The following is a 65,045-nucleotide window of genomic DNA, read 5'->3' on the forward strand; positions in this document are numbered from 1 at the left end:
GTGCCCACATCCAGCTCTGACCAACCTGCAGCATCCTTCAACAGCCCTGAACAGAGCAACCTCTGGCCATTGTGGGCACCTGCCTTACCCTGGGAATAGAGCACTGGGGGCACGAGGTACATCTAGGAGAGGCTGTCAGAGAAAGGCACACATACCTTTGCAGGTGAAGGACCTGATCCAATGCAGCAGCCAAGGCAACCCCTCCAAAACTTGCCTCTGCCACAAACTCATCAGTTGGCCTTCACAGTGCCCCTCCCTCCCTGCTTCTGCTGAAGTCTGGGGGTAATACTGATGACCTAATGTTACCCTGCACATGCCCAATCTCGTCTGGTCTCGGAAGCTAAGCAGGGTCAGGCCTGGTTAGTACTTGGATGGGAGACCGCCTGGGAATACCAGGGGCTGTAGGCTTATACCGTAGTCTTTCGAGACTGAAAGTTGCCAACCACCACTAATACAGCCTCAAGAGGAATCTTTGGTTCCTTTCCTCCCTGCAAAGGAGCAGCTCCAGAGCTTCTCAACCTTCCTGCTCCTTCTCTCTAGGGTGGAGGTGGGGGCTCTGAGGGTGTGACTCACCTTAGGTGAGGCCAGTGGCTAGCTGTGAGTCGCTTTAGAGCAAGCAACAAAGATGATTTCTGTACCTGCAACAGATGTGCAGGAGGAGGGATTTCAGCTGCCCCACCACAGTGACCAGAGAGGGAGGAAGTTGTAACTGCTAAAATTCCCCCTTCCCCACCACAGAACTGGGGCTCCAGCCAGCTCATTTCTTTGCTCTCCCCCATGAGGCTCAAGAAGCAGCCTTGCTTGGCTACAGCAGATTAGAGAAAGGGAGCAAACAGCTGAGGGGAGGGGGAGGTGGAACACCCCCGCCTGCCTGCCACCCACCCCCCTCTGCAGCCTCCTCATTTGCACAGGGAAGGAGGTGAGATCTTATTCATATGTAAACCTCTATTAATAGCTGCTGTGACCTGCTGTAGGGCCCAACAGCTGCCAACCTGTCACCCCTTCCTGTTGCTTCCACCAGAAGGTTGCCAGGAAAAGGTAGCAGCCTCCAAGGCAAGGAAAGGGGAAAGGTCTAGGCCTGCAGAACAGAGAGCTTGCCAACCTCTCCCCAACAGTCCAGCTCTTGTGCCTGAGACACAGCAGCTCTTGGGGCGCCACCGCTGGGGTGACAGCGGCACCCTTCCAGCCATGCCACCCAGGATAACTTGCACCCGTGGACCCCCCAGTTACACCACTGTGTGCCTGTCAACAATACAGTAGACGGAGGTCACAATCCTATCCACACTTTCGTGGGAGTAAGCCCCACTGACTATAATGGGACTCACTTCTGAGTAGACATGCATAGGATTGGGCTCTCAGACACGGAAATGAGATGCAAGGAAAGCATCATCCACTCAGCTCCAAGTGAGTATCACTGCCTGCTTTGTTTTTGTGTGTCATGTTGAGTGTTAAGGCACAGGAGCAGGAGTCAGTGAGAAAGCTGGCAGCCCCTGGGGAAGGGTGCAGGGGGGGTAGGGTGGAAGGTGCGCTCACCTCTTCGCCCCTGTCCCCCATCACCTTCCAAGGGCAGAGCTGGGCTGGTGCCGGGTGGGGCTTGGCGCTATTCATAGCCCAGCGCGGAGGATATTTTTATATCCAGCTGCTGCTTGCGGGGAGGTGAGGGGGGGGCGATGGCAACAGCAGCACCGCGACAGGATCCGGTGTGAATTATGCATCGTGGTGGCTGTGATGTGCTGTTGAGTTCAAACCGGCAGCAACACCTTCCCCAGAGATTGCAGAACTGGGGGGGGGGGAATGCACTGTGTGTAGCTGCTGTGTGGAGGGGTGTGTGTGTGTGACCAAACCCAGGATTCTACGGTATGCCATTCTGCCTCCCCCACTTGTACATCATGCTGACTAAATGTGGAGGAACCGCTCACTGCTGCCCTAAAGACATCTGGGGAAACAGAATACAGAAATTCTCCCCCCCCCCATTTCTTCCAGTTAGTGCTTGATTTCTCAGGTCACTTCCTCTAATGCAGAAACCCTGCTGCCTGAATGCCAAGAGAATGAGGAAAAACTCGTGGTTGAGGATGCAGTCTGCACACACTCAGAGGCATTCTCAGCATGGTTGAGGAAACCAAGCCCAAGAAGCAGGCCTGGGTCAAGCTTAAAACATTTTAATCCCAGGAACAGTGTCCAACTCTTGAGATTCCCGAGGCAGAAAACAAGAATTCAGGCAAAAATTGCTTGCATCAACACATCCTCTGTCTTCTCTTTCTGCCCATTTAAGGTTAAGTGGTGCACTCCTCAAGGCCAGGGTGTTTTCCTTAATGCATGACTCTATGCAACTATTTTTTTAAAATTACATCTCTGCTATTTTATAACAGGACAGTGCTTGACTAGACCACTAGGAATCACACACACACACACGTGCCCCCAACTCAAATCTGTTGCAGCCACAAACACACCAGATGGCCTCCATCTCTGTCAATCTCTCCCCCCCCCCCCCCCCCCGGTGAAATAAAGCGAAACAACTTCTGGCCTGCCTTACCAGGCAAGTTGTAAAGATTAAGCTAGCCAAGGTGGAATGTTTTGGACACTTAGAATATGTTGTGCAAAATAAGTGGCCCCATTTACATTCCGTGCCTGCTTTTGGGACAGGACAAGCACTTCCTCACTGGATGCAGAGTGGAGTAAGACAAAGGGAGCCTGCCCCCCAACTTTTCACTGCTCTCTTGCAACCAAATCCAGTCTACGGAGCGCTCTTCGCTCCCCTACTCACGCCAGGTGCCTAACCTATACCGTTCTTCCTGGGATGCTTATTCCCAACCTGAATGGTGTGAAAAGTGAAAAATGAGAAACTGCTGCAACTCAAATGATCCAGGAGGGAGGCTGCCTGCTGTCTCCCTGACCAGATTCACTGCTCCAGGCACATCTCCATTCCAAAGCATCTCAGTTACAAGATGGTTCAGTTAGGTATCTGCACCTGGTGCAAATTTTGCATTAGTACCAGGGGAGCATGTCTAATTTACTCAGAGGATGTTAGATTCAGAACAGTGACTCAGATAAAGGGTTCCTCGAAGGGCAAATGATCTTTACATTTCCACCTGGAGAGTTTGCATTCAGTATGCATCAGAGTGAAGCACACAACTCATGTCTGGTTCAGATGTGCAGTGAGAGGCTGCCATGGTAGGTGGAACTGTATTTTTCCCCTTATGACAGTCATTTCTGTTCTGCATTCCACAAGTTTCTTTGCAACTCGGCAGCTGGGAGCTGATGGACGGGACAGGTGATGAACTTGAGGGCAGTAGGCCGCAGGTGGCACGAAGGTGTCTTATCTGATTAATGCTGAACTAGGTCACTGATGCACACAGAAGACTGACTGCAACTGGGTGCTCTGTCTCCTTGCAAAAACACAAGGAAGGGAGAAGGGGCTGCACCACCTGGAAGAAGGGAGTGGCTGGAAGCAAGCCAGGGCTACTGGAAGTGCTGAATGCTGCAGTCACACAAGCGAAATCCCACTGGTGCTTCCTTGCTCAGGAAACCACCAGCCCTGAGGTGGCAGCTGGTAAGTACACTCAGCACCACCTCCACTGACAGCTGGCAGGGAACTGGGCAGCCTGCTCCCTTCCTCACACCCCCACTGGCGAGCCACATTTTTCAAACTGGGAGATGCAGAAAGAGCCTAAATATTAGCCAAGACTCTGGCTTCTTTCCTTCGCCCCTCACACAGCTGTCAATCCTGATCTGTGTCCTGCCATGCAGGCAAGGAAGGGACGCTCCCCAACACAGGCATACTGAGTGAGGAGAGAAAGGATGTTGACAAGCGGAGAGGGATGGCAGGGAATGCCATGAAGATGATCAAGGGCCCTTGAGCTGCTCCCGGGAGGAAGCGTGTTCGGGGCATTTTAATCTTCTTTCCTCTAGGCTGGAGGCGATGTGCTGGCTGACAGTCTTAATATCTGAAAGGATGTCAAAGGAAGGAGCTGACAGTAGTACAAGGAGCTTGGGAAGATGTAGGTTGAACGCCAGGGCAGTGGTGCTGGCTGTGTAGGAACAGGACAGTGTGGATCCTGCAACTGCAGAAAAACTTCCAAGTCTTTAGGGGGAAAACCACAAGTTTCTAGCCCTTGAGGCAGTGGCGACTGGCTTCAAAGCACAGGTGCACATGCGCAATGATGAATTGCACAGACTGGATCGGACCCAGTGGTGCAGTGCCAAGAACTGCAATGGAAAGGACAACAGGGAGGCCAAGAGAATAGCAAGAATCAGACTTTATTCATGACCCTTTGAGGTCGCTTGCTGCCAGTGAATGAGAGGAGCGGCCAGCTCCCAGAGCTGGCCATGAAAGAGAGGCATACAGGTGTACTGAAATAAAGGGGGGAGGGATTGTCACTCCCTGGCCTCAGCGGTCTGACAGCCACTGGCTTCAAGGGCCTGTGCAGCTGTGGCACCCCCCTCCCCAATCTCAAGAAAATCATGCCCCACTCTTTGCTTCAGGTTGCAGCACAAATTTTCTGGGCAATTTTCTTTTCTTTGCCTTTTGAGAGCATGTCTCGTGCAGAATGCCCAGCTAGAGGCCTAGCAGCGGACAATACTGCCCACTTCCCACAGTGACCGAGGGCTTCCTTCCAGTTGGTGCGCTTAACCCAAAGACAGGAAGGAGAGGCAGACTGGCTGGGACCGGCCAAATCTTAATGAAACGCGAGGGGATACGATGCTCTGATGTAATCCGTGAACTACAACCTGTACACACACAGAGAGAGAAAGAGAGAAGAGAAAAAGAACCATGGTGAACTCAGGTTGGGGAGCGGGCCCAAGACCACGCAGGAGGCTACAGAAGGCTGATCCCTCTTAGAAACAGGGCAGGATCCCTGGAGTGCTCTCCCACTAAAAGAGAACGGCATCCTAGATTCAACTTACCTGAAGGATGTACTCTAAACCTTTTCAGATTCAAACCACTTCTTCTAGTATCTGAGCTCAGAAATCTGAGGCAAGAGTCATTTCTTTAAATACATACACTGGTTCCACTTAACACAGGCACACCAGACATCCCCACACAGAGCAACAGTTTTGTGTTTCAGAGCTGGAATCGACACCTGTGGCAATGTGGTGGGACGGATGATTGCATGGCAAAGTGGGGAAGCCCCACTTTCAGTAACGCTTCCATGTTAAAGGGACACCCACAGGCAGAAATGCAGCACATCCAGGAGGCAGCCTGCACAGAAGCCACCTCTTCAGCATGGGGGGCGGGGGGTTCATGGCACAGCCCATGTGGCCACTGTGTGGGGGTCAAGCCACAGTTGACACCTGTCTGTATTTGACACCCTTGAATTAACACACTTCACCAGACATACCTCAAGTGCAATGCACGGTAAGAGGACCAAACAAGGTCATTCATGTCTGCAAAGCGTTTCTGAGCCCATTTGTGGCAGACACCCCTACCCTGACAGGACCAGATCAACCAGTTAGTTCTACTGCATGGGGAATCGGGATGGGTCCTCCACAGAGCTGTCTCCCTAGCCAGGCTGTCCCTGTGGGGGGTGACGTTGTAAAGTCACTTACGTGATCTCCCGGAAGGCACGCTTCTCCACGTATTTCAAGCGGTATTTTCTCTTGAACCTGGCAAGGAAGGGAAAACAGAGCTTAGTGCTGGCTGGCCCACGATCTCCCATGCAGGAGGGCAGCATGCCACACACTCCAGCACCACCACCATTACCTGACCATGCCAGAGACCACCTCTGCCAGCACCTCTCCAGTCATTACCATCCCCGGGATTTAAAAAGGGAGGAGAGGAGGAGAAAGCTGTGGGCCAGAGCACTCCCACTCCTTTCAAATCCAGAGAGCAGCAGGAAGAGGAGGAAAATGCCTCCCCCATGGACAGGCCAGTCCAACAGAGCTTTGGGGCTGACAGAGTCACTGTACATCCCTCCCCCCAAAAAATCACAACACAAACCAGCCATAAACTGAGAGCAGATACTAGGGGCAGCCCTTGTGGCTGGGGAGTCAGCTCTACTCCCTGGAGCCCAGAACCCCCTTGCTAGGAACGAAGCCCTCTTGCCAAACTCAGCCAAGAGTTGTCAGGAAGAAACCACTGCACTCAATGACTCACCACTTTAATCTGTGAACTGACTCCATGAAACAAAAATGGATGTGTGTGAGCAGTTGTGAAACGATATTGAGAAAGGCTCAGTTCCAAGTGCCATTAGCACGTACACACACACACACACCCCGCACCACAGACCTGCAGGTGTGAACCAGCCCAGAGGGTCGATAACAGTTTCCAGGGTGTTCCAGCCAGAATGCCTTCCCGAGTACCTGGGCTAGAGACAGCTGACGGCTTAGCCCTCCCTGTGCCTCCGTGCCCAGGGTGGGGGGTCTTTTGCATGCCTGCAACTAGATCCTCTGGGCTTGTCTTTGGACTCATTAGGAAGCACAGAGGGTTTGCCTCCACAGGGTAAGAGTGACCCCCCCCCCCCAGTTTTAAATTCAGTGCACCTTAACTACCAGAAATGTGGGCCACGCTGTCCTAGTGCCGCCTGTGGAAGTCTCCCTGCCCCCTCTTCCCACTTACTTGGCACGCTCCCGGGGCTCTATGATATTGCGCTTCTGCAGGCTCTTGAACCGGTCCTTCAGGATGCTGCCTTCAGGCTGCAGAGGGGAGGAGGAAGTCAGGGAGAGACATTTGCACTGGGACCTACAGGTGTGATGCCCATGTTCTCTCTCACACACTCACAGACACCTTGCCGCAACCACCCCCCCATTCCTCAAAGGACAGCAGATTGCAAGATGTGAAGGTCCTTGATGTATAGGAAGTGGGGTTTTTTTTTTTTTTGCAAGTGGCTGATTTTACAAGTTTTGTGCAACTGCAGTTGTGCCTATTAATCTACAAGGGAGAACAACGTAACCTGCCTCAAGATCTAGGGACACCACAGACTAAATGACAAGCAGGGATTCAGGCTGAAGGCTCAAGGCAGAGAGAAGCCAAAGGGACTTCTGCTACAGGACTTAGCATCCTTTGAGCAACTGTGAGGAAACCAGGAGAGAGCGGGTGTGCGGGTGCCCCACCCCAATTCCCACAGCAGATCCAGCGAGCTTCCCCCATCAGAAAGTGGATTCTCACAGTGTTTCTTGCAGCTACAACCCCCTCCCTGCCACACCTCCAGTTGTTTCTGTGAGTGCAACTCTTCACACAAAATCAGCTCCTCACATCCACTCGTAAAATGTTTTCCTGCTTTTGGTGGTGGGAGAAATTTGCCAGAGCGACAGGGGGGAAGTGTTAAAAGGTGGGGTGGAATGGAGCAGCAGAAAGCCCTTGTATCCAAAGCTGCTGATCCACGAAGCTCCGGGGTGGTCCTCGGACCAGCCACAATCTCTGCCTGGCTTACCAATCATGTGGTTACCCACGAGAATCCCATTTAACAGGAAGCTCTCACCAACCATCCCCCTGAGCCCTGCAGCAGGGGTGGAAATTAACGGTTGATGGGGATGGGTCTGGGATGTGAAGCGGGCACAAGCCAGAGAATTTCACCCTTGCTGCACAGTTTCCCACAGAAATCAGTAGAAAATACAGGACAAAGAAAAAGGAAGTGATTCCTTCAAAGACCTGTGGAAACCCCGCCACAGGACAATTGGCTATTTAGTGCAACTCTGACACACTATTGTTCTCTGAGCCACCCTTGAGAAGCAGTGGTGATTGGGACTGCCAATTTTAAGTGTAGAAGAGTTGGAGCATCTGTAAGGGTGCAAAGTAGTGCTTTCTGGCTACTGGTCATAGTATCCAAAAGCAGGGCCTCCATGTGGAAAGACACGAGAAAGAACTGCAACAGATGCTGGAGAGTGACGGATGATGACACGTCCTTCCCAGCAGGAGGAATTCAGAGGTATACTGCCCTTGAACAGAGAGGTTCTATCACAACTAAGAGCCCTCCATGACAGACATGCAGACAACCAGGAACTTGAAGAGATGCTACCACGACCATTCCTTACTGCTCACGTGGGAAAGGGGATCCTTCACTAGGTGCCTCAGCTCCCCGATCTTTGCCTACTCGGCAGGGCCAGGGAGTCCCCTGGTGACCTTCACATTCCCAGCAGAGACTGCTGCAAATTCTCCGAGCGCAAGGATGGATCTCATCATTGGACACCAAAGGAAGAACTTGGGAGGCACAGACCACCCCCACACAAAATGCAAGGGAGTTGTGTCTGTATCACACCTTTTCCTGGACAAGCACAGAACAACTGCCTGCCCCCCTTGAGGGCGCCACCTCTGCTTTTTCACAGCCCGCTCCCTCCGTGGAAAAGCACCTCGGTCCCTCCAAGGGCAGCAAGCCTAGGCTACCAAATCTTCCCAGGTAAGCAGTGTTCGGCCGAACCAAAGCCTGCATCTCAAGAAGCCTGGCTCTGAAGTGCAGCATGAACACCATGCAGGCAGCCTGAGAAGGGAACACAGTGGATTTGGGGCAGGCAGAAGGACAGAGGAAGGGGCAGCCACATGAGGTGGAAGTGGGGTGTGGGAGACGACCCCTGCTTAGCACAGAAGCAGCCCAAGGGCCGGGGCAGAGGGGCTCCTGCTCACCTTCAGCGTCCGCAAGGAGTCGGCCAGCTCTGTACTCAGCTGCACATCCAGATCGGGGTCTTCGTACCTGCCAGAAAGGGGATGTTTGGAAACGCCAGACCAAGCAGGCCCAGTGTCTGCATCCCAGGGGGGAGCTGCAGTGTGCAGTGCTGGCTGAACTGCTCTCCTCCCCCCCCCCCACACCCTGGCCCTTACTTGAGCCTGCCCAGGCGCTTGGGCTTGTTGGCTTCCACCTCCCGCTTGGCTGTGCGGGCTTGTTTCCGGCGCAGCAGCTCCGCCTCCCTCTGCTTCACCTGCAGCCGGATGGAGCGCAGCTGGAAAAGCTCCTGCCGCCGGAGCCGGGCTGCCTTCTCGCTCAGCTCCTGGGATTTCTGAGTGCACAGAAAAGAGACAGTCGGACGGAGGCACTGCAGAGAAGCGCGTTCCTCTTTCTGTGGCCATCTTTGGCTCGGCGCAGCGCCATCTGCAGTCCAGCACAAGCCCCTTGAGGAGCAGGCCAGGATGAGGTCATTGGGTCTGCATCAGCAGAAGAGTGGTCTCTGAGCGGTGTCCTCCTCGCTGCTGCGCAGCTCACGCAGGGAGCAGATGGCAGGCGCTAGGCTGGCCCAGATGGCTGCGTGTTCGCGAGCTGCAGCAGCAGCAGCAGCGACGGGGGGAGATAATCAAGCTCGCCTTGGCAGGCGGCCCAGGAGGCAGCCCCATTCGCCACTGCTTCTCAAGGGCAGCTCAGACAGCAATGCAGTGTCAGAGCGGCGTGCAGGAGCTTAGGTGCCAGTGCAAGGGAGGGCACCAGGATGCAGTTCTCTTGTTATCTGGTGTGCTCCCTGGGGCATTTGGTGGGCCGCTGTGAGATATGGGAAGCTGGACTACATGGGCCTATGGCCTGATCCAGCAGGGCTGTTCTTATGACACATACACAGGCACAGCAACACTTTCAGGGGCTGGTTTGCCCATTCTCTGTCTCTGCTAAAGGAGCCTGAAGTCTGTGCCATGATCCCTGCCCTTATTTGGCATAATACACTGTGGCTTTGCTAGTAAGAGGAGGGGCCAAAAAGTCTCAGAAAGCTCAAAGGCTTCGTCTTTAGACACCAGACAGTTTACTCAGTCACGTTTCTGGCTTTTAAGACCAAAGTCCACACATATGCTTGTTACTCTTGGCAGTCGTAAGGGCAAGAAAGGTGAATTGCTGGTTCGTAGACAGCACAGATTCTCAGGAAAGCAAACTGTACCTATATCACATTCCGTAGATTTTCTATGCTTCCAGGGAATCACAGCACACCTACGCACACACAGGCTCCGGAGGGGGGAGGGGGAGTGTGGAAACCTGTTTTCTGGCTGCCCCTGCCTTTGTTTCTGGACAGAGATGACGAGTGACAAGATCAACCCCCCTCGCCTCCCTCATGGGCCAAGGCACTCATTGCAAAAGCAGCAGGCCAATTTGTCTCTGGTTCACTTCTCACCTCCACTGTGAACTCGCTGGGTGGCCATAAGTAAGTCGGCGTTCTCAGCCTGCCCCCCCCAACTGGGGAATACCACCACCAGCCTACCTCACAGGGCTACTGTAAGGACTGAGAGAGCACGAAGAACACTGAATAGCTGAAAGAACTAAACAAATGCAGCTGTTCTTATAACTGCAACATTCCACGTGTGAAATAAGAACCGCGTTTCTGTTGCTTCTCTCCCTGAAAACTACAGATCTGTCTTAGAGTTATGCATTGCTGAGAGATCCCTGCTGGGCTCTCCAAACACAGGACGACACCCACCAGCCGCTTGGCCACCTTCTCCTTCTTGCGCTGCCGCTCTGACTTCTTTTCTCCCGCTGCCACTTGGGAGAAACAAGATGCAGGGGTGGAGTCCGCTGGCGCTTCCTCCTCCTGCGGCTCTTTCCCTTTTGTCGCACTTTCCTGCCCTTCCTCGTCGCCAGAGTCCTCCTCCAGAAGTCCCTCGCACTGTTCCCGGAACACTGTTTCCTGCAAACACGGAGAGAAGTGGCAACACGAGCACACTGTGAAACACACACCCACACAGAGAGAAGGACGTGCAGCCTACCTAAGCCAGGCCCTTTTGGCAGATGGCTACTTATTTAGGTTGCAACGCACAAGGGTTCGAGGAGGTGCCTTCGTGACCAAGACAAGACATGGACATGCCTATTCAGAGGATGGAGTGGACTTGCAGGGGGCAACCAGGGCTCGACACCACCAGTGTGGTTTTACCACGAAGCACTATCCAGGCCCTGCTGGCTCCAATCAGGCTGCACATGGAGTACTTAAGACACATAGCCGCCGCCTTCTGTGGAGGCATCAGCTGGTTCACCTAGCACAGCACTGCGCCCAAGTTGCTACAGTCAACACTCCAGGGTGGCATACGAGTCTTGGAGGTGACCAGAGTTGAACCCGAGGCCTTCTGCATTCAACACAGGTGCTCTCTTGCTGAGCTGCAGCCTGTCCCCAGGGCGCAGAGGCGGTAGGGGGGCAGAAAGCTTAACGTTTGAGGTCAGGCGAACAAATTCATACAGGAGAGAAAAAAGGCAGAGGAGACGGATTTTGGTTTCCAGTTTAAGCACTGCCAACTGCACCTCTGAGGGCATCTCAGAGCCCCTCCCTCCCTCCCAAACAGCAGCCCCTCCAGCCCGGGTTCCCTGCCAGCTCCTTCCCTAGTCAGGAGACTTTCCTGTGTGCGGGAAGGCGGTGCTGAGAGCCAGGCCCTGGCACCTCAGGGCAGGATTACTTACAGCTTCTCAGAGGTCGGCCTATCCCCTTAACCTGACACAGTGCTCAAGGGCTAAGGCCTATTACCAGGCTAAATATACCCTCTTCCCAGGCCAAGCACCAGGGAGAGGGGAGCTGGCAAAAAAGGATCACCACTACGCAGAAGGAGGGAGACCAGCAGCACCACCGGTTTCTCAGCATGAGGACATCTGGACAAACGGTCAAGGTACCAAAAGTCATCAAGTGGGGGCTGTTCCTTATGGGGAGGGTTAAACACACTGCTCTGTCACTGCCAAGCTGCAGTATCATAGCCTATCACCACCTCTGGGGCCACACATTTCCAGAGAAAGGCAGGAGGCAACAAGCTGGGATCTTCCAGCTAGACAGAGACTAACAGGCTCCCTGAAGCCGACTGAGGGTTCCCCCACAAGGGGATCAGGAACGGCACAGAGACTTTCCTGAAGTATGCGTGTCTACAGATGCGTGACCCGACTCAACGAGTGCTCAGGCTGTGAGCATAAACACGCAGGAGGCTTTAATATACAGTCAGCGATTGTTATAGATGAACAGCATACTTTAAGAACATCAGGAGTTCCCCTGCGTGTGTGGATCTGCTATCCATGGTTTCACCCACCTGCTGATTGGGTCTGCCCCCCCCCCCCAGCCATTACCTCCATTTTCTACTGGAAGCAATTGAAGCACGCGTGTTTCTTGCTTAACCAACGAACACCCTTGCTTCACCGAAGAATGTGGTGTGCAGGCACACAGCCTGCACACTAGAGGGAGACTAACCATACATGAACAGGAAGCAGGGACTGCCCTGCTTCTTTTTAACATTTGGTTAGTCTCCTCCTCGTAAAAGTTGATTGCCTTCAGTTCGGCAAAGATATTCCTTGGTTAGCAAGAAACGCCCATGCTTCAATTGCTTCCAGTGGAAAATGAAGGTAATGGGCAGGGGGGATAAGACTGCTATTTATATAGGGTTCCCCCTGTATCTACTGTTTCTGTATCCACACGTTGGGGGGGAGAACAGAACCCCCCCCGATATGGGGGGACGTCCTGTACAGAATCACATAAATAAAACCCCAGGTTGTTTTTGCAGTCACCCTGAGCCTCCCCAGGAGGAGGAAAGGACCTTGCAGGACATAGGGGAACACCTACTCCCATGTGACACCTTTCCTGGAAAAACAGCCACCAGCCTCTGTTGGGACGAGCACCGGAATCCAGGCTGGTGCCTGGCAGGTTGTCCACTATCTTCAAAGGATGCCCTCCCCCACTGGGGCCAGCACTCACCTGGGTGGGGGCTTCAGCCTCTGTGGGGAAATTCAGCTGACGCTGCAGCTTCTCCTCTGCCTTCTGCCTCTTCAGTTCCACTTCGTGGGCTTGGAGGAGCAATGCCTACAGTTTCAGGGCAGTGGGAGAAAGACGGTGTAAGGAGGAATGGAACCCAGCAATCCGCTCGCTGCAGTGCTTCATCTACCATTCACCACACATTACCCCCGTTTATGATCCAACGAGGGTCTCCCAGGCAATAACCGCCCTGGATTTTAGCAATACATACTGTACGTTTTCCCCCACACCCCACCCTGGAAACCCCCCAGTCAACATAGAGTCCTCCCCTTCCCAATTCCTTCTTCAAAACCCTGCAGATACCTGGTGAGCCTGGAAAGTGGGATTATAGGACCCTCCCGAGGAGATGACCTCTACTGCAGGCAGCTGCGATGGCGCCTTCCTCAGCCTCTCTGGGCGCTAAGAGAAAACAGAGGATTGAGCAGGCATATGGAATCACCTTCCCCACCCCTCGCTCCTATTCAGGAACTGGCCTGCTGTTTACCTTCACTGGCTTCTTTTTGGTCTGTTCTAGGAACCAGGTATCCTTCCCAGCCAGGGCTTTATCCAGAGGGTCTGGAAGGTCAAGAAAAAACACCATCAAGGAACTGGGGATGCCCCCAGCCTCTCTCTCTTCTGGACGTGGTGCAACAAAACCTTCCGTGAACCCTTCCGTGAACAGAAGCCTTGTGGACGCTGAAACCCACAAATAAATCCACAGGCCAGAGCACAACAGATCTCCAAAAGCAACCAGATCTCTGCTCCAGTTTCACCCAGAGGGTGTTCTGACACCAGGAGAAGCTAGGCCTCAGAAGACCTTCTAAAGGCCTTACATTACTTCTCATTTGGGGGGGGGGGGGGAAACGAGAGTGACGTTCTAAAGCCTTGTGCGGCCTCCCTGGCCTCTGGACGCAACTGGGGCACAGCTCCGGTCGCATTCGGAGAGTACAAGTTGGGCCTCAGTGCAGGTTGGAGGACCCATGTTGAATCAAACGTGTAGATGCAAAATCCACGGACATTGAGTCCGACCTGTATTTATCTCTCTAACTCCATCTGGTGCTCGCTGGCCAGCTTTAAGGAGGAAAAGGCACATCCAGATGGCAACCTTCAGTCTCGAAAGACTCTGGTATCGCGCTCTGAAAGGTGGTTCTGGAACAGCGTCTAGTGTGGCTGAAAAGGCCAATTCGGGAGTGACAATCCCTTCCACACTGGGAGCAAGTGCAGTCTGTCCCTGGTCTGTCTCCCTGGCTGTGGGCCTTCCTTCTTTGCCTCTTTGCCTCAGACTGTTGGCCAAGTGTCTCTTCAAACTGGGAAAGGCCATGCTGCACAGCATGCCTCCAAGCGGGCTGCTCAGAGGCCAGGGTTTCCCATCTGTTGAGGTCCACTCCTAAGGCCTTCAGATCCCTCTTGCAGATGTCCTTGTATCGCAGCTGTGGTCTACCTGTAGGGCGCTTTCCTTGCATGAGTTCTCCATAGAGGAGATCCTCTGGGATCCGGCCATCATCCATTCTCACGACATGACCGAGCCAACGCAGGCGTCTCTGTTTCAGCAGTGCATACATGCTAGGGATTCCAGCACGTTCCAGGACTGTGTTGTTTGGAAAAGGCACATCAGTGAACATATTGTTCCTGCCCAGAGCCTTCGGGTTAGGGATGCTATAAGTTGAAACGAACAAACCAAAATTTGCCAAGAAGGAATCCTAGTCGCGAGATTAGAGCTGAGAATGTGCATTCTTGCTTCAGAACCCACTCTCCTGCTCCACGATAATCAGAAACCACCCCTGCTTTCTCCCTTTTCTCAACCACCACCGTGGGGTCAGAATCCTCAGTTCACCCATAAGCAGCCCCTAAAGGGACAACAGCAATCCCTCTCCTGTGCACTCTGACCACCTTGATCAGGGGGCAGCAGAGAAGAGACGCAAGTGGCAACTAATCCTGCTTAAGCCGTTGTAAATTCTTCCCATGGGACCTACTCTGAATTTGGGGATTAAAGTGAGACAGGAAACACACAGGGAGAAGTGGACGGGGAGGACCTGCTGCACTGGCAACTCTGCTCTGTTTGTAGGAGCAGCTGCCCAAGAGGGTGGGGGGGCTGTCACGTTCCAGCTGCCCAGGGGCCTGAGCGGTGGCCTCAAGAGAGGTCATCTTGTGTTCTATGGCACTAAGATTAGCCCTGAACCCTTGACCCCAGCAGATGGGGGAGAGGAGGAAGGAGTGAAGGATAAACTTCCTCACTCAGGGGGGGTCAGGGGAAGGGGGGGGCTACCAGTATTGCACCTGCTGAGAAAGTGGTGGCTGGGCTGAATACAAAAATCATCCACTGCCCAACCTCCTTCTTCATACAACAGCCCAGCAATACCTACAGAAGGCAACATGGAGAGTACATGGCAGAGATTTCCTGAAGGTGAGAAGCCCACAGAGGCAACCTGGCCAAATGAGCACACCTGGTTAGAAAGTGAGCCCCAACTTTTAGAGCACAGAGCTGCCTAACTCAACTCTCCAGGCTTGAGTAACAGAACCCAGGATGCTGAATCCCAGAATCAGGATAGGGCATCTTCTAGCCTGCCTCTTCTCACCACCAAATGTTCTTGCATCCATAAAATGAAGTCTCCTATCCCAAATGCTTATATTTTTGCTAAAGAAATTTCTTTTAGTGAGGTAGGAAGACTTCCTGGCTAATCATTTTTCTGTCCTTTCAGCAAGTTGCTGGATCAATGCTGGCCTCTCCTGGAGAAAACTAGTACAACACCAGAACAGTCTTACTCTAATGCAGAGACAGGTGGCTGTTTGGTCTGCCCCCCCCCCCCAAAGTTGGAAAAAGCACAACACTTGAGAGGCAGGGAGACAAAATACACCTTGAGACCATAATCGATTACCACAGATTTGTGCACCAGAGACAGAGGAGCTGACTCAGCCCCATGCTGGAAAAGAAGGGGCAGAGGGATATTGGACAAAGCAACAGCATTTAGGCTGCATCATGCCACATAGGAAATGATACTTCAAGCATCCGCCTCTGTGCTCCCGTTTAGCCCTTGCAGGGAAAATTTTCTTTACATGCAAATCAGCATCTCAATCGAAGGACTCCTCCACTCATGGCATTCATGTGTCAACTAGCATGGGGGCTAGTCAACTAGCATGTGTGGAGAGGGGGGATTTGCTGCATGCTAACAGTCTATCCTCCAGATCTACTTTACCCAGGCTTTGTGCACTGGAGAGGACACTAACCACCATTCAGAACGCGATACCATAGTCTTCAGAGACTGAAGGATGCCAACAATATCATGCAGACTACAGACTCTTTCAATGAGAGGACTGCATGGGGGTCCTTCACAGGCAAGTACTTTTGAAAAGTCCAGCCACCAAATAAACTGGCCTGCTGACTACAAACATACATTTAATACTGAGCCCAAAGCAACACTCGTTCACCATGCTTTTGGCAAGTTTAAAAATCTCCTTCCCAGAGGAGAGGCAGTTAAACTCTTAGGATGCCTTTAAAAGGGGATTGGACGAGTTTCTGGAGGAAAAATCCATTACAGGTTACAAGCCATGATGTGTATGTGCAACCTCCTGATTTTAGAATCAGGCTATGTCAGAATGCCAATGCAAGGGAGGGCGCCAGGATGCAGGTCTCTTGTTATCTGATGTGCTCCCTGGAGCATTTGGTGGGCCGCTGTGAGATACTGGAAGCTGGTCTAGATGGGCCTATGGCCTGATCCAGTGGGGCTGTTCTTATGTTCTTAAACTTCCAAGTCCCACCTCTCCAGCTACAACAAAGTTAAGGGATGAACACTGGAGCTTCTGAAACCCAGACTCGTTCCCCCCTTTTCTTACTTGAGTCTGACCAGATATCGTAGAACTCTCTGGAGGGACCTGCTACTTCCGTGGAGCTTCCTTCTGCTGCTGGCAGTTTCAACTTCTCCTGAAGGAGGCGCTCTTTTCGGGGCACCACCCCTTCCTCGGCCAGCTGCTCCCACAGACGCTGCTTCCGCTTCAGTTTCCTGCCGTTGGGGATTTGATGGGCGAGGATGCTGAGGAGGAAGGCAAGAGCTGGGTCAGGGAGGCCTGAGGAGGGATGGGAGACCCCCAGGCTTGCTCCGCACAACCCACGGAGTGGGAGACAACTCACTCTTTGGGTGGAGGCACCTTGGAATCTGGCTGTAGAATCAAGTCAATCTTCAAGGGTTTCTCTTTGCCAAGATTCTGTTTTTGGTCTGGGGAAAAACACAAGCCAAGGATTAGTCACAGACCATCATGCATAGAAGCTGAAATAAAGACTAACAGAGGCCTAACCTGATACCCAGTTGCCTGTTCCAGATTGCCCAACCCAATCCCCTCCCAAAGGGGTGCATCTTTTTCCTCATCCCATCAGGCTCCTTATCAACAACCTGCTTTACTGAAGAGCCACATTAGGTGACAGCAGGGAAACCAATGCTCAAAAGGGATTGACTAGAAAGTAAGGCCACGCACCCCATGTGACACACTCCCTACAAACGGGTACTCAGAGTGGAAAGACAGAGAACAACAAGGGGAATTTTCTGCAACACACAGTGAGCTCTGCAATGCAAGGATGACAGACTATATGGGTCCCCAACATATACTGGTGGCCCAAATCTTAGCCAACAGGTGTCAATTACTCTAACTTTAGATCTAGGTTCCCACTTCTTTGGTACTCTACTCCAGGGATCTCCAAACTTTTTGGCCAGAGGGCCGCATCAAACATCTTGCATGGTGTAGAGGGCCAGAAAAAAATGTAAATATAATAGAGGTGGAACTTAGATGAGTAAATAAATGAACGAATAGGCTCATTCATTCAACCTCTCTGGCCCTTAGAACACCCTCCAGATGCAACCAAAGCACAGCCAATCATGTCTGGCCAAGTGGGCCAGAGGCTTTCAGGGGACAAGAGGCTGACCGTGGGCAGGACTACTCCAACCTGGGGCAGTCCTGCGCCGTTGCCAGTGCTCACCTTGAACCTCATTACCGGTGTCGACAAAGAACAGGCTTTCATCTGGCTTTTCTGACACTGGCCCTCTGCAGAAGAGAAAACACATTAAATAAGCAGACATCAGTTCCCTGCCAAAGCAGGGCTGCTCTCCTGTTCCTGCGCTCCGCTCTGTAATATGGGTCTAGTTGTGCATCCAAGGCATAGCTGGAAGGGGCATAGCTGGAAGGGGACGGAGCACTCAGCGGGGCAGGCAAGCCGCCCCTCCCTTCAGAGCCACTCCTGGCGGGGGGAGCAAAAAGGAGCTGTATGGGGGAATGGCTCCAAAGGGAGGGGCCCCCTGCCCGCCTGGCTGAGCCTGCCAGGCCGAGTGCTCTGCCCCCTCCAGCTATGCTACTGCCCACATCCTGTGGCAAAGAGTTCCACAGACCAATGACATGCTGGGCAGATGCCATTGCCTGCATCCTGTGGCCAGGAGTTCCACAGACTACCCACTCTCTGCACTCCCTGCATTATTTTGTAGGACTCACTCACACCGCCCCCTGTAAAGGTAGGCTGGACCCCACCACACATGCCCTGTGGCAGGGAGTTCCACAGACCACTCACTGGCCCCCGTATAGCTCTGGGCAGCTCAGCCACCCCACACACAGCTGCCCGCCGCCCCCTCAGCCCCCGCTGACCCCGAGTGGCGCTGCTCGGCGGCGGCCTCCTCCAGCCAGAGGCCCAGCTCGCGGCCCAGCCGCGCCTCCGGCCCCCGCCAGCGCTTCCAGCCCTTCTTGCGGCTCCGCGCGCCCAGGCCGCCCGCCCGCCGCGAGCGCGCCCGCCCGGGGTCCCGCGCGGAGGGCCCCAGGCCCAGGAAGCCGCTCGCCGGCGCCGCCATCGCCGTCCCGCCACGCGCCCGCCGAGAGTGGGCCGGGCGGCCGGGCCGGAAGGGCGGGGGCGCCGTCAGGGGGCGGGGAGGTGCTGGCCCCGCCCGTCCGGAAGGGGAGCGCGCGTGCGCGGCGACGGGCGTCTCTCTGCTGCTGGCAGGCCCGCTGCGGGCTCTGCGGGCAAAGCGAGCGGGCCGGAGAAGGGGGGAGGGGGAGGCGTCCCGGACGAGGAGCGTCTCGCCTGCGGGAAACGCCTCCTGCGCAGGAGGAACAGCAGCAGGCCCTGCGCGCACCCCGCAAGGCGCGGCCCCGGAAGGAAACACTCGCTGGCGGGCGGGCAGGATTCACGCGCACCGACAGTGCCGGTACACCGCCTATCTAGCACTTATGCACTGCCTAACTAGCACCTGTCTAGCGCCTATCTAGCACCTATATACCACCTATCTAGCACCTATATACCACCTATCTAGCACCTGTCTAGCACCTATATACCACCTATCTAGCACCTGTTTAGCACCTATAGACCGCCTATCTAGTGCCTATCTAGCACTTATATACTGCCTAACTAGCACCTGTCTAGCGCCTATCTAGCACCTATATACCACCTATCTAGCACCTGTCTAGCACCTATATACCACCTATCTAGCACCTATATACCGCCTATCTAGCACCTGTTTAGCACCTATAGACCGCCTATCTAGTGCCTATCTAGCACTTATATACTGCCTAACTAGCACCTGTCTAGCGCCTATCTAGCACCTATATACCACCTATCTAGTACCTATATACCGCCTATATACCACCTATCTACCAACTATCTAGCACCTATATACCACCTATCTAGCACCTTTCTAGCGCCTATATACCACCTATCTAGCACCTATATACCGCCTATCTAGCACCTGTCTAGCACCTATAGACCGCCTATCTAGCACCTATAGACTGCCTATCTAGTGCCTATCTAGCACTTATATACTGCCTAACTAGCACCTGTCTAGCGCCTATCTAGTACCTATATACCGCCTATATACCACCTATCTAGCACCTATCTACCAACTAGCACCTATATACCGCCTATCTAGCACCTGTCTAGCACCTATAGACCGCCTATCTAGCACCTATATACCGCCTATCTAGCACCTGTCTAGCACCTATAGACCGCCTATCTAGCACCTATAGACCAACTATCTAGTGCCTATCTAGCACTTATATACTGCCTAACTAGCACCTGTCTAGCGCCTATCTAGCACCTATATACTGCCTATCTAGTGCCTATATACCACCTATCTAGCGCCTATCTAGCACCCATATAAAGCCTATAGCACCTATATACTGCCTATCTAGCACCTATATACCACCTGTCTAGCAACTATATACCACCTGTCTAGCACCTATCTAGCACCTATAGACCGCCTATCTAATGCCTATCTAGCACTTATATACTGCCCAACTAGCACCTGTCTAGCGCCTATCTAGCACCTATATACTGCCTATCTAGTGCCTATATACCACCTATCTAGTGCCTATCTAGCACCTATCTAGCACCTATATACCACCTACCTAGCGCCTATCCAGCACCTATAGACCGCCTATCTAATGCCTATCTAGCACATATACTGCCTAACTAGCACCTGTCTAGCGCCTATATAGCACCTGTCTAGCGCCTATATAGCGTCTATATACCACCTATGTAGTGCCTATCTAGCACCTATATAAAGCCTATCTAGCACCTATATATTGCCTATATACCGCCTATCTAGCACCTGTCTAGCACCTATATAGCGCCTATCTAGCACCTATAACCGCCTATCTAATGCCTATCTAGCACTTATATACCGCCTAATTAGCGCCTATCTAGCGCCTATATACCACCCATCTAGCGTCTTCTACTGCCTATCTAGCACCTGTCTAGCATCTATATAGCACCTATCTAGCTCCTATATACCACCTATATACCACCTATCTACCGCCTATCTAGTGCCTATATACCACCTATCTAGCGCCTATATACCGCCTATCTAGCACCTATCTAGCATTTATACACCACCTATATACCGCCTATCTAGTGCCTAGCAATTATATACCGCCTATCTAGCGCCTTTATACCATCTATCTATCTACCGCCTGTATAGCGCCTATATACCACCCATCTAGCACCTGTCTAGCACCTATATGCCGCCTATCTAGTGCCTATATAACGCCTATCTGGCGTCTGTCTACCGCCTATATAGCATCTATATACCGACTATCTAGCACCTGTCTTGCACCTATATACCGCCTATCTAGTGCCTATATACCACCTATCTAGCGCCTATCTTGCACCTATATACTGCCTATCTACTGCCTATCTAGCACCTATATACTGCATGTCTAGCATCTATATACCACCTATCAAGCATCTATCTACCACCTATCTTGCGCCCATATACTGCCTATCTACCACCTGTCTAGTGTCTCTCTAGCAACTATATAACATTTGTCAATGACACATTGCTGATGCATTGATACATATTACAATAAAATTTATTTACTTTACCTCAAAGCAAGAGGAAAGATACGCTAGTCAAATACAGTAACGCCAGAAGTTTTGAATTGACTGAATCTACCTGGTTGAGCTAAATCCTCCCAGCTTTCCGAGTTGAATCTCCTTAGAACCAGGAGTGGATCCAGTGTCTGTGAGTGGCCATGAGCACTACCTTCAGAGCGCAGGTCAACCAGGCAGGTAGCTGGTAACCAACCTGGGCTTATTGCTTCTGTGGACATTTGCTGGGCAGGCAGACCCGGGTCTGGGCTCCCACCTGGACTTGGAGACCTGGTCTACCTGCTTGGGTGGACCTGGGGTCCTGATTAAGCTGAAAGCCTACATAAGAAGAGCCCTGCTGAATCAGGCCAAAGGCCCATCTAGTCCAGCTTCCTGTATCTCACAGTGGCCAACCAAATGCTTCAGGGAGCACAAAAGACAGCAAGACACAACCTGCATGCTGTTGTCCTCTCCTGCATCTGGCATTGAGGTAGCCTACTTCTAAAATCAGGAGCTTGCACAGACCGATCATGACTTGTAACCTGTGATGGACTTTCCTCCAAAAATTTGTCCAATCCCCTCTTAAAGGCATCTAAGCAAGTTGCCATCACCACTTCCTGTGGCAAGGAGTTCCACAGACTAATCACACGTTGGGTAAAGAAATATTTTCTTTTGTCCATCCGAAATCTCCCAACACTCAGTTTTAGTGGATGTCCCCTGGTTCTGGTGTTATGTGAGAGGGAAAAGAACGTCTCTCTAGCCATTCCTTGCATAATGTACATGTCTCAATCATGTCCCCCCTCAGGCCTCTGTGGCTATTTGCTGGGTGGGTAGACCTGGGCTCCCGCCTGGACTTGGAGCCCAGGTCTACCTATTTGGGTAGACCTGGGTTCCTGATTGAGCTGAAAGCCTCTGTGGCTGTTTGCTGGGTGGGTAGACCTGGGCTCCCATTCCAGCCAATATCCTTGACACCCGCCCACTGGGGGTTCCCAACACCTGGTTTTACTCTCCATCCTGGCGGGCTCCCTTCCCTGCTGGCAGGACAGTTGGGGGGGGGGTTTGCACCCATGGCCTCCCCTGGAACCACCCCTGCTTAGAACCTTTCCCACAACCAAGTTCATGGTTCTCTTTAGCTCAAATGCTTTCCATGTTTTCTCCCGCCAGAAATAGGGTCTCCCCAGCCCCCAAGCAGCAGCTATTAATTTTAAAAGTACATCTGAAAGGCAAGAACCTGCCCCCATGATTTCTCCAAACAGAAACATTTCTCCCTGCCCCCCCCCACAGCAGTACCACAGCACGTTCCACGGTAGAAGAAATAGCCCCCTCCCTTCCCCCAGCCAGTACAAGGAGAAATCTCTCCCAACCTTCTTGTAGCTGCTCTTGACCAGCCCCGCTCTCCATGTGATCTGGATGGGGCAGGGTGACCAGAGGTCATAACTTCCAAAGAGCCGCCCAGGACCCTGTTCTACTCTCTCTTCCCCAATCCCTGCCAGAAGCAAAAAAAAAGGTTGCAAAAAGGGCTTCAAATCAACCCCAACTGACACCAGATTAGATAAAGAGGACAGGATTGGAAAAAATGCTAGGGGGGGTAAACTGCTGGCTTGGGGGGGCAAAGCCCCCCCGGCCCCCCCCCCCCCAAGCTACAGCCCTGGTGTGTCAGCTTGGAGTCCAGGCAGTGGCACTCACCCCTCTGTGTGTGTGTTTGCTTGTGTGTTTGCTTGTGTGTTTGTGTTTCTTTGGGGGGGGGGGGTGTATCTCTGCATGTGTTTCTTTGGTGTGTTTGTCTACTTGTTTGTGTTTGTGTTTTTTTTTTTTGGGGGGGGGCCGCTGTGAGATACAGGAAGCTGTCCTAGATGGGCCTTTGGGCTGATCCAGCAGTGCTGTTCTTGGGTTCCCATGCAGTTAGACCTGAAAGGCATCAAGACCACGTGCCATCACCACATCCTGTGGCAAGGAGTTCCCTAAAGGTATGGACAGATTGCTGGAGGAAAAGCCCATCCCAGGTCACAAGCCAGGATGGGTCTGTGCAACCTCCTGGTGTTAGAGGGAGGCTACCTCAGAATGCCAGATGCAGGGAGGGCACCAGGAAGCAGGTCTCTTGTGGTCTTGGGTGCCACCTGAGGCGTCTGGTGGGCCACTGTGAGGTCCAGGATGCTGGACCAGGTGGGCCTTTGGCCCGATCCTGCAGCTGCAGGGGTCTTCTGATGTTCTTATGAGCTGATGTGATGTGTGGGTGCCATCAGTGGGTGCCCTGTCAATTCCACGTTCTGCCACTAAGGGGCAGGCCGACTCCAGTCCTACGAGGGGCCGGGCGCCTGGGAGTGGCTGCAGACCAAGGCTGCGCTGCCTGTGACTGTGTTTTTCCGACCCTGGGATCAGCCGCTGGCTGTTTTCACAGCAGCGCCAGGGCTGTTGATGATCAGGCTGCAGGATCTGCGGGTTGGAGGCTACAGGCTCCCTGCTGCTGCTCAATCAGAAGTAATCCCAGCGGCGTCAGGGGAGGGGGAGCAACACATTCCTGCCTGCACCCTGGGTTGTGCAAGCCACCCAGAGAAAGCCTGTGGTCCCTTCTTCTCATGTGCTGCTTCTCCTGTGTAGAACATCCTGCCACGCAGGAAAAAAAACTCATGACACCCACGTGCAGACGTTCGCACGGGACAGCCGCATGCGTGTTTTGCTGCTTGAAGGCGAAGACTCGGTTCATTTGGGAGATTGTCTGAAAGGCTCCTTGTGAGAGGCAGTTGCAAGTTGAAGATCCCTGCAGTTTGGGATCTGCAGGGCGTGCCAGGGCCTGCACCTCTCTGCTCTCAGGGTTGCAGCCCAGCCGCCCATTCCGAACTTGACTTTCCAGAGCCGATGCAGCTGGGCCAATGGGGCGTGTGCCGCACCCTGTGGTGGTGGGGGGGCAGTCAGGGAGATCTCCGTGGGCAGCATTGCAGCCACACCAGCTCTGGAAAATGGCTTCCGATTGGGCTGTAAGCTAAGTTAGTCGTGACTCGGAGTCAGTGGCGCTGCCTTGCCTGCCTGAACTTAGGATACAACCCCATACCTGTCCTGTTCAGAATGAACCCAGGATTACAAAGGCCTTCAGGGCTCTCCCTCCTTTTAGGGCCCCTTATCCTGAAAGCTGCTTTGAACTGCCCACTGTTCTGGGAGAGGGGGACACAGCAGTGGCATAGCAAAGCACTAAGTTTTGCAGGCACCTGAACGCGCTGTTCAAGCAGCCCCCCCCCCCTTTGGAGCCGCTCCATTTGGTGGGAACAAGATGGAAGTGAATGCAAGATGGAGCGCATGGGCTGCCAAGGCAAACGCCTCCGTTTTGCTCCCACCACCCGGAATGGCTCCGAATGGGAGGGGCAGGGGCTGCTTGCATGTCGTGGTGAGGCTCCCTGCAAATCTTGCGGCTTTGCACCCCCTCTAGCTATGCCACTGGTCTTTCTTTCCATTCCATTTCCATTTCCATTTCTTTACATTCCATTCTTAGAACTGGAATGTAAGCAAAGGGAACTCTAAGCAAGCCTTGTTTGCCGGGCCTGGGAGGCCGTGTCTTCTGTGTCATCGTTTCCCTCCACTCCTTGGCCCAGCGACTGACTTCGTGCAGAAGCACACAATGTACCTGGAAGCTTCATGTTTTTCCCCGGTCTCATCTGAGTCATTCTACCTGTTCCTAAACTTTGGCTTGCTTTCCAGCCGTTCCAAAGGGGCCTTGGTCATTCTCAGTCCCACACAGAGGAGTAGTGGGGTGGGGGGCGGCAAAAGAAAGAAGCAGCTTGTGCTGCATATACCCAAATTAAGAAACCTGGAAACTGCATTCAGACAAGCGGGGAAAAACAGAATCAAACATACACACCCAGAAGGGAAATCCACTGGCTCAGTCCCAAACCACCATGTGGCATCTGATGAAGAGGACTAGGAAACACAACTCCCACCATTCATTTGTAAGATGCCCTTGATGGTTTTTGCTGCAACTGATGAGCATGACTACCTTTATGGAAGTATTTCCTAAGCAGAAAAGACCCCAGGATCACAGCAGGGGGTGGGGAGCTGGGATATGGGTCTAGGCATCCCACGTCCTCACTTGCTAAGAAATCGCTGACTGCATGCTAGCAAGAGCCAGAGTCAGGCTCTGTGCCCTCCATTTTTATTCGTCGTCAGGGGTGGGGGAGGAAGGGTGGCGTCAGAACTATGGAATGAACACTCTTCCCCTTGGGAGACTGAGCCGTGTTCCTTTTTGGGGCCTAGTCAGACGTGCCTCTGAGCAGGCAACATGGACTGCTGGGTGGGGGATTTTTTAAATAGCAACCTCAGGGAGGCGAAAGGCAGCGTATCCCAGGATCAGACCCGGCCCCTTCTGTACTGCTTTGGGAACAATTTAAATGTCGAGAGCGGGCATGGAGACTGTTCTGAGAATAGCCTTCCCCCCATCTGAAATGGTGCCTGTGTGTTAAATTGGGCCACAGCAGCCTTTCCATCCTGACCCCTGGGTTCCTGTCTCTGCAATCCGGGGAACAGACCAGGTTACAACAGCTCTTGGGGAGACAGCATGAGCTGAGCACTGAGCTTCCCAGGGTTGGACAGGGAAGAGGACCCTTCCTAGTTCTTTCCTCCCATTCTGCCTTCCACAATAGGCTGGGGCTCAGGGGGCGGGCAGACCTTGTGTCGCCCCCACTGCAGAATCCCCTGTGTCGCCCCCATTGCAGAATCCCCTGTGCCAAGCAGCTTGGTACCGCCCGCTCCTTTTGGCAGAACAAAAGGAATGTAAAAATTTCCTGGCTGGGAGTGCTCTGGCAGCAGCCCAGAGAGTGACTCACAGGCTGGAGACATTGGCCATGGGCCTCCAGAACGGTTTCCCCCTAAAGCGATACACTGGCCAGCTCCCTACTGACCTCTAACTTGGGAGGAGGAATGTGCCACTCAGGAAAGGAGGGGGGCAGCTGAGACATGAGATACTGGCCTCTCCAGTAGTGTAGATAAGACATCAGGCACCCAAGGGCCCCAAAATTTTAAACATTGCCCTTACTCCCACAACACCTCTGCTGTTTGGAGTCCTCTAAGACATCCCCTCAAGGTGTGGTACCCAGGTAATGTACCCCCTGTCCCCCCCTTAGCTATGCCACTCCTCCAGCCCAGTGCTGCCCAAGGCAAGAGACAGAGGACAGTTCTGCAAGACACACACACACAGAGAGAGAAAGGACCACGCAACCAAGTAAAGCTGAGGCTGATACAACACATTTTATTGTGGCAGAAATGCTGTTTTTACTATAACACATAACAGAAGCAGCAAGGCCCTCTCAGAGCTCAGGTGGCACCCCGGGGTCCCAGGAGGGCAGCACCTTCAGAATGCAGGCAGCGGCTGTATATCGGTCAAGGGAGTTGGTCAGCAAAAGGATTCCCCCAACTCGAATGCAGCGTCTTGCTTCCATCCCAAGGTCCAGCAAGGAGCTGCCACACAAACGGTCTTCCCTCAGCACCCGAGTGGACAGGACAGCTCTGTGTGGGTGCTGAAGGGTGGGGGGTGCAAGCCTCTCTACGAATGGAAGTGATTGGAGAAGACCTTGCAGGTGTAGGGACTTTGTGTACACAAGGGCTGAAGAATGAACCAAGTGACACTACGTAAATGTAAGCAAATATATTCATATTTTGTAGATCATTCTGTTCTGGCTGCAGAAGGTGGAATTAGTTTTTTTTACTCTGGGTGCGGAATTTAGGTGTGAGGACTAGGAAAGGATTCACACCTGTACAGTGAGCAAAGCTTTATTACACCACAGTTTCTAGGGAACGCTTCTGATAAACTTCACACGTTTTCTGTCTCCATGTCAATTTCATGTCCTGTTCCCTGCCTGTCTCACTCAGTCCTTGGACTAAGCCTGAATCTTCCCCATTCTCCCAAGAGTCTCTCACCTACAGCTCCAACTCACTTCCAAGTGAGGCAGGAGGATCAGTGTTGCGGTTACGCAGGAAAGAACATCACACATTTTGTTTGGAAAATAGCAGTCATAATAAAAGTGAGGCTGAAAAGAAGCCGGCAAAACTGTGTAACTTGATTATTGTGGGAAGGCAAAAGAGTTAAAACACCACAAATATACACAAAGCAATATGGACGAGATAAAATCTGTTCTTCCAGGTACGGTTCATGCACAGCGTTCACATGAGGACAGACTGCATCCAGATTGGCTGTACTTCAAAAGACTGTGTGAACACAACTGGAGAGCGACTCTGATCCCTTCTATGTATGGACAAGAGGCTGGCTCTGTCCATGCAATTCACAATGCTACAGTGGCATAGCTAGAGGGGGTGGAAAGCACTAAGTTTTGCAGGGAGCTTCACCGCAGCATGCAATGTTTTAAAAAAGCAAGCTGCTAGACCTCATGATTTTAGGAAAATCATGCACACTTCCATTGTTCCCCTTTGTCACTCCCTTAACTTAAAAAAAAAGAAGATTCCAAATTATTTGAAGGATTCAGTAACAGAAGCAGAACAAGCACACAAGTAAATGTCCATAAAAAAAGTCTACACATGTCCATAAATAGAGGATCTGTAGCCTGCCTCATTCGTTTGAACCAGCATGTGGAATCCATCCCCCTTCAGTACTCTGAGCATCATTCCCACATCTCACAGCCCCCTTGGCTTGGAGTGACACGGATTTCCGACAATGCCTTCTCGGTCGATACTGGGATGGTTGCGCTTTTAATTGCGGCACAGAAAAAGGAATTTCAGAAGGTCCAGCTTCACAGACAGTCGAGCTCTGCAGAGCTGGGTAAAACTGCAGGTTCCAAAATTCCTTTATTACAGTGATGCAAACTATTTAAGATCCAGGAAGCCTCATCCTGGACGTCGATGCTGTACGCTGTGTTCCAATGACACAACCGGGTTTCCTGAATGTTTGGCACAAAGACTAAAGTTCCACAGTCCTCCAGAGAACCATGGAGAGCTACCCAACAGCTCTGCAGCACCTGAGAAAGGGGGGTGAGGAATGATGCAGCCCCCATTGATTGCTATGGTCAGGGCTCCAGTTTTTCCACTACTGGGGCACAGAGGACATGTCCATCCAACAGACCGATCAACTGGTGCAAGAGTCACTCCTTCTCCCCAGGAATCCGTGGTTCTAGAAAGACAAGGGTTTCGGCACCCTCATCAATGAGAATTCCCAGAATCTTTTGGGGAGGACATGACCACTAAGGTGGCAGTGTAGAGAAGCTCACTAGGCTGGCCTCCTCCACCTTCTCAGGACATAAGTTCATTGGCAGCACCAAGTGCGGGCAGCACACTATATTGGTCATCTTGGTAAGGGGATGCAGGAATGCTTGGGGCAGGCTGGAGAGATGGAGAAAGCTACTCCCAACACTAAATGGGTCGAGCACCAGAGGTCTCTCACGGACCACAGAAGAAACCCATGTTGCAGTTTGGGTAAGAATGCAGCTATAATGCATGCATCTCCCTTGCAAAAAAAAAAAAAAAGGTTGCCAAGTACTTGGTTGAAAACAAGGCTGTCGGTCATGTGTAGCCTGGCAATGAGAAACGGTGGCATCTGAAATAAGGGCTGGTCATAAAAAATTAGCATGATCTGGAGGAGGGTATCCACCCACATATGTGTTTTCCAAACGTTCTTCCCCCAAGGAACTTCTCCCACACTGGCTTGTCTCTCACAGGACCTCTGCATGAAGCAGGAGATTATAGGAAGTGCCCTAGAGATGTTGGCCAGAACCTCAGCGTCACTCTGCACGAGCTGAGAGTACACCCTGAACCACACTGTCCTGGCACTGTGCATTTCAAGGTAGATGGTCTACCATGGTTGCTTTTCTCCTTTGCTAAGTTTCCCAGAAACCTCAGCAATTCCCCTCGGAAATCTTGTTCAGATGCCCTCGCTCTGTTGCTGAGCTGATCCTTCCTTGGAAATGGCAAATTCAGTTCTTGTGTGCATTCCTCAAGCCCCTGATCAGCTTCCATCTTGGCTCCCCAATTGGCTAGGAGCCTCTGCAGAAACTTCCCTGTCTCTTGGAGACATCTTTTTCCAGGGCACTGGTGACTGACATGCTGCAGTCCACAGTTTCTTTTTCACCCCCTGCCAGCTGAGATCTGCTTGACCCAGCTTCTCCTCACCTTCGCTCCCATCCTCGCTTTCTTGCCTCACGCACCCCAGACTTGCTCTCTGGCCACTGACCCCTGTTGGACTTACACAACCACCGCCGTCGTCTCACCCTTGCCGCCGGATGAATCCTCCTGGCTGTAAGAATGGCCTCATCCTGGCCACTTACCAGGGGATTGAGGAGAAAGAGCAAAGTGTCCAGAGGAAGCATCTTACTGCCGGATCCCAGGGGAGTGTGGGGCGCCAGCCTTTAGGGCTGGGAACAGAGGCCATGCGCAGGCAGCCAGAGTCATTGGGGTGTGGCCTTCAGAATGTTATTAGGGCCATGATGCAAAAGCCAGAGGTGATAAAAAGGAAAGTGTTGTGTGTGGGGGGGGGGGGGGAAGAGAGAGAGAGAGAGAGAGAGAGAGAGAGAGAGACTGGTCTGCTCACAATCCCCAGCATGCCAGATCTTATTGACTGCAGATGCATGTTACCCTGCAGATGTCTGATCTTGGAAGCTAAGCAGGGTCAGGCCTGGTTAGTACTTGGATGGGAGACCGGCTGGGAATACCAGGGGCTGTAGGCTTATACCATAGTCTTTCGAGACTGAAGGTTGCCAACCAACCATGTTCAAGAGCATTTTGCTTCCCAAGACTGAATATCCTCCCCTCCCCACAAGTAGTGTTTACACTGGAATCATAAACAGAATCTGGCAGCCTGTTTCCTGAGCTGAGCTGCCTGGTGGTGAGGTCAGCCTTTCTTCGGCTAGCAGAGCGCTCTCTTCCAGGCCAGAGCCCTTTCCTATCCCCAGTGCTCAGGAAAGGGATTCAACTACAATGGTTCCCTCCCCTCACAGAGAGAGGGTCGGGGAAATGTGGGTGACTTTGTGGCCTTCCCGATCCTCAGCTGCGAAGGGCAACCCCCCCACCGGTTGTGGCCACCTGGAGCCTTACAGAGGCTACACCACACACGTCTGCCACCAAGGAGCATGGCTCTAAGACACACAAGTGCATTTCTGGCTACCCTAGCTCAGCTCTTGCCCTTCAGTGGTTTTGCGCTTGCTAGCCAGGCTCTGAAAGGGAATGCTCAAGCCTGACAACTGAGCACCCTCTCACCGCTTTCCTGGCAAGGGATGGCAGCTTCAGCGCTCTCCTCCTCTTGTGAAACTATAACTTGTTTAGCTCTCTTTTGTTTGGCCTAGCATGTCCTCAGCGAGCATGCTGGCATTGCGTGGATGCACACCAGCTGAAAACCAAGAGTGGGGCCAGCCCTATGTGTGCCGTTGCACAGGTGTGACCAAAGCAGAGTGCTGCGGAGAGGTCAGCCACACATGGCCCCAACTTGACTAAAGAGCAGGAGCATCAGCGGACTTCAGAAGTAGTTCCACCCAGAGCTACCCAATGATCCCAAGTGGTTCAGAGGCATCCAACGGGACGGCGAATGCCAGAAGGGTGTCTTCCATTACTAGTGGTGCCCAAGGGATAAGACGAGCCAAGGGGATTGGGGGCCTTTGGGGTCTGAGCTGGAGGAAGGGACAAGGCCTGCTGGAGACTGTCAACATCACCGTGGTCTGGAGATTCCTCTTAAATTCAAGTCCGATGCAGGTCATGCTGTGGGCCAGTGCAGCACCCCAGGCAAGGGGTGAAGAAGACAACCTTCTTACACCGATCAAGTGTGCTGTGAGAAGCGAGGCAAGGTCAAGTGGGGAATTCTGTGCCTGGTTTTGAGAAAGGAAGGCCTCTGGGAGAGGACCAAGCACAGGTGGAAGTCAGCTGTCATTGGTATATCCAGCAAGCAGGCCTGGAAGACGGGAGCAGAGAGTCTGACAGTGAAAGACTAACATCCCACTCCTATGCATGTCTACTCAGATGTAAGTCCCATTATAGTCAATTGGGCTTACTCCCAAGTAAGTGTGGATAGGATTGCAGCCTAAGTGAAGTCATGTGAAGAAGGCTTGGAAGAGCAAAGCGTTAAGTGAGCAACTGACACCGTTTTTGGACAACGGAGGTGACACCAGAGCCTTGTTTTGAGTCTGGTTGGGGTGAAGCGGAAGGTAGAGCTGAAACCTGGTTTGATGAAGAACCAGGCCCTCCGGCACAACGGCGGCAGCGCGCATGACTGTTCTGGGGGGAAAGAGAACTTCAAGCCTGGCAAATACCTTCTTAAGCCTGATGTGGTGCAAAATGGAAGTCGGGAGGAAACCAGGGCCTATTGGCGCAGTTCAAGCCCGGTGTGGGGACGGGCACAAGCAGGGGAAGCCTCGTTACTCAGCGGAGCCCTTCTGCCGACGCTTGGAGGGTGGCACGAGGTGGCGGGGCAGGTCGGCAGGCAGCCCGTGGCCCTCCAGCTTGACTTCGATGAGGTGGCTGGCCAGAGCAAACTCCTCGTCGTCCAGCATGCCATCGCGGTCCACGTCGCTCAGCTTCCAGATCTTGCCTAGCACCGAGTTGGGCAGTTTGGTGGTGACCATCCAGTTTTTGGCCTTGGTGCCACTCAGCTTGCCATCCATCGGAGAAAGGTTGTAGAAGATCTCATCGTATTTGGGCTTGTCCTTGGTGACCACCCACTCCTCGTCGTCCATCCCCTCGTAGGCCCCCTCGGCCACGCCCTCAATGAAGGGGCCGTTGCGAGTGCCATCGAAAGCTCCGCCCTGCACGAGCTGCTCGGGGACCTCCACCTCCTCCTGGCGCAGCAGCGGCATCAGCTTGGCAATGTCGGTGGTCAGCATCTCATCCAAAGCCTCCATCATGCGTGGCTTCAACCCATGGAACTTGGTGAAGTCGTGCACCATCAGCAGTTCCTGAAAAGAGAGCAGGCATGGGGGGGGGGAGATGAGATAGCCTAAGGAAGTGGTAGCAACTGTTACATGTAATTAGTCTGTGGAACACCTTGCCACTGGATTTGGTGATGGTGTCTAGCCTAGATGCCTTTAAAAGGGGGTTGGACAGATCCATATATTGGACCGGCTGTGCCTTCCTCACCTGCATCTTGTCACAATCGGGGAAATCGCCGGGTGAGATGTGATGCTCGAGTTGGATCTTGGCAAAGATGACTGGCAACTTGGCGATGAGCTGCTTCTTCTTGTTGTCCTTCCCAAAGACAGAGGGCATTTCCCTTTTCAGATGGCTGATGATGTGTGCATGGACCTAGCGGGAACAGAAGGAGCTGGTTATGTGCTAGGACCTCATCACGACCCTTCATAGACTCTGCAACAGTCTCTGGGATGGGAGCAGAATGGAAACCCACACCTTTCCACAGAAAAGAAGCTAAAAGCCAATGGCAGCCCAGGTGCCCGCTGCCTCCTCACTGGTGGCTGAGATGCTGTGATGTCACGAAATGTTCGGAAGGGCTCTAAGGCGCTCAAGAAGTCACCCACAAAATGATGATGAACAGGAGGTCAACCGGGTTGGGAAAAAGGCTCACAAAGGCTGCATTCCTAACCACACTTTCCTGAGAGTAAGCCCCGCTGAACAAAATAGTTACTTACTTCTGAGTAGACCTGGTTAGGATTGTGCCCAAAGTCTTCTAAGGTGCCACAAGAGTCCTATTTTGTCTCCAGGTGCTAGCCAGGAGGTGTGAGATGAAGAACCAGAACTTCAGGGAAGTTTCTAGAAAGTCTGAAAAGGGGCTGCAGCTTGTTTTTGTGTAATCAGCTGCTCCTGCAGGCAGATTTCAACCCAATCATTGGCTAGATTTATATCCCAGTGCTTCCTGCACAAGGCCATGGGGCTCATTGTCCCTCCAGAGCATAAGGAAATCTCCAAAAGGCAGCTCCGCAGACGCCTGGGGCGTGAGAGAGGCTCAGTCAGGATGCTGGTCTGGTGGGGGGGAGGTGAGTGGAGGACACTTCCAGTGACAACCGGAACGAAGCCAGGTTGTAAATCCTGCTGTGTGCCTCCGACCATGCAGGGGAATAGCCAGATGGAAACACAGGACAGGCGGGCGCTTCCCCAAGGACAGTGTCAGGATTTCTGGGGTGTCTTTGACTCCTGAGAGGCTGGAGAGGTGGGGATGCCCAAATGGAAGGTGCACCCTCCAAGCAAATAAGCGTGGAAAATGCTGGATTGTCTCATGGGCCGAGAGGCACATGCAGAAGCCAGTTTCCCCCCAGCAAAAAAAGCCCCTGCTGTGCTGAGCTTTGTGGCAAGTCATAAAATGCCACCCGCCCAGCTGATGTTGGAATCTCTTGAGGAATCAATGGCCAGTGGGCTTGATAGCTCTCTGCTTGACAGCCCTGCTTCCAGCGCCTAATTCCAAGAGGCTGGGTCATAGGAGCTTCACCCCCTGGCGTGCTGCACCCTTCCACACGCATTGGCTGTGCTTCCAACCTCCCCATCCACAACCCCCGGGGCTGGCAGGCCTTGCATTGCGGAAAAGCCCACTTCAGAGGCCTCAACATCCTCGCTCGTTCATCCCCCCAGATGGCTTTTTAAGCCAAGAGGAAACAGCCACCGGAGAGCCCTCGCCAAGCACAAAGCTGGCCTTACAGGTGACCGGAAAAGATAAGCCCAGAAGAAAGGGGGAGAAAGAGGGAGAGGGAGGAACAATTCTGAAGCTTCCTGAACTTTGGGGGAGTTGCTGGTTCCTTTTCTGGGCAACCAGAACCTTGTAATGATGTCTGCTGCTGTGAGTTGGAGATCTGATGTTGCAGTGAGCCTGGCAGAAGAGCCAAGCCTGGGGGGATGCTGAGCCAGTGGCCTGAAATGGGCAAAAGAGGGTTTTAAAGAAGTGGTTGTGGCCCAAGAAATTCATTGAGCCAAAGCCTCCATCAGGACCCTGAAATGCAGGGCTAATGCATAAGGCTCTTCTTCCCCTCCTCCCTTTTGGAGTTAGCGAAGAAGGCAAGGGGGCAGCATGGGCTGGAGATTCTTGGGGTGGGGGAGAGAGAGAGAGCTGGGCTTTGATCCGGCAGAGACTGCTACAGAACCTGTGAGGGCAAGCTGGCAGCAAATACTCTTAACAGACATGCTGCTGGTTGCAGGAGCTGCCACCATCCAAAGCTCCAAGCTGCACCTTTGTAAACGAAGCAGGCACCAGAAACCACCCACAGTTTCCCCACCAAAGGAAGCCCCAACCCAAGGACTGCTACTGTGCCCTTGGAGCTTTCCACCGCAGGTGGTGGTCGATTCAGGCGGTACCTTTCAAAGGGCAGCAAGGGGTTAATTAATTATGGACTTTGATGCTTATATTGTGCCATGCTGAGGGGGACTGCATTGGGTATCAAGATGCCTTGAGCTGTCTCTGGGGCATCAACCCCCTCACACCTCTGGGTGATGGGAATCAGTCAGTGAGAAATTAACAACTGCCTAGAGATACCCACCTCTGTGCTTCCTCTGCCTCTTCATCCCTTTTCAAATCCAGGAAATGTGGGAGATGGAGACGCTCTAGCCTATCCCTCTCTTCTCCTCCATACATCCTCTTCCACTCCATTTCCCCCTTCCTTTTCAAAGCCAGGGAATGGGAGAGATGGAGACGCTCTAGCCTATCCCTCTCTTCTCCTCCATACATCCTCTTCCACTCCATTTCCCCCTTCCTTTTCAAAGCCAGGGAATGGGAGAGATGGAGACGCTCTAGCCTATCCCTCTCTTCTCCTCCATACATCCTCTTCCACTCCATTTCCCTCTTCCTTTTCAAAGCCAGGGAATGGGAAAGATGGAGACGCTCTAGCCTATTCCTCTCTTCTCCTCCATACATCCTCTTCCACTCCATTCTCCCCTTCCTTTTCAAAGCCAGGAAATGTGGGAGATGGAGACGCTCTAGCCTATCCCTCTCTTCTCCTCCATACATCCTCTTCCACTCCATTTCCCCCTTCCTTTTCAAAGCCAGGGAATGGGAGAGATGGAGACGCTCTAGCCTATCCCTCTCTTCTCCTCCATACATCCTCTTCCACTCCATTTCCCCCTTCCTTTTCAAAGCCAGGGAATGGGAGAGATGGAGACGCTCTAGCCTATCCCTCTCTTCTCCTCCATACATCCTCTTCCACTCCATTTCCCCCTTCCTTTTCAAAGCCAGGGAATGGGAAAGATGGAGACGCTCTAGCCTGTTCCTCTCTTCTCCATACATCCTCTTCCACTCCATTCTCCCCTTCCTTTTCAAAGCCAGTGAATGGGAGAGATGGAGATGCTCTAGCCCACTCCCCTCTTCTCTCCCATGCTTCCATTTCACTTTCCTCTTCCTTTTCAAAGCCAGGGAATGTGAGGGGAGGGGTACAGCAGGTGCAACAGCTGGGCAAGGGTGCATTTGTGGCCCGGCCTTAGGGGCTGGGAGGCCTCAGGCTGACCCTGGTGGAACTGCCGCATGTTTGAGTTGGCTCAGTCCCACGGTTTGCTCACAAAGGGCTGGGGTCCAGGGAAACAGTCCTTCGGTGAGAGCCAGTACGGGGGAAGAAGGTGTTTGCTGTTCTTTGCCTGAAGAGGGGGCAGACGTCATCGCTAGGATTCAATGTAGTGTTGGGCCTGACCCTTGGAAGCACCCTCCTTCCTGCACCACCATGTCCACTGGTGCTCCCTCACCCACCGCAAAAGGCAATCAAGACTGCGGAAGGTGCTCCTGCGTCGGAAACACTAACGAGAAAGCCAGGACTGGGAAAGAGGAAAGGGGTGACCGGGCCCATAAACACGCTGTACCCTGACGCACAATGCAGACTTCCTCTGTGGGGACGCAGCCATTGTTCAGATGAGGAGGCTGAAGTCCATTCCCTACTGCTGAGGAGAACAGGAAAAGCAGCACTAAGAACTGGGCGCCGGGACAAGGAGCAATCTGCTCCGGTGGAAAGAAAGGAATGGAGTCACTCAGGCAGTTGGGAGGTGGAAGCGTCCCGGCCCCGGAGGGGTATCTGTGATCCTGCTGCTTAAGTTCTAAAGGAAGACCTTTCGAAAAGCAAAACACTCCATGTGCCTTCAGGCACAATGGGGACCTATTTCAGCACAGTCCAGAATTCTCTGCTCCACGCAGGTGAAGGATTATGGTGGTGAATCTGGGGCATTCCCAACTCTGTGACCACCTCCCCATCCATTGCATTTCTTTGTGTCTCCCCCATTCCATTACAACTGAACCAAACCATGAAACATCCGCTGAGCTCTTCATTGGTTCACAAACATACCCGTTCCACCGAAATCACCTTCCGCTCAGTAATGCCTGGTGTCTCTGCCTAGTCCCTTGCAACAGAAAAAAAAGCCTCTCCCGTTGGCCCAGGTGACTGCACCTCAGCACCCGCTGCGCCATGAGATCCCACATAAACATCCCAACCTATTAGAGGTGCTTCTTTTCCTCTCCAGTCAATGGGATTGTCTCCTGTGGCACATGGAGAACTGCAACGGAATTTCAGCTGGCCCTGTTGCTCTACCTATCCCCTCATTCCAGTGGGGCTTCCATCCAATGGACGTAGCTACTTGTCTTGGCAGCATTCTCCACTGAATACAAGCCATAGAGGAGAGGACTTCCCTTTAGATTTCTTCACCCACCTTCCACCTTCCAATGGAAAATTCTCAGAATCAAACTCTCGCTTTGTTCCCCAGTTCCATTGCAAGGGGACCTTCTGCAAGTGGCAATGGAACATTCACGGCTGCCATGAAACCTGCATGGAATGGACGAGGCCTACACCTTATCCCCAATGGAATGGAACGTTCTCCAGTTGGCATGGCCCATCCATAGTCCTTCCCAAAGAGAGACCCCAATGGAATAGAACATTCTCCAGTTGGAATGGCCCATCCATTGGGTCTGTCCATCCACCCTTCCTATTGAAATGGAGTATCTCCTGACTGGCTTACCTGTCTTGCCTTCATGTTCTCAAGCATGTCTACAGGACACTCTATCCTCAATCCAGCCCTTCTCATGTCCCCTGTACTTACCCTGACCAGACGGGCTCTCTTGACCAAATCGTTGAGCTTCCTCAGGGCAGAATTCCGGGGCAGGTTCTGGATGTCCGTGAACAAGTCCTGCTCCTCAAGCTCAAACAGCCGTCGGTTGTCGGAGATGAGCAGAGGCTCCGACCAGAAGGACCCAATGTAGACACGCAGCACCTCGGGCGTGTTGAACACTTTGCCCAGCGACCACATGAGGGCGCCGTAGACCCGCATCAGCTGCTGCGTCTCCACCATGTCGGCCTTGTTCAGGACCACCCGGATCTTGTCCTCGTTGCCCTTGAGGGCCCGGATGGCCTCCGAGAACTCGTCTGAGATCTCCAGCTTGTGGGCATCAAAAAGGAGAATGATGAGGTCCACGCGCTCGGCAAACCACTGCAGAACCGCCGCAAAGTCATAGCCTGGGAGAGAGAGGAGAGACTTGTAAAGCAGGAGGTTAATTTGGATCAAAGATGTCAAGAGCACTCAAACTACATTATCTTTCGTCGCCAAAGCACCATCTCAAAGCACTGTTGTGAAGCTGGGGAGTGGGTTTGGGGGTCCTGACTCTGTTGGCTAACCAGCAACTTTCTTAAATGCCGAATATCAGTGGACCGCTCAGAGGAACCTTGAGGCCTCTCCAGAGATGCTCATGATCCAGAATAAATCATAATGGGAGATTTCGCTAGAACAGCAACTTTCAACCTTTTTCATTTCACGGCACACGAAGGCACAAAAATTGTCAAGGTACGCCATCAATTTTTTGAAACGCACCCCACACTGCTGATGGGAGGCTCACGTCCCCCAATGGCCCCATTAATAAACGACCCTTCCCCAAACTCCCATGGCATACCAGACCGCTCACAGCGCACCAATGTGCTGGGGCACACTGGTTGAAAATTGCTGGATACAGAGGCACCTTTTGTGCTGCAAGAGGGTCTGAAGAGGTTTCTGAGAAACTAAGCTAGAGTGTTGGATGCATCCTTTGCCGTGGGCAGACTTCGAGCAGCACCAATTCTCCCTTCTCTGTCAATATGCAGGCAAGTGCATTCTCCCAAGGAGAGAAGGTGTGGAGGTTCCCAGAAGCAACCTGTGTCACGGGTGTGGGGAACCTCAGAAACATCACCTTTGCCCCCAAAGAATGGTCCAATTGTTGCTTGCTTGGACAAGAGCCTATTATTATTTCGATTCACATCAAAATGCCAACACAGCTGATAAGAATCGTATATGCACACACAAAAACCACAACATTTATCAGTAAGTCCTCATCCACCAGACATCTGCCTCACATCTAGGTGTAGATAAGGTACCGACGAAAGATGGACGCTGTGCCAGTTGTAATTTGGTTGATGTTATTGCCGGTACGTCCAGCTGTGCCAATTGTGTTGATATTGTCCCTAGTGCGCCGATTGCTATCGGCAGCACTTTTACATGCTTCATCCAGATTTCACAGGTTGCGGTACTGGGATATTTTCTCCTGTTCTTTCTCCAAAATTTGCGAGTTGCCGGGAATGGTGACATCTACGAATAACACGCGCCTGGTTTCTGTGACAGCAGTATCCAGAGTACTGGCCTCCACACGCCTGTCGGTCTGTATCCAAAAGTCCCACAGAATTTTGACCTCTTCATTTTCTACTGCTCTTTCCACCTGGTATTGCCACGGCTTCTCTGATGCAGGTATGTTGTACGTTTTACATAAGGCCCAGTGGACTAATTTGGCCACATTCTTGTGCCGTTCTTTGCAATCGTTGTTGGCTATTTTGGGACATTCACAAATCAGATGATTTATTCTTTTATTCCATTTCTTGCATAAATGACATTTACTATCATCACTGGTGCCTTGTACTTTTGCCTTCATTACATTACACAGAAGATCAGTGGCCAGAATCAGTCCTTCAGGGTGCAATCCTAGCCAACTTTCCAGCACAAACCCAGCCGCATTGCAGTCCCAACGTGAGGTAACAAACATGACTTTACCTTGAGGAGGCCTCCTTGACTGCCTCCCCACTGCAGGATGCAGCGCATGCCACATTGGCACAGCTATGTCAGTGCTGAAAAGTTGGTTAGGATTGCGCCCTTAGGGCACAATCCTAACCCCTTATGTCAGTGCTTTCCAGCGCTGGCATAGCGGTGCCAATAGGACATGTGCTGCACCCTGCAGTTGGGTGTCACTGACAGAGGCCTCCTCAAAGTAAGGGAATGTTTGTTCCCTTACCTTTGTTCCCTTACCTTAAAGCACTGACATAAGGATTGTACCCTTAGTCTCCTTCTCGATGGTGCCTGTTCTTAACCATGCCCAGCTCAAGCTGTTATTGCTCTTGCCTTCTATACCTTTAATGAATTGTCTTGCTTGCACAAGAGCCAGTGATGATGATGTTAAGAACATAAGAACAGCTCCACTGGATCAGGCCATAGGCCCATCTAGTCCAGCTTCCTGTATCTCACAGTGGCCCACCAAATGCCCCAGGGAGCACACCAGATAACAAGAGACCTGCAAGGCCTCCTGGGAATTGTAGTTTAAGAACATAAGAGCAGCCCCACTGGATCAGGCCATAGGCCCATCTAGTCCAGCTTCCTGTATCTCACAGCGGCCCACCAAATGCCCCAGGGAGCACACCAGATAACAAGGGATGCAGCACACCAGATGCAAGGGTGCCCTCCCCTGCATCTGACATAGCCCATTTCTAAAATCAAGAGGTTGCACATACACATCATGGCTTGTAACCCGTAAAGGATTTTTCCTCCAGAAATTTGTCCAGTCCCCTTTTAAAGGCATCCAGGCCAGATGCCCTCACCACATCCTGTGGCAAGGAGTTTCACAGACCAAACACACGCTGAGTAAAGAAATATTTTCTTTTGTCTGTCCCAACTCTCCCAACACTCAATTTTAGTGGATGTCCCCTGGTTCTGGTGTTATGTGAGAGTGTAAAGGGCATCTCTCTATCCACTCTGTCCATCCCCTGCATAATTTTGTATGTCTCAATCATGTCCCCCCTCAGGCACCTCTTTTCTAGGCTGAAGAGGCCCAAACGCTGTAGCCTTTCCTCATAAGGAAGGTGCCCCAGCCCAGTAAGTCGCTCTCTTTTGCACCTTTTCCATTTCCACTATGTCCTTTTTGAGATGTGGTGACCAGAACTGGACACAATACTCCAGGTGTGGCCTTACCATCGATTTGTACAACGGCATTATAATATTAGCTGTTTTGTTCTCAATACCTTTTCTAATGATCCCAAGCATAGAATTGGCCTTCTTCATTGCCGCTGCACATGGGGTCAACACTTCCATCGATATGTTGAATATTTATATACTGCTTTTCAACGTTCGAAAAGTGGTTTACAGACAAAAATAAAGTTAAACAGCTCTTTGTCCCACAAGGGCTCACAGTGTAAAATTATGCAGAAGTAACACCAGCAAACTGCCGCTAGCAAAGACACTGTGCTGGAGCCAAAGTTTCTAGGGGGAATCCACACACACAGGCTCATTGTCAAATCATTGCACTGCAGTGCCGAGTGTCTGTGTCGCTCTCCGGTGAGCTATGCCAGGGCAATCTTCTTTCCCACAAAATGCAGGCGTGACCAAAACTCCCAATGGCCTTTGCATTTTCAAAAAAGCAGCTGCGGAGGGCAGAGGATCTTCACCAGGGCCGCAGCATGGGTGAGAGAGGCTTCACTGCTGCCCTGTGCCAACTCCATGACTTAACTGGTACCTGAGTGTTGACCTCCTTCCCTCCACCCTCTCACCCTCTCACCCTCCGCCCACAAAACAGCTGTCATCGACATGGAGCTGAGCAGGCTGCAGATGGACATCGTCGCCCTTCAAGAGACAAGGCTGCCAGATTCCGGATCTGTCAAGGAGAGAAATTTCTCATTTTTCTGGCAGGGAAAACCACCAAACGAAACCAGGGAACATGGTGTTGGCTTTGCGGTCAGAAATACCCTACTGAAGTCCATCATCCCACCTTCTGCAGGAAGTGAAAGAATTTTGTCCCTGCAGCTCCACTCATCAGCAGGACTTGTCACTCTCATCAGTGCATATGCACTGACTGCCGTCTTCAGCAGAAGCTAAAGACAAATTCTATGATGACCTGGCCACCACTATCAAGAAAATCCCCCAAAAAGAGCCATTGTTCATCCTCAGCAATTTCAATGCTAGAGTTGGTGCTGATCACAGTTCGTGGCCCACTTGCTTAGGCCAGTTCGGCACTGGGAGGATGAACGAAAATGGCCAACGCCTGCTAGAGTTTTGCTGTCATCACGGTCTCTGTGTCAGCAACACCTTCTTCAACACGAAGCCCCAAAATAGAGTCTCTTGGAGACACCCAAGATCAAAGCACTGGCACCAGCTCGACCTGATTCTCACCAGACGCTCCAGCCTTCCCAGCATCAAGATCACACGCAGTTATCCGGGTGCTGCCTGCGACACTGACCACTCCCTGGTGTGCAGCAGAGTGAAATTGCAAACTAAGTGACTGTATCACACAAAAAAGGAAGGAAGACCTCACATTGACACCAGCAAGACCTGGGACCAGGGAAAAGTGGAGGCATTTGCAGGAGCGCTTGAGGAATCTCTTCCAGGCCCGGCCGATGCAGATGCATCCAACAGATGGGAACATTTCAAAAATGCCATTTACAACACTGCCTTGTCCATATTTGGCAAGAAGATCAACAAGACAGCAGACTGGTTTGAAGCCCACTCTGAGGAGTTGACACCAGTCATTGAGGAAAAGAAGAGAGCTCTAGCAGCATACAAAGCCTGTCCCAGTGAGCACAACCTGCAGGTCCTCTGAGTTGCTTGCAACAAAGTCCAGCAGACTGCCAGGAGATGTGCTAACGACTACTGGCTCCAGCTCTGTTCCCAGATACAGATAGCAGCTGACACGGGCAACATCAAGGGGATGTATGATGGTATCAAGCAGGCCCTAGGTCCAACACAGAAGAAAACTGCCCCTCTGAAGTCTGCCACAGGTGAGGTCATCCAGGACCAGGCGCAGCAGATGGAACGCTGGGTGCAGCACTACTTTGAGCTATATTCCAGAGAAAATGCAGTAACTGAGGAAGCACTGAACAACATCAAGTGCCTGCCTGTGTTGGAGGAGCTTGACAGTGAACCAACCCTAGCAGAACTTCACATGACCCTGGACTCCCTTGCCTCTGGCCTCTGGCAAGGCACCCGGGAAAGACAGCATCCCTACTGAAGTCCTAAAGTGCTGCAAAGAGATCATCGCCACTGAGTTGCATGAAATCCTCTGCCTCTGCTGGAGAGAAGGTGGAGTACCACAGGACATGAAGGATGCAAACATTGTCACGCTGTACAAGAACAAAGGCGACAGGGGTGACTGCAATAACTACCGTGGCATCTCTCTCCTTAGCATTGTAGGAAAGCTGTTTGCCCGAGTTGCACTGAAGAGGCTCCAGGTACTTGCAGAGAGCATCTATCCAGAATCGCAGTGCAGATTCCGAGCCAACAGGTCCACCACCAATATGGTATTCTCCCTTACTGCAGGAGAAATGCAGAGAACGACAACAGCCACTCTTTATAGCCTTCATAGATCTCACGAAGGCTTTTAACCTGGTCAGCAGGGACGGCCTCTTCAAGATTCTCCCCAAGATTGGATGTCCACCCAGGCTCCTCAGCATCATCAAATCTTTCCACAAGGACATTGTCTTTGATGGCTCTACATCAGACCCCTTTGACATCTGAAGCGGAGTGAAGCAGGGCTGTGTTCTCGCGCCGACCTTGTTTGGGATTTTCTTCGCTGTCCTGCTGAAGCAGACCTTTGGAACTGCAACAGAAGGTATCTATCTCCGGACCAGATCAGACGGAAAGCTCTTCAACCTCTCCAGACTGAGAGCAAAGTCCAAAGTCCAGCTGAAATGTCAGCGTGACTTCCTCTTTGTGGACGATGCAGCTGTCACCGCCCACTCTGCCAAAGATCTCCAGCAGCTCATGAACTGATTTAGCAAGGCCTTCCAAGACTTTGGACTGACAATCAGCCTGAAGAAAACACAGGTCATGGTTCAGGATGTGGACTCACCTCCCTGCATTGCAATCTCTGCACATGAGCTGGGGATTGACCATGACTTTGTGTACCTTGTCTCAACGATCTCCGACACTCTTTCTCTGGATACCGAGCTAAACAAACGCATCACTAAAGCAGCTACCACATTTTCCAGACTCACAAAGAGAGTCTGGTCCAACAAGAAGCTTGGAACATACCAAGATCCAGGTCTACAGAGCTTGCGTCCTGAGTCCACTTCTGTACTGCAGCGAGTCATGGACTCTTCGCTCACAACTGCAGAAGAAGCTGAACGCTTTCCAGATGCGCTGCCTCTGACGCATCCTCGGTATCATCTGACAGGACAAAGTTCCAAACAACACAGTCCTGGAACGAGCTGGAATCCCCAGCATGTATACAGTGCTGAAACAGAGGCGTCTGCGTTGGCTTGGTCATGTCGTGAGAATGGATGATGGCCGGATCCCAAAGGATCTCCTGTATGGAAAGTGCCCTACGTGTAGACCACAGATGCACTACAAGGATATCTGCAAGAGGGATCTGATGGCCTTAGGAGTGGACCTCAACAGGTGGGAAACCTTGGCCTCTGAGCAGCCCGCTTGGACTGTGCAGCATGGCCTCTCCCAGTTTGAAGAGGCACTTGGCCAACAGTCTGAGGCAAAGAGGCAAAGAAGGAAGGCCCATAGCCAGGGAGACAGACCAGGGACAGACTGCACTTGCTCCAGGTGTGGAAGGGATCATCACTCCCGAATTGGCCTTTTCAGCCACACTAGACGCTGTTCCAGAACCACCTTTCAGAGCGCGATACCAGAGTCTTTCGAGACTGAAGATTGCCAGCAACAACTGGGTGTTGGCCCCCTTCCCTCCACCCTCTCCCCCACCTAATCCCAGCCAGTTCATGTTGCAACTGTCCAAGAAGAATTTTTTAAACGCCTGCTCCACCACGAGAAATTTGGTGCATTTCCCCTGCCCCCCCATCTGGATGCCCTCCTTCCCTGCCCAGTGAAAGCAGATTTTCGCTGTACCGGGCTCTTCTTCTCGGCCCTCTCCTCTCCCCCTGCCCTGCCCTGCCAAATCTAAACAAGTTCCATGGCTTTCTTAGTTGCTGGAGCCGGGCCACGATCCCAGCCCCTCCTGCCTGCCTCTTGGCAGCCGAAGTTCACGGCAGCCGGTTCCATAGCACCAAAAAAGGAAACCGAGCCGTTCCATAGGAAAGTCTGAGCAAAGGGGCCTCATTGTTCTGACAGATTAAAGAAAAATAATAAAGATGGGAGAGCTGAATAATGAGGGAGGGGGAACCTGGCCACGCAGCCTTATCTGAGTGAACCAGGGGGTTCCAGTGGCTCACGCAGGGGAAAGGGGGGTTGCCAAAGGTCAGCTGAATGATGTCGCAGGCTTTGCTTTGGCGGAAGAATCTGGAATATTTAACTCCGGATTGCTATCACAAGATAGAGATATGGGAGGTCAGACAAAGCCACCATTCTCCTCCGAATTTGCCCCGGGGAAGATAAGGAAAGACCAGCAAAAAGGATTGCTGGCAGCCTGAACTACGGCGGCCCTCCCATTTCGAAAACTGGGCCTCTTTACATGCAATGTAATCATAAAGACAAGAGTGTTTCTGGGTGCATGCAGAGTGCTTTTTGCTCACAGTTGAGTAACTATAACCAGCTGGCAAGCTTGCAACTAGGGAGAGGCATGTTTTTCAGGTTGGGAGGCAACACTAAACCCCAGCGCTGATCATTTAAGAAGTTACCAGCTGTTAATTTGGTGGGGGGGGGGAAGATCCTACATGCCCCCAAAAAGGCATATGAGAGCTTTAAAAATCCCAATCATCCTCAAATCATAAGAATTGCAAACTAACATACTTGCAGTTTTCCTTCCCCCTCATTTGCCTCCTAGGTTATTATTAGCCAGCTGAACACACAATTCAGCTAGTCATAAGGAACCAACATTCCAGGCTGTGAGCCCACAACAGTCTTCTGGGGGGGGGGACGGGGACAGATCTATGGGTCTCTGGCTAAATCCAGTTTATAACCCACTTGCCTGTGGCACAGGGAGATCCGGCCCAAAGGAACAGAAGAGAAGAAGAGAGAGCATTTCCGGGAAGGATTTTCCAGCCCTTTTCAGTTTATTTAAGAACGGACAGAAGGAGGAGGAGGTGTGAACTGAATGTCTCCAAGCCCTTCCTGCAACATGTAACTGACACCCACAACAGATCACAAAGGAATCTTAGGAGCCGGAGACTGTCACAGGCCTGCCAGATACCCAAGAATTCTTGTGCATGCAAGAGAATCCGGGATGCCAGTCTGAGACTTTCGGCCGTTCTTCTGTGCCAGGTTTCAGAGTTGCTCAGTGGAGCATTTACTGGAGAAGGCCACAAGCATTTCTTGTGTGGAAAGCTAGTTTCAAGCTGGCCACAGCTTGAAGTTCAAAACTACCTGTTGTTGACCCTAATCACCTGGCTTGGAATAAAAATTCGTCCACGGTGTGCTTAGAAGCCTTGGTGATGGTGATGCTCGGAAGTATTACGAACAGAGTATAGTTGCTCCCAAGAAGTTCTCGGTTTTGGAATGAAAAAAAGATTCTTCATACGTGTGGTTAGATTGACCGGGCTGCAGGAATTCTTTAATGTTCACCCCTTACCCTTAACAAAACTCTCCTCGATTGCCGCGACACCAGGAAACTGGATCACCTACCAATCAGCCTTTGGTTCGCTCAGTATTTTCTCCCTTTGGGTCAGTTCATTTCTTGCTATCTGGGCACCCAGATCTAGAATTCTCTTGTTTCTGGACCTGATATTTTGGAAAATATGCCCTATTTTATTTTATTTTTATTCCATATATTTTATGGAAAATATATCCAATATATCCAAGGCCACAATTCCCAGGGAATAGCATGATAAGTAGCCCGTGCACAGTCCCAGTCACATGCATATGGCAGCATTACGAGCCAGAAGAGAATTCTGGAAAAACGTGAGCATTGCCCCCAGAAGTCTCGGAGAAACCTCATAAATACCAAGGCAATTCTGTATCGAGTCACGGGGAACCAGACTCGGCTCGTAATCTGTACCAAGTGGCTGGAGAAGAGGCCAGTGTTCTTGCCTCTATTGCTTTTGTTACACCAGCCAGAACTGGTTAGCTGTACAATGGAGAGATCCTTTTTTTAGGGGGTAATAAAGAAGCAGAAAGAGATGAACCCTCCACCCTTTTAAATGATATTCAGTAGGAACATGACAATCGTGCTCCTCCGAGGAATTTTTCAAGAGTGGTTGTGGGGGGGGGTACAGTCAGTGGCGTAAGGAGGGACTGGGGGGTCAATTGCCCCGGATGCCACACGTGGGAGGGTGTCAGGGGGTGTCCTTCAGAGGCCTTCTGAGGCCCAGGGAGGTCAAGAGTTGACCCGGAAAGCTCATGAGTTGATAGTCAGTGGCATAGCTAAGGAGGGGCTGAGGGGGTCAAAGGCTCAGAAAGCTGCACCTGGGAGGGTGTTGGGGAATGCCTTTTGGAGGCCTTCTGAGGCCCAGGGACATCATGAGTCATCTTCCCAAGCCTAGGAATGCTTCAGAAAGCCTGTCAGAGGACTTTAAAAGGCACTTCTGGTTTTAGCAAAGGCCGGGGGGTGTTAAGTAATTTGTGCCAGATGGTGTAGCCTACACCATTGGAGACAGCAGGAGGGGCTGCAGGATCAATCTAGAAGTGACGTTTCCCTCTTCCTGCTGTTACAAGAGTTTTGAACAGAGCTCAGAATTTTTTCAGGATGAAGATTTGAAACTGACAATCTGGCAACACCAGATTCCCTACTGGGGCACGTGTCCCAGACAAAACAGAACAGCAGGAGGTGGTCTTCCCTGCTGCAGTGTTTGGACAGCCCTTGGACAAGCCTGCTGTATTTTTAACAGTGGTCTAAGAGGCTGCAGCCCAACTGGTGAAGCAATTTCCTTGCCCATCTTCATGCCAAGGAAAATTTTACCAGTTGAATTTGTGCCTCCCATACAGCCGTCGGAGGCAGAACTTGATACGCTGAAGTTTAGAGTTGACTTTCCAAAGTCTGATGTTGGCCTTATTGGGATTTTCGAACCAATGCTGGCACCAGCAGCGCATCTCTTGGGAAGAGCCGCAATTCACCGTGATGAGCAGGCAGCTGGCTCAGGCGTGTGCCGGCTCGCAACAGGAATTTCCTCTCTGCTTTGGCACCCCACAGCTCCCCTGCTCCGTGCAGGTGAGGGAGCCAAGGAACCGGGTGGGCCGCAGGCAGGTCCGGGCTGGCAAAAATGTGGCAGCCCTGATGCCTTGGTGGAAGGAAGACAAGAACCCTCATTGACAGTGAGGGTGGAGGAGAGGCATCTCCGCACAGAGCCATAGCCACCTTTCCTAATTAAGGGGTGGGATTTAAACATACTAACGACACTCCTAGAGCAGGAGAAAGACCAAGGGGAGTGTGGGGCAGGGGGTAGCTGTGCAGGCGCACTCGGACTGTGGCCAGATTCCGGTGCAACAAGTTTACGCAACTTTTGGCCCAACCATTTGGAAGCCTAGTTCATTACATGTGCATGTGGGAAGAGGCCCATGCTCTATGCCTGTCCAGAGAAATGAGGTATGGGCACCTTGTGGTGGAGAGAAGTCCTAGCTCCTGTGCTGGACAGAGGTGAGTGCAAATAAGAGGGTGGCCAACCCTCTAAGATTGGCCTGGAATCTCCAGGAAAGAGAATCTGTCTCCAGGTGGACTTCTGCAGACATTCTTGGGTATTTTAACAGGATCTCCAGGAACGCCCAAGATTGAATTATATTGAAAAAAAGGAGCATCTACAGCACTGGTTTTCAACATTTTTCTTCTCATGGCAGACTAACTCTTCTCTATGGTCTTCATCTCTTGTGATGTCATTTCTGGCTTCTGGGATACTCTTTTAGGCCCTGCGGCTCTGTTTCTGGAGCAACAGTCTGTAGTAACAAATTGTCTTGCTCCTTATTTGTCACTACAGGCCATTGCCCTCGAAACAGAGCTGCAGAACCTGGACCGGTTTTTCCAGCCATTTTCCTCTGCTCTGCTCCAAACTCCTGTGGCACTTCTGCAGACCTTGTGTGGCACAAAAATGACCACGGCACACCGGTTGAAAATTGCTGATCTAGGGGAACAGCTTCCCCTAGTGAGGAAGCATGCAAAAGATGCACATCTCCCACATGTGCACACATGCTTGCACCCCAAAGTATTTTAATCCATTCTCCTGCCTGGGTTGGGCACCCTCCCTGATGGCAGACTGAGCCTCTTGCACCAAGGGGCCAAGCTTGGTCCAGCCTGGCAGACCCTCAGGTAGCACCCGTACCTGGCAGACTCACCCCCCCCCCCAGCTCCCACTGCTCATTCTGTGGTAGGTGTAAACAGCCAGGTCCACAAGAAAGCAGAAGAGGTGGAACCGCAGTCTGGGATGGGTGGGTGGAGGCAGAGAAGAACGCAGTTCAGCAAAGGGCCATCAACACTGTTGCCGTGATTTTTTCCCTTCCATTCCCTTGTTGTCCACAGGGGCCGATTCCAACGCTTGCCGAACCCACACAGTTTTTGTAGCAACTCTCCTCACATGCGTGCACCCTGCCCTGCCCTGGAAACGCACCCGTCCTCCTCCATCCCTGGCACCCGCCAAGCATTCCACAACACTCTGCGAGTGAATCATCCTCCTGCCTTAGGTTGCCATGGAGCAAAGGCTGAACTTTCTCAGGCACCCAACCAATGGAGGCTTCTCCCCTCGGTGCCATTTTTCTACAGTCCTCTAAGGCCTTCTCAGGCCTCCAGGCAGGCTTCAGCCCTGCAGTGGTGACACCTAACAGCTGACCTCATCCTTGGCCAGTGGTTCTCATACACTGGGAACCGCTTTTCAAAATGACACTCTATCAGGACCTACCGAGATGGACGAGACTTAGAAAAAAAGGTGCTCCAGAAAGAATTTTTTTGGTTGGCCTCCTTCAGTCTCAAAAGACCATGGTATAAGCCTACAGCACCTGGTATTCCCAGGTGGTCTCCCATCCAAGTACTAACCAGGCCTGACCTTGCTTAGCTTCTGAGATCATGGTATAAGCCTACAGCACCCGGTATTCCCAGGTGGTCTCCCATCCAAGTACTAACCAGGCCCGACCCTGCTTAGCTTCCAAGATCAGACAAGATCGGGAGATAGTGTTCAGTATAGGGAGATGGTTGGCAACCTTCAGTCTCGAAAGACTACGGTATAAGCCTACAGCCCCTGGTATTCCCAGGCGGTCTCCCATCCAAGTACTAACCAGGCCTGACCTTGCTTAGCTTCCGAGATCCGACGAGATCAGGCATGTGCAAGGTAACAGAATTTATTTATTTGCAAAAACTTGATCCATTTCTCATAATGAGGCAGCCCTAATGAATAGCCTCAAGGTTTAGTTCTGTGACCCAGCCTTCACCTGCCCCCACTACCTGTCCTTGACTGACTTGGAAAAAACACACCTGAAAAAAAGATGCTGGCACATTTATCTCCCTAGATTTACACAAGCTTGCAAACTGCAGGAGCTCAGCTCTTTGTAGGGCATTAAAGAGCCTCTGCCTGATTTCTGAATAGCCTCGGGGCTTGAAGCAATCAGTTATCTGATCTTTCTATCACCCATGTTTTCATTGGAGGCTGTGCAGGACCCACCGGGAATTGAGTCACGTCCCATCAAGTGGGGCTCGACTTGGAGAATCGCTGAACTAAGCTCTATAATGCACCTTCCCCTCACCTTGGAATGGGTGCAGCCAGTCTCCAAACATGGAATGGGGTGGGAGGGGGAATCCCTCTCCTCCACACTTCCTGCTCCTTTCCTCACTTCCTTTTTGCACCCAGACAGTGGCGAGTAAGAGGAGTGGTAGAGTTGAGGGTGGCTGGGGAGGTAAGGGGAGGAAAAACAGCATCTGTTGTGAGATCCCAGCACCTGGAAGTCTTGGCTTGGCCCTGAATGCCCACTGACACTTCTTTGTCTGTAGAACTGGCAATTTGGGGCCAGACGGCAGCACCCTGTGGGGTTTTGTCTAGAACCTGCCTGTTGCTGACCTCCGCTCAAAAAACACACTCATTGCAAGGACGCTTCCCCCCAGCCCTGTGCACAACCAGAGATCCTTGAATCATGTGCAGAGGACCTATCAGCATGGCCAGTGCTGCAGCCAGAGGAAAGCACAGGGAAGACAGAGATTCCTGGCAACAGCAGCCGTAAACAAGACCCAAAGTGTGCAGGGTGCAGCCTTCCCAGAGTTCTCCTTTGCCACCAGCTCACCGAGGTGGGGCTTGTCTCCAGATTCCCCACATAGCTCAGGGGGAAAATGCAGAGATAAAGCTTCAACTCTGTGCCCCCCTGCCTGGGATTCTCCAAGGTGCCCAGCAACCAGGAAACATTGGGAGGGGGAGGGGGGAGCGAGGGAGGTCTCCCCCTCTGCTGGAATGTGGAGCCACCCGGAATCGGACCCACCCCACACAGTGGAAACCAGCAGTTCCAAGGGGGAGAGGAGCATAGGAATGTCTGCGTCAGGCAGAAGGCATGAAAGGGCTCTCCTGACTCAGCCCTGCCCATCCTCTCAGAGGGGCTCTGGGTGAGGAGGTGGACTCCTGGTCAGGCCAAGAAGGAAGCGCATCCCTGGAGCCTCTGGTGGTCCCCTCCATTTCCACAGCACTTTGAAGCAAGCAAGCAATGGATTTGCAGTCTCTATTTCATCCTTAACTCTCAACCCTTTGGAGCAGTGTGGTGTAGTGGTTAGAGCACCAGGCTAGGTAGGACTAGCAAAATCCTGGTTCATAAGAAACATAAGAACAGCCCCACTGGATCAGGCCATAGGTCCATCTAGTCCAGCTTCCTGTATCTCACAGCGGCCCACCAAATCCTGCCCTCACCTTAGCTATAAAGCTAAGGCAACTGGGCAACTTATATCACAATAGCCTGGTGATGTCTCATAGTTGTGTACTATTGAATGACCAAAAATATCTGGTGCCAGACTGGAGCCCCCCTGCAAAGGGACAGGGGAAAGTCATAATATTCGGGGGGGGGGGGGAAGGATCCTATGATTTTTTAGAGAGGTTTTCCTCGTTTTTCCATTGGAGATGTGGCGGTTTTTTCAGTGTCAGGACGATGTGAAATTCTGCTTAGTGTTTTAAGACAATGTTGTGATCGCCGATTGCACTGCTGCAAAACTTCTACCTCCATGTCATTCCACCCCTTCCACTGGTGGGATGGTGATGGAGTAGTGGTCTACCAGCAGGGAGCACTACGTTTTGAACAGAAGAGGAGGCGAAGCAACCAAGGGGGCTCCCTAAAGCTCAAATCCGGGGCGAAAATTCTGCGATCCAGCGGCCCAGCTGGAAGGCCCCCTGAATGCTGCCTCATAGGCAAACACCCTGAGAGCTGGCAAGCGCAGCTCCTATCTTTGCTGCGTCACACCAAGACTCAAGAGCACCCTCGACGCGGCTTGGAATGTGAACAGCACATCTCAGAGCCGTTTTATCTCTGGCCTCTCTCCTGCACATTCTGTTCCTACTCAATAGCAGCCTTTGTAACCAATTCGTTCCTGCGTTTGCTAAATGTTTCCTTGCGTTTTGTAATGTGTGTGTGTGTGTGTGTGTGTGTGTGTGTGTGTGTTTTGCTTGTGTGGTCAACTCCGTTTCTCAAGCTGATGAGTTATGGGTTCCCCCCTCCTCCCTCCACCCTGAATGCTTGAGCCAGGCCTGTGCAATTTGTGCCTGGCCAAGCCAAACGCAGGCCTGCCAGCCACACATCTGGGCCAATCAGAAGCCTCCTTGCTTTTCTGCCTGCCTGGTTGGCAACCTTCAGTCTTGAAAGACTATGGTATAAGCCTACAGCACCTGGTGTTCCCAGGCGGTCTCCCATCCAAGTACTAACCAGGCCTGACCCTGCTTAGCTTCCAAGATCATGGTATAAGCCTACAGCACCCGGTGTTCCCAGGCGGTCTCCCATCCAAGTACTAACCGGGCCTGACCCTGCTTAGCTTCCAAGATCATGCACAGCACCCGGTGTTCCCAGGCGGTCTCCCATCCAAGTACTAACCGGGCCTGACCCTGCTTAGCTTCCAAGATCATGGTATAAGCCTACAGCACCCGGTGTTCCCAGGCGGTCTCCCATCCAAGTACTAACCGGGCCTGACCCTGCTTAGCTTCCAAGATCATGGTATAAGCCTACAGGACCCGGTGTTCCCAGGCGGTCTCCCATCCAAGTACTAACCGGGCCTGACCCTGCTTAGCTTCCGAGATCAGACGAGATCAGGCACATGCAGGGTAACAGTTGCCTGGGACTGCAAAAAAGATGTCAGGCTTCAACATGTGGCTGTCCAGCCTGGTGGGTCAGGACGTGCGCATGACTTATCATGACCTAACCCTCTCTAACCATCCTGATTCCTCCATTGGTGTGGGTGCTCAAGAGCAGCTGCCAGCTGTTTTTCCTGGCACTGCTCCTCTGCCTTTTGACAGCATGGAGAACACTATCCTGTTTCCTTTGTGGAAGACAGTGATGGGGAAAGGTTTGCCTTCTGCATTTCTACATAGCGAGTCGCTGTCAAAAGCAAGGTTGGAGAAAAGAAGATGCCAGCCTTCACCCAAGTTCTCCAGTCTGCCACCCCCACCTCTCTCTACACCCCCTCCATCCAGCTGCTTCCTTTGTTTTGAAATGGATCCGTGCACTCTTTGTTTTCCTTGAAGTTACCCTCGAGGACTGAATCAATATTTACCAGCGGGCAGGAACACAATAGAGGCTGTTGCTGGGGCTGCCGGCCTTGGCCACTGGCCAAGGGAACACCCAAGGACGTGCCACCGAAGACAGAGCCGGAGGACAACCCCAAGTCAGCCTGGCGCTTGGCCACAGGTGCCGACACACAAGAGGAGGAGGAGGAACTGAGTCATGCTCAGAAGGGAACGAGGAATGTCCACTTGTTCCACTGAGAAAGGGCAGGTTCCCACTGAGGTCCTCCTGCCCCCCACCCAAAACCACCTTACCTCGGCTCACGCGCTGTTTCGCCCCGGACAGGATCCCTGGGGTGTCGATGAGGCTGATACTCTCCAGGACTTGGTTGGGCAAGTGAGCACACATAAACCTGTGGGAAAGAGAAGTGGGAATCAGGGTGCAGGGCTTGCACAAGAGAAGGCAGAGAGAAGCGAGGGGCGCACAGGTCTGCACGTGGCTCACCAATGCCACCTGTCTAACCGTCGCAAGCCAGGATGCCTGGTTCCTTTTGCAATCTGGGTCACCTATAAGAATGGGGACAATGTCCAGGTTTCATAAGGAATTTGAGCAGGGAAGGAGCTGCACCTGTGGAAGTCTCAGGGGTCCAGGTCCCTCCCAGACCAGCGATTTTCATCCTTTTCCATCTCAAGGCACACTGACAAGGTGCTAAAATTGTCAAGGCACACCATCTGTTTTTTTGACAACTGACAAGCCACACCGTGCTGCTGGCAGGGGGCTCACATCCTCCAATGGCCCTACTAATGAACGACCCTCCCCCAAACTCCCACGGCACACCTGCAGACCAGTCACGGCACACCAGTGTGCCATGGCACAGAGGTTGAAAATCGCTATCCTGGACGTTTGCTTATGTCAGGCCTTAAATGTTGAATGCTGTGATGCGGCCCTATAAAGAGGTGCACAGAAAACAGGGAGGGGGGGATCCAGTCTTTAGCCCTTGAACTGCACCACTGTGAGCAGGAGAAAGCAGTTAGATGTTCAAGGGTGACTCAGTCACTTGGAGTCTGTCCAGAGGGTTGCCAGGATCTCTGGTGGAGGGATGGCAATGCCAGTAGCATATGCCTCCGTTTTGCTCCCACTGCCCCATAATGGCTGTGAAGGGGAGGGGGACAGGCCACTTGCATGTCACAGTGAGGCTCCCTACAACACTTAGTGCTTTGCACCCCCTCTAGCTACACGACTGGGCAACCCTAGGAGAGATGGACACCCTTCCCATTCTGTGCTTGTGCTGATATGACGGGTCTGGTATTCCAGGTTGGCCTATTGGAGAACTGAAGTTGATTTCTTCATTACCAGGCAGAAAAGTAATCAAAAACGTTCTTCTGGACCTCCACGTAGGACCTTCGGGAGGCATCAAAAGAAAATAATGTGATCCACCAAAAATGACCACCATTATATTCCTTTTCCTTCCCTCAAAAATGGCACACTACCCTTCTTCTCACTCCTCCTTAGCTGGCTTTTAGGGGGCAGGATAAAGGGTAACTTTCTTCCAGAGGGCTTTTGGGATGCTGGGATACACCGTAAGGAACATTGGCTGAGGGAGACTTTTGGCTGAGCGAGACTTTCTACTGAGATCTTGTACGGACTTGGGTTGCTTGGATTCATGAGCTGAAGTCTGAATTGCTTTCGGAATACACTGCATAAGGGTTACATAAGTAAGAGTTTCAGCCCCCCTCCCCAGCCCCATCTCCCTCCCAAAGCTGCATTTCACTTAAAACACAAGTGCACGTACTGAACCAAATTAATGTGTAGCAAGGTCATAAGGACATGAGAAGAGCCCCTCTGGATCAGGCCAAAGGCCCCACTAGTCCAGCTTCCTGTATCTCACAGCGGCCCACCAAATGCCCCAGGGAGCACACCAGATAACAAGAGACCTGCAAGGCCTCCTGGGAATTGTAGTTAAGAACATAAGAACAGCCCCACTGGATCAGGCCATAGGCCCATCTAGTCCAGCTTCCTGTATCTCACAGCGGCCCACCAAATGCCCCAGGGAGCACAGAAGACCACCAGACACCCAACCAGCCAGCTGCTAATGCGCCTTCTCCAGGTAACTCCTTTACATCTTCCATTGGGTGTAATGCAGATTTCAGAGTCCCCGCTGGGAGCCCCAGGCTCTCTGGATGGAGCCGAGGTGAGAGCCAAGACAACAGCTGCCAAGAATCAGGCTGTGCTCTGCTCCTGGGGTGGAGTCTATGTTTATAAACCCCCTGATGGAGGAAAAAGCAGGACTCCTCCAGTATAAACAAGGATGCTAAAAACGGACCCTTCCGGAGACACCCAGGGACATGCAATCCCACAGTTTCCCACTGCCGTGGGCCAAGTACACCCCAGCAGCTTTAAAGGAGCCTGAGCTGGTCAGGGAGAGAGTTGCCTGCCACACACACTTTCTAAAATGGTAAAAGCTTTGCGCCCTTGGACAGCGACTCACTAGGCAGAGCCGGCCAAAGACCCCTTTGCTCCTCCCAAGGAGGTGTGCTAAATTATGCCCCTCGGACCTGGCGAGTTGCTGGCCTCTGCTCCTTGCGCTCTGGACTGGAACAGGAAGTGGGGGGTGGCACAGAGAGGACACAGTAGTGGGGCTCTAATCACATTTTCTTTTCTACTCTGACTGCCTCTTCCCTTTTCCAATCAAGGGAGTGGAAAGAGGATGAGGAGAAGTACTGGAGACCAGTAGGAAGATTGAATTAGGTGCCTCTTGGCAACCTGCTGCCTTAGGTGACTGCTTCAGCTTGCCTCACGTACAGGCCGGCCCCGCCAACAGGCAACGATCAGCAGGGAAGGGTGTTTTTTTTTCATAGTATGAAGCTGCAGCAAAGGAAATCCAGTTGGTTCCTGACAACTCATCAGCCCCCCCCCTCACAACTTCACTGCCCCTGTGAACTCCCCTCGTTCCGCATCCCAGCTCATGAGGCCTCTCTACCTCCTTGCTACCCCTACACAGGGCTCCAGCCAGGAATCCCAATACAGAAACTCTAACAACTACATCACGTCAAGCAAAAAAGAAAAAAAAGCCCACCCACTTGTGCCCATCTTGGTGCCAGAAGGACAGCAGCTGTTGAATGGTTTTTAAAAATTCCTATGCAGCTGTTAGACATTGGAGTCTCTATTAGGAGTGGATCCGGCAACACCCCCCCCTCCCCAAATTCAGAATCCTGGTTTCTGAATTCTGCACTTAGTGACTTGGAAGACCCCCCCCACCCATGTCACCAAGTCTGTTGGCCAGGATGGATCTTTCTTTTGGGGGAGGAGCTGTCATTTTGAAGGAGGCGTTGAGCCTTCTCCAGCTGGCTGAACAGGGATGGGCAGTTGTCCTCTTATGTTTGCTATTAAGAATATTTCCATACTGCTTTTCCACAAAAAGTTGCTCACAAAGCTGGTGGCGCAGCAGAGTAAACCAATAAGTGGTTCCTTGTCCCCAAAGGGCTGTCAGTCTAAAAAAAGATGCAGAAGAGACACCAGCAACAACCACTGGGGGGAAAAGACGCCATGCTGGGGTGAAGAGGGATAGTTGCTCTCCCCCGTTAAATATAAGGGGCCACTACTTCAAAAGATGCTTCTTGGCCCAGTACATCCATCTCTACAATGTTGGAACATAAGACCATAAGAAGAGCCCCACTGAATCAGGCCAAAGGCCCATCTAGTCCAGCTTCCTGTATCTCACAGCGGCCCACCAAATGCCCAGGGAGCACACCAGATAACAAGAGACCTGCAAGGCCTCCTGGGAATTGTAGTTAAGAACATAAGAACAGCCCCACTGGATCAGGCCACAGGCCCATCTAGTCCAGCTTCCTGTATCTCACAGCGGCCCACCACATGCCTCAGGGAGCACACCAGATAACAAGAGACCTGTATCTGGTACCACTGTTTATCCATTTTTCCCCCTGGCATCCACCTTGTGGAAATGGCTCACTCCCATCCCAAAAGCCAGCCCAGCTGGAGGACTGATTTCTTTCCAGGCTGTTTGGGGATCGGGTGTCACAGGGACAGCTTGGCACAGAGCCCCCTACTGCAGCGGCTCACACCCACCCCTGCCCTGGAAAGAACTGCAAGTTCTCTCCTGTTGTTCTCCTCCCCCCACCACAAGCTGGGGGCCACTGGGAACAGGCGCTCTTTTCTTGGTTCACAGAGCCCCCTCCCCCAATTCTGTGGGGTCCAGGGCAGCAACCTTAACAGAAAAGGAGGGGAGAGGAAGGGTATTTCACTGGGTTCCGGGAGCTCTGGAAGGGCAGTAATGGAGCCTAGTGGTTAAAGTAGGGCTTGTAGCCATGAATCCTGGAAATTATGAATGCTGTTATGAGGGTGTGTGTGTGTGAAAGGCCTGCTGGGTGGGAAAAATCTAGCAATGGAGCTGCACCCAGAATGCCATAGCTACGTTGTTTACAGTTCACACAATCCCCTTCTTTAAAAAGAAATCTGCCAAGTACTGGTGTCAGCGAAACTGTTGGTGACTGACCCTAACAAGACATAGCTGCTGGGGTTGCCAGTTTTTGAATAAGTGTGACCTTCAGACAGTGGCATAGCCAGAGGGGGTGCAAAGCACTAAGTTTTGCAGGGAGCCTCACTGTCGCATGCAAGCGGCCCCTCCCCTTTGGAGCCTTTGCAGGGGGAGCAAAACAGAGGTGGATGCCTCAGGGAATGACCTGGGATGGTGTTGGGGTTTTAGTACTGGGCTTGGGCATGGTTCCTTTCCTCAGTTGTCCTCACAACAGCCCTGTGAGGTTAGTTTAAGTGATAGTGACTGGCCCAAGAACACCCAGAAATCTTCATGGCTGAGTAGGGATCTGAACCTGCATCTTCTGGATCCAAGCCCAAAGTCAGGACCACAACACCACCCCAGGGTCTCTGTTTAATTTAAATCTAGAAATCTAGTCGCAAAAATAAGTGCAGACTCTCAGAAAAGCTGATTGCAAAGATTGGGTGGTGGACCTTTCTTTGAAATGCCCTCTATGAAGAAGCAATGTTGTTCCATTTTATTCTCTTCAAGGTATGAATCTTGGCTTGCATTAAGCCTTTTTGGTCATTTTGCCTACTACTCTTAAAGTTAATGTCCACGTTATATGCTGAAGCAAGGGAGGGGGGGGTCCCCACGAATGTGTACAGAAGGGAGAATTTTGGCTGGTGCAATTATTTTCTTTCCTGAAGGAATAACTGCATTCACTGAAGTTCCCTCATCTATCGCCTATTGGCAGATAGCTCCATCTTCCTTGGCAGCTGATGAATGCGGAGAGAGACAAGGGAATCCCATTTTATCCTCACAACACCGCTGTGAGCCATGCTAGGCTGGGACACCACACCCAAGGTGATCTTCATCAGAGCATAAGAGCCCTGCTGGATTAGGCCAAAGTTCTATCTAGTCCAGCTTCCTGAATGTCACAGTGGTCCACCAGATGCACACAAGACTACAAGATACCAGCGTCTTGTTGCCACTCTCTTGCACCTGGCATTCTGACGTAACCTACTTCCAAAACCAGGAAGTTGCATATACCCATCATGGCTTGGAACCTGTGATGGATTTTTCCTCCATAAATATGTCCAATCCCCTTTTAAAGCATTTAGGCCGGGTGCCATAATGACATCCTGTGGCAAGGAGTTCCACAGATTAATTATACGCTGGGTAAATATTTTCTTTTACCTGTTCTAACTCTCTTGACACTCGATGGATGTTCCCTGGTTCTAGCGTTCATGGCTAAATAGGAACTTGAACCCAAGACTCGTGAATCTGACACTCTAACCACTACACCTCTGCCTCTAGGCTTAGCCCCTCCCCAAAGGAAGGGGCCAAATAGTACAGCCAGAGAATTCAGAAAGCAGAACAGGGTGCAGTCTGGAGCACTCACCGATTGAGGAAGGTGTTTCCAAAGGGGTTGAGTTTTCGGAAGGGCTTTTTGGGGTCTACAATAAGAGCATTTCCCGGGGTGATGCCCTCCGTCTCACCATGCATGACAGCAATGAAAGAATCGGTGGTGGGTTCAGGCCCAATGCGGCTCCCGGGGATGTCCTGCTCCAGGAGGTATTTGATGAAGGTGGTCTTGCCAGTGGAGTACTGGCCCACCACCAACACCATCGGCTTGTTGTCAAAGTCCGCATCTTCCAGGGCTGGCGAATGAAAGTCATGGAAGCGGTAGAACTCCTCCACTGGTAGCAACTTCTTCTTGTAGAGGTCCTTCAGGCCCTCGGTAACCGTGTGGATCACCTCTGGGTTTTTCTTCTCGTTCTTCTTCATCCAGCTGAACATATTGGCTGTTTGAGGGGAATGGCACAAGGTCTACTCCTTTTGGAAATAAAATTCAAATCGAGAGATCAGAAGCAAAATCCAAAAACCCACCCTAAATGGGAGATTAATGTCCTTATGGAAAGCAACCAGACTTTAAGACAACTAGATCTGGACCCACAGAATCTGACAAGTCCCAGAAATCTAATAGGAAAGATCTCAAGAATCTGAGGATCTTTTCTATCTTTGGAATCGAACACTCCAAGTGTTCTCAGGAGGCTCCAGTTCTCTTGAAACCTGATCTAAATTGATCAGCAGATCCTCTGGGTGGTGCCCATAAATCAAATCAACAAGACTTGGGTGGGTTGGTCCCAGATGGTCAAGAGAGCTTAGTTCTGTAGATCCTAGTGAAGGAATCTCTTCTGCAGAAGTCAAGAGATCTGAAGATTTTCCTCGAGCTCCAAAGTTGCTGATTATCCAGGTATTTAGGTATTAAAGTGCAGAATTCACTTTGCCACTGGATTCAAACTAGATCAGACAGAAATACTTCTCTATGGGAATCAATGGGGTTTCTTCTTCCTTGGAATCGGTCGCTTTCGTCTCCAAAAAGTTGTGGGATGAGGCAGTAAGCCAGCACACGGCAATACAGTCCAAGCACTGAAGGCTGAGGGAGACACCGGTGTCAGTTTCAAATGGAAAATCCCCTTTGGTGGTTCTTTTTTTTTAAAAATGATGATTTGTCCTTTTCGGGGATCTCAAAAGAGCATCTGTGCAGGACTCCTGTTTGGAAGAGACACTCCTGTCAAGATGAGCAGCTGCCAAGAGGCAGGGAGCCGAATACGTTAGCATAAATTATCCAGGAAGGGAGGAGGAGGCTGGGATGGCCAAGAACTTGAGAACAAGTCCTGCACACACAAAAAATAAAAAGAGACACATTTTTCCCCTACAAAGTTCCAGGAATGTTGGTTTGGCAAATGGGGGCCTCTGACGCCACCTTGTGGTCTAGAGAGAAAAAAAAACAGCCCATTGGGAAAGGCTGCGCCACTTCCAAACCTGCTTCCTGCAACACCACCCAGTGGTCATTGTCCCTTCTAGCAGTGACCTATGGCATTGCACCATTCCTTCCACCCAGAGGGAAGTTGTCATGTGTTTTGGGGACACCAGAGACGGGCAAATCCAGCATGGTTTGACTTGGGTCGAATCACAAGTCTCTATGCTCTTTAACTCGATTCTTAAAGTTGAGTAAAGTTAAAGTTAAAGTTGAGTAAAGTTGAAGTCTCTACGCCCTTTAACTCGAAAGTCCTAACAAGCGGACTTTCCAAGCTGCCCAGAGCGGATTGGGGACTCTAAAAGACTCGAGTCCCGAGTCTTTTTCATTAACAAGTCAGCTGTGGCTCTGTGGAACAAACAGAGCTCCTGGTGTGTGTGTGATGATTTAACCCAGGGGCAAGTACAGAGGACCACAAATGGATAACACCTTTGAGTGAACTGGCTTACTCCCAGGAAAACGTACATAGGATTGAATCCCAGGTTTCCTTTTTGTAATATCCTCCTAGGGTAGGTTGACAGGCTACAGTACATCAGTGGACCACTGGCTATGTTCCTAATGAACCACGCAGGGTCTGCTGGTGACTGGGATTCCTGACAAAGTTTGGTTAGATCCAGCAAGATGCTGTAACGCTAACAGGTTAGCAATCAAGAATGCTGGCCGGCCACTGCTTTCATTAAACTAAGCAGGGATGTGCAGTGTTGGGGAGGCAGGTGACACAGAGCCATCCCACCAGACAGGTCCGTAGCCAGGATTCTAGAGGTAGGGGGGCGACTATTTTTTCAAGGGGGGCAATGATGTCAGGTATCTTTACTGGTGGGCAAAATGAAAGGATAAGTCTGGAGAAACATCAAAGACCCAAAACTCCCCCAAATTTCAGGAAGAGAAAATAATGTGGAGTTTTTTTGAAAGATGCATTCATTATCTGTAAAGCAACGTAACAATAATTGGCATAGAATAAATGCATCTCTGCATGCCATGGAAAATGTACTGCCTACACAGAAATAACATGCAACATATCCTTTCATTTACACACCAGTACAATACACAGGATTGCAACCCTGCAAAAGTAAGACATATCACTGTGATGCAGGTAGTATTTACTTGTATTTAGAGTGCCTATTTAAGACCTATTTAACACCTGTATAGCACCTATCTAACGCCTATCTTATGCAATACCTATCTAGCACCTATATAGCTCCTAATACCTATACAGCACCTATCTAGCACCTATCTAACACCAATATAATGCCTACCTAGTACCTATTTAACACCTATCTAGCACCTATATAGCGCCTATCACCTATATAGCACCTATATAGCACCTATCTAACACTTATTTAACACCTATCTAGCACCTAGTTCCTATATAACGCCTATCTAACACCTACATAATGCCTACCTAGTGCCTATTTAACACCTATCTAGCACCTATCTAGCACCTCTGTAACACCTATCTAGCACCTATCTAGTGCCTATATAGCGCCTATATAGTGCCTATCTACCACCTATTTAGCGCCTATCTAGTGCCTATCTAGCACCTATCTAGCACCTATCTAGCGCCTATACAGAGCCTATTTAACACCTATCTAGCGCCTATATAGTACCTATCTAACACCTATATACCGCCTATCTAGTGCCTATCTATTGCCTATATAGCGCCTATGTGGCAGCTTTGTAGCATCTAACACCTATCTACTGCCTATCTACTGACTATGTACCACCTATATACCACCTAACTAGCACCTATCTAGCACATATATATATCGCCTATCTAGTGCCTATATATCGCCTCTCTAGCTCCTATATAACACCCATCTAGTGCCTATATATCTTCTACCTAGCATTTATAGCGCCTATCTATATAGCACCCATATAGTGCTTATATAGTGCCTATTTACAACTCGGGCAAACAGCTTTCCTACAACGCTAAGGAGAGAGATGCCGCGGTAGTTGTTGCAGTCACCCCTATCACCTTTGTTCTTGTACAGCGTGATGATGTTTGCATCCCTCATGTCTTGAGGTACTCCACCTTCTCTCCAGCAGAGACAGAGGATTTCATGCAGCTCAGTGACGATGATCTCTTTGCAGCATTTTAGAACTTCAGCAGGGATGCTGTCTTTTCCAGGTGCCTTGCCTGCCAAGATTTTGGACTGACAATCAGCCTGAAGAAAACACAGGTCATGGTTCAGGATGTGGACTCACCTCCCTGCATTACAATCTCTGAGCATGAACTGGAGGTTGTCCATGACTTTGTGTACCTTGGCTCAACGATCTCCGACACTCTTTCTCTCGATACCGAGCTAAACAAGCGCATCGGTAAAGCAGCTACCACGTTTTCCAGACTCACAAAGAGAGTCTGGTCCAACAAGAAGCTGACGGAACATACCAAGATCCAGGTCTACAGAGCTTGCGTCCTGAGTACACTTCTGTACTGCAGCGAGTCATGGACGCTTCGCTCACAACAGGAGAGGAAACTGAGCGCTTTCCACATGCGCTGCCTCCGACGCATCCTCGGCATCACCTGGCAGGACAAAGTTCCAAACAACACAGTCCTGGAACGTGCTGGAATCCCTAGCATGTATTCACTGCTGAAACAGAGATGCCTGCGTTGGCTTGGTCATGTCGCGAGAATGGATGATGGCCGGATCCCAAAGGATCTCCTCTATGGAGAACTCGTGCAAGGAAAGCGCCCTACAGGTAGACCACAGCTGCGATACAAGGACATCTGCAAGAGGGATCTGAAGGCCTTAGGGATGGACCTCAACAAGTGGGAAACCCTGGCCTCTGAGCGGCCTGCTTGGAGGCAGGCTGTGCAGCATGGCCTTTCCCAGTTTGAAGAGACACTTTGCCAACAGTCTGAGGCTAAGAGGCAAAGAAGGAAGGCCCATAGCCAGGGAGACAGACCAGGGACAGACTGCACTTGCTCCCGGTGTGGAAGGGATTGTCACTCCCGGATTGGCCTTTTCAGCCACACTAGACGCTGTGCCAGAACCACCTTTCAGAGCGCGATACCATAGTCTTTCGAGACTGAAGGTTGCCAATACTAGTGCCTATTTGCCGCCTATCTAGCACCTATCTATCGCCTATATACCGCCTATCTAACACCTATATACCGCCTATATACTACCTATCTAGTACCCATCTAGCACCTATATACTGCCTATCTAGCACCTAGCATCTATATACCGCCTATCTAGTACCTATCTAGCGCCTATATACAGCCTATATAGTGCTTATCTAACTGTTAGATAGGCCTGTATAGCGCCTATCTAACATTTATCTAGCACCTATCTAATGCCTATTTAATGCCTATCTAGCACCTATCTAGTGCCTATCTATCGCTTATATAGCGCCTATCTGACACCTATGTAGCGCCTATCTACTGCCTTAGTGCCTATATAGCGCCTATTTAGTGCCTATCTAGCACCTATCTAACACCTATCTAGCACCTATATAGTGCCTATATACCGCCTATCTAGCTCCTATCTATCTAGTGCCTAAATAGCTTCTACCTAGCATTTATAGCGCCTATCTAACACCTATATAGCAACTATCTAGCGCCTATCTAGCACCTATTTAATGCCTATCTGCCTTTATAGCGCCTATCTGGCACCTATATACCGCCTAATGCCTGTATAGCACCTATCTAGCGCCTATATAATGCCTATCTAACACCTATCTAGTGTCTATATACCTCCTATCTAGTGCCTATCTACCGCCTATATGCCGCCTATCTAGCGCCTCTGTAGCTCCTACCTAGCATCTATATAATGTCTATAACACCTATATAGCGCCTATCTAGCACCTATCTAGCACCTATTTAGCGCCTATATAGGAAAGTCCCCCCTGGCCCCCCCAGCGTCCTTTGAAAAGCGCCACCATGTAAGATAAGCAAGCACTCACAACCCACATACAGCGTGGATTGTGAGTGTTTGCGCACTTCACATGGTGGCGGCACTTTTCAAGGGACTCCAGTGGGGTAGCTCTGCTTCACCTGCTGCCCCCACACACCCCCTGAAACTAGCAGCCTTATCCAATGCATGTTCACTCCGAAACAGGCTTCATTGCAGACATCCAGGCCCAATCTTATCCAATTTTCCAGCACTGACACAGTCGTGCCAAGAGGGTGTGTGCTGCATCCTGCAGTGGGGAAGTCCATCACGGAGGCATCCTCAAGATAAGAGACTATTTGTTCCCTTACTTTGAGGCTGCATCGGTGCTGGAAAGTTGGATCGGATCGGGTCCTCTGTTAGATATCCTGGCCAGCCTAAATGCAGGGATCAAATGCTTCAGTGTGTTTTAAACGCAACAGGTGACACTTTGAACCCACCTGCCTACCTCAAAATATCAGGTTTCTTCCTCAGGACCCTGGAGGCTAAACTGCAGGCCCCAACACTGAATGGGCAGGCCCAGAATTCCCTGACAGGTGGCACCCTTCACTGAATTGACTGCACCACAGGTGGCAGCTGAGGAAGAGCCTCACTGGTCTCCAGTGCAGGTGAAACATTAACCCTATTTTATGGCCTTCTTACCATAAGGATGGGCATTAAAGGTTAACTCTTTAGTAACATACCAAGCTCCACAGTAGATCAGATGGGAGCAGCTTCCCCTTCATTTGGGTGACTTGGGGAGCAATGGGCTTACACCAGGGGTGTGCAAACCTTCAAGTTAAAGGGATCCTGGACCTTTAACAATTGTGTTAAACACAATTTAACAATTAACAATTGCCATCTGTGAGCTGACAAGCTGCACCTGCTGAAATTCCCTCTCCTACACAATTGTGAAAGGTCCAGGATTGAAGGTGTACCCACCCCTAGCCTAAACCATTGCTCTCCAGGGCATGTCTAAAGTTCACTTTCTTTTGCAAGGTTTGGTTCTTGGTTGGAAGGCCAGCGTTTTCACTACACCCCACATTTCTGACTTTTTGGCCTTATCCTGTGGAGCTAAATAGTATGCAAAAATCACTCATCTGCTCACTCAGACAGCATCACGATCATGACATACAAGGATCAATGCTTTCCCCAGGTGAGCCTGCTTTCCGCCGTGACAAGACAGCCTTATCGCAAAGCAACGAGAAGCAAATTTCATGGGGCAGCAAGTTTCAAAGACTGCTTTCCAGTTTCCCTTTAATAAACACATAAAGATGAGCTGTAGTTCACAGCAGCAAGGTTGGTTCGGGTGCAGTGACATTCTGAGTTTTGTTTCAG

The 65,045-nt window shown here is 51.5% G+C and overlaps 2 protein-coding genes and 2 pseudogenes across 2 annotated transcripts; 1 reads left to right on the forward strand and 3 right to left on the reverse strand.

Moving 5' to 3' along the window:
• Nucleotides 1–287: 287 nt before the first annotated feature.
• LOC136662082 (5S ribosomal RNA) lies at nt 288–408 on the forward strand (annotated as a pseudogene).
• Nucleotides 409–5,543: 5,135 nt separating this feature from the next.
• NOP53 (NOP53 ribosome biogenesis factor) lies at nt 5,544–18,416 on the reverse strand. Its single transcript, XM_066638388.1, has 12 exons — nt 18,217–18,416; nt 17,561–17,625; nt 16,721–16,805; nt 16,426–16,622; nt 13,100–13,170; nt 12,919–13,014; nt 12,559–12,663; nt 10,321–10,527; nt 8,753–8,928; nt 8,558–8,624; nt 6,557–6,633; nt 5,544–5,604 (listed from the first exon to the last, which is right to left on the reverse strand). The coding sequence occupies exons 1-12, from the start codon at nt 18,414–18,416 to the stop codon at nt 5,544–5,546; spliced, it is 1,407 nt and encodes a 468-aa protein (XP_066494485.1).
• Nucleotides 18,417–26,139: 7,723 nt separating this feature from the next.
• EHD2 (EH domain containing 2) lies at nt 26,140–59,673 on the reverse strand. Its single transcript, XM_066638256.1, has 5 exons — nt 58,414–59,673; nt 52,831–52,928; nt 36,845–37,257; nt 31,976–32,140; nt 26,140–31,794 (listed from the first exon to the last, which is right to left on the reverse strand). Exons 1-5 carry the CDS (start codon nt 58,809–58,811, stop codon nt 31,258–31,260), a joined length of 1,611 nt encoding a protein of 536 aa, XP_066494353.1. The 5' UTR covers nt 58,812–59,673; the 3' UTR covers nt 26,140–31,257.
• On the reverse strand, nt 52,015–52,128 carry LOC136661827 (5S ribosomal RNA; annotated as a pseudogene).
• Nucleotides 59,674–65,045: the final 5,372 nt, after the last annotated feature.

Source organism: Tiliqua scincoides, chromosome 10, assembly GCF_035046505.1.
Source record: "Tiliqua scincoides isolate rTilSci1 chromosome 10, rTilSci1.hap2, whole genome shotgun sequence".
NCBI lineage: Eukaryota > Metazoa > Chordata > Lepidosauria > Squamata > Scincidae > Tiliqua > Tiliqua scincoides.

Coding starts and splice junctions, on each gene's coding strand:
- NOP53 (XM_066638388.1), bottom strand. CDS start 18,416: ATGGCGGCGCCGGCGAGCGGCTTCCTGGGCCTGGGGCCCTCCGCGCGG. Junction 13,171..16,425: donor CGATATCTGGTCAGACTCAA/GTAAGAAAAGGG, acceptor TTGACCTTCCAG/ACCCTCTGGATAAAGCCCTG. Junction 12,664..12,918: donor CCACTTTCCAGGCTCACCAG/GTATCTGCAGGG, acceptor CTGAAACTGTAG/GCATTGCTCCTCCAAGCCCA.
- EHD2 (XM_066638256.1), bottom strand. CDS start 58,811: ATGTTCAGCTGGATGAAGAAGAACGAGAAGAAAAACCCAGAGGTGATC. Junction 52,929..58,413: donor GGAAACACCTTCCTCAATCG/GTGAGTGCTCCA, acceptor TCTTTCCCACAG/GTTTATGTGTGCTCACTTGC. Junction 31,795..31,975: donor CCGATTGTGACAAGATGCAG/GTGAGGAAGGCA, acceptor CTCTCTTTTCAG/GAACTGCTGATGGTGCACGA.